Source organism: Paroedura picta, chromosome 15 (genome assembly GCF_049243985.1).
Source record: "Paroedura picta isolate Pp20150507F chromosome 15, Ppicta_v3.0, whole genome shotgun sequence".
Taxonomy (NCBI): domain Eukaryota; kingdom Metazoa; phylum Chordata; class Lepidosauria; order Squamata; family Gekkonidae; genus Paroedura; species Paroedura picta.
In genome coordinates, this window is record NC_135383.1 from 7,823,481 (window position 1) to 7,892,405 (window position 68,925).

At 48.6% G+C, this 68,925-nt stretch overlaps 4 protein-coding genes across 8 annotated transcripts; 1 reads left to right on the top strand and 3 right to left on the bottom strand.

The window, feature by feature from the left end:
* Positions 1-4,163: 4,163 nt before the first annotated feature.
* Positions 4,164-10,160, bottom strand: LRRC47 (leucine rich repeat containing 47). Its single transcript, XM_077311777.1, has 7 exons — positions 9,479-10,160; positions 8,381-8,842; positions 7,405-7,521; positions 7,195-7,310; positions 6,720-6,822; positions 5,892-5,981; positions 4,164-5,479 (listed from the first exon to the last, which is right to left on the bottom strand). The coding sequence occupies exons 1-7, from the start codon at positions 10,136-10,138 to the stop codon at positions 5,243-5,245; spliced, it is 1,785 nt and encodes a 594-aa protein (XP_077167892.1). The 5' UTR covers positions 10,139-10,160; the 3' UTR covers positions 4,164-5,242.
* Positions 10,161-11,038: 878 nt separating this feature from the next.
* CEP104 (centrosomal protein 104) lies at positions 11,039-29,475 on the bottom strand. Of its 4 annotated transcripts, none has more exons than XM_077312665.1 (22): positions 29,323-29,475; positions 28,101-28,227; positions 27,346-27,519; positions 26,766-26,904; positions 26,370-26,432; positions 25,763-25,839; positions 25,450-25,618; positions 24,766-24,924; positions 24,176-24,406; positions 22,736-22,939; positions 22,365-22,532; positions 21,502-21,675; positions 20,797-20,973; positions 20,336-20,542; positions 19,634-19,744; positions 18,754-18,790; positions 17,958-18,039; positions 17,612-17,720; positions 16,607-16,745; positions 15,979-16,046; positions 14,947-15,043; positions 11,039-14,821 (listed from the first exon to the last, which is right to left on the bottom strand). In XM_077312665.1, the coding sequence occupies exons 2-22, from the start codon at positions 28,211-28,213 to the stop codon at positions 14,685-14,687; spliced, it is 2,835 nt and encodes a 944-aa protein (XP_077168780.1). In that variant the 5' UTR covers positions 28,214-28,227; positions 29,323-29,475; the 3' UTR covers positions 11,039-14,684. The 4 variants fall into 4 exon arrangements, with proteins under 4 accessions (XP_077168780.1, XP_077168782.1, XP_077168781.1 ...); XM_077312667.1 differs by having other exon boundaries at positions 28,096-28,227; XM_077312666.1 differs by having other exon boundaries at positions 28,096-28,227; positions 29,155-29,423.
* A 73-nt stretch (positions 29,476-29,548) lies between these two features.
* Positions 29,549-35,768, top strand: DFFB (DNA fragmentation factor subunit beta). 2 transcript variants are annotated; one of them, XM_077312670.1, is made up of 7 exons: positions 29,549-29,714; positions 31,073-31,199; positions 31,439-31,627; positions 31,842-31,921; positions 32,214-32,384; positions 33,109-33,209; positions 34,344-35,768. In XM_077312670.1, exons 2-7 carry the CDS (start codon positions 31,100-31,102, stop codon positions 34,600-34,602), a joined length of 900 nt encoding a protein of 299 aa, XP_077168785.1. In that variant the 5' UTR covers positions 29,549-29,714; positions 31,073-31,099; the 3' UTR covers positions 34,603-35,768. The 2 variants fall into 2 exon arrangements, with proteins under 2 accessions (XP_077168785.1, XP_077168784.1); XM_077312669.1 differs by lacking the exon at positions 29,549-29,714 and adding an exon at positions 29,721-29,891.
* Positions 35,769-37,062: 1,294 nt separating this feature from the next.
* On the bottom strand, positions 37,063-39,843 carry C15H1orf174 (chromosome 15 C1orf174 homolog). The gene is made up of 3 exons (XM_077312671.1): positions 39,710-39,843; positions 38,193-38,726; positions 37,063-37,811 (listed from the first exon to the last, which is right to left on the bottom strand). Exons 1-3 carry the CDS (start codon positions 39,722-39,724, stop codon positions 37,698-37,700), a joined length of 663 nt encoding a protein of 220 aa, XP_077168786.1. The 5' UTR covers positions 39,725-39,843; the 3' UTR covers positions 37,063-37,697.
* Between the last annotated feature and the right edge of the window lie 29,082 nt (positions 39,844-68,925).

A 68,925-nucleotide genomic window follows, 5' to 3' on the forward strand; every position in this document is an offset into this window, starting at 1 on the left:
ATATCGTCCAATTGCTATTCACCATTCTTAGGTGTTTGCTCTTGCATTGGTAACATGGAGAAACCTCGGTGGAAGCAATGCCCATGTTTTGCTGCCTGGCCCTGGGAGATGGAGGTGCCAGAGCTTCACACTTTGAGGCTGGCATCTACACAGAAAGGCAGTAGCTCTCCAGGGAGCCCTTCTCCTTTGGATGCCTTCTGTTTGCTCCAAAGACCCAGGCCAAGGGAGCTTGAGCCTGGCCCTGCCCGGAGTCACCAGGGTCATAGCAAAACCCCTGAGGTGCTGAACGTAACACAAATCAGGGCAGGATGCTAGCCAGGCCTAGAACAAACGACTTTGACCTCCAATGCCTGCACAATATAGTTTGTGCATTATTTTGTCGGTCTCCATGAGCAGCATGTGCTGCTAGGGATACATCCCTGGGCAACTAGCAGAAGGATCATTATGCGCCAGACAAGTGGGTCTGAACTCTTGTCTTGGAAACATGGGCTCTTTAGCTCCCCTCTCTCCATGGTAAACAGACCCTGCCTTAGTGGTAGAGCGGGAAAATAACGTGATATTATTATCATCGACAGGCTTCAGTTAGCAAATTTCCAGGGTCTGAAGCACCTATTTATTCCTTCGTTTATCTGTTGGCGTGTTTATTTTGATGTTCTGCAAGTCTCCACCAAAATCAGGTTTCCAGGCTGCTTGGGTGAGACCAGATTCAGTAAACAGGGTCGTGATCAAAGGATCGTATAGCGATAAAAAGTCAATTCAAATATTTCCTAAACTGTGTCTAAAAAAAGGCTCCAAACAGCAAGAGATGGGCAAAATCAGGCATTGTAAAGAAAGACGACATCTTTAAATTATAAGATCCGGTAGAGACAACATATAAACCAACTCGTCCAACCCCCCAAGATTTATTATATATTGCTTATTTACCCTTTCTCCCCCTAACCCAGGGATTCCCAGAAACTATGAAGTTACATGAAAGCTCTTCAGGGATTAAGCAGCCTTTCCCAGAAGTTTGTATGGCCGCTGACTTTACTACATGTCACTGGAACTCACTGTCGCTCTGCAGACCTAATCTCTTTCTCCACAATGGAAACTGTAAATGATCGATCAATCGATTGGCTGGCTCTTACTTCTCTGAAGGGGCATGGCCACCACTTCCGAGGTTCTTCAATCTCTGGGAAATATTCCAGAGGCTCCTCCACAGTCCAAAGGTTTCGGAAGGCTGGCCCAACCCACAAACCTAAAAGTTCAGATTAGGAAACTCAACATTAATGATTGAACTCTGTCCTGCATTCCCAGAACCTCATTTTTTAATATAAATGTCTCGAGCTGCTTCTAGGAGATGCAAGCTGGGGTGAATCTCCAGAAATGGTTTGGAAGCTAAGGGCAGCCTCTGAGAATGCTTTTTGGAATGATACTTGGTAGGTCTTCAAGGTCAAGTTGGAACGGGGAGAGGGGAATAAAATAGTTTCTCTTAAGCTCATCAGGCCTAGGTTGTTGAGGGCTTTGGTAACGCCTTGAGTCGACTTCACCATTCATACGGATTGCTTCAGGAATTCTTACAACAGCCCTGTAAAGTAGGCCGGTGCGATTGTCTCTCGGTGGTGTTTGGAGGGCAAAGAGGATAGGGGGGCACGGTGAACACCTGCTGAGATAAGACTTGAAAGAAGGTCTTCTCACTTGGTGCCCCTAAAGAGGTTTACTGCCTCACCTGCTACCTGGCCTGCCCTGAAGACCAGGACAGGTGGAAGAAAAAGCCTCCCTCCCCTCTGTAGGGCTAGTTCTCTCCTCGGCCCTCGCAGCTGAAGTGGATGCATTCAATAAACAGGTGGCTTCTGCCGAACGGGCAGACCTGTAATTACATTTCATCACATTCTCATTTGCGCTGACGAATTACCATATGACTAATGTGGGATTAATTAATCCTGGGGCAGGGAGTGGGCCGGGGTAGTGTAGGGGGAGGAAGCAGGCTTTTGCGATTGTGACTGCGGGTGTGTTGACGGGCTGCACCTTTTGGATCCAGGACATCTGGCACACTAGCTTTGCTAATGGGATCAATGGCTCCCCTAAGATCCAGCATGGCGTCCTGGCCGGAGTTTCACTAGCATCTAGGAGACCCGGGTTTCGATCTGCACACAGCTGTGAAAGCTTCCTGCCTTCAAATCAATGTTTTGCAAGCTTTCTGTACAAACCCTTCGCACACTCAAATGCTTGCTGTGGCCGTGGGAGCCCGAAACATGACTGAGGATCTTTGCGTATGCTACGTCCACAAGGAGAACGGAGCCCTGGCACAGGGACTCTGACTCAGCTCACATCCTGCATTTACGGAACAAAGGCAAAGCTTCACGGTAGGCAAACTGTCTTATCTGCCTTCTCTGCTTGTTTTGCATACAGAAAGTCCCAGGTTCAAATCTCCTTTCCTCGCTCGAGCCCTTTCAGCTGCCTCCCCCCTTTAAAACAACATCCAGCATGGAAAAGCACGATCAAGCCCTTTGGTTTCCTCCTTTTTGCTTAGCCTCAGAAAAGGAATTATGTGGCTTTTACATTCAAGTATTGCTTCGGGACAATAAAGCTGTTTGCAGTCTCCATGAATTCGGGACTGTTGTCCCTTCACTGGAAGTGACGTTCCTGGCTATGGGGTGGAGAAAAGACATTCCCAGAGTCTCTCAATTGAGAGGAGGCGATCCCAAAGGGATTACCCTGCAGGCAAAACAAGCCGTTCTGCCATCAAACTACGGAACTCGACGGGCCAATGGTCAGACTGGACAGAAGGCCCTTCTGTATATTAAATTGTAACCCAGCTTTGGATTTTGTTGGCAAGAGAGGGGGGCTACGGGATACAAGCCTCCGGCTCACTTTCTTCCTTCCATCCTCCCTCTTTTCCTGTTGAGGGTGGAGGGGGAGAGAGGAGAAGGAAAACAAGGAGGAAAAACACCGAGGCAGAGTGGCAGACGGATCTGTACCGGGGCCCAGCCTTCAAAGACGGAGGGATTTCGATCTTTGATAGGACGGCTCTGGGGCTGCCAAAATAAACAGGAGGGGATGTTGGCTGCAGGCCAAAAGCGGCAAAAGGGGCCCCCGTGAGCCGCCCACCCTCGGATAGCAGGAATGCTGTTGCCATAGAGCTCCTGCAGCGCAGCTGTGCAGCGTGTTTGGATAGCATCCTTCACAATCCTGGAATGTTGGGGCAAGGAGTCTCCAGGGGTGAGTCCTTTCTTCACGCACCTTCCTCCCCTCCCCTCTCCCCCACCCCCCAAGCAGGAAAAAAGAAACAGACGGCACACCTTTTTGTAAGAAAATCATTTCTAACATGCAAACTTCTGAGTCACACAGGACTCTTTGGATAGAGAGGTTGAAAAGCTGAAGCTGGCAGTCTGAACCAGCCTACTCTAGACCAGGGGTAGGCAAACTATGGCCCTCCAGATGTCCATGGACTACAATTCCCATGAGCCCCTGCCAGCAAATGCATGCCTGTTTTACTCTTGCCCTTCTTGGCTTGAGACATTTAGATTAAAAAGCGACCAGGAGGATGTAAGAAGTTGTCAGGTCTTCATCGGAGGAAGGGGTAGTCCTTTGGACTTTACAAGGGACCGTTGTATGGAAGCTCATGGGGGGGAAAACTCCCTCTTTTGAGCCTTTTAATTTATGAATCTATCTAATTTTCAACATGGCTCCATCTGCAGATACTTAAAGCTGGAGACTGAACAGGCAAAAAGATTCATTTACAAACTTGAGAGGCCTCAAACGTTTGCAGAAAAATCTGAAATCTTAAAACAAAGACCTACACTGCAGGGGTTAACCCCACATAATTAAAAAGAATCCATGGCTTTGAGAAACAAATAACTTGTCAGTGACCATTCTGTGCATGGGTCGCTATGCAACAATATTGCCAGCTTTCAAGCCTTGGTTCCATCAGTAAATGGCAGGTGAAAGGGGGAGAGCTGTTTCAGGAGCAACCCTGCTTAGCTTCTGGAAGAAAATGACAGCTCGATAGGTGGTCTTGGAAGGGGCCATATTCCTGCTGGATTCCGTCCCCCCCACCAGACTCTGTCCTTTCCAGGCTCCATTCCAAATCTCCAGGAATCTATTAACCCAGGGTTGGTAACCCCTCCCTAAATAAATAAATAAATAAATAAAATGATGCAACAAATCAGAGCTCACAGAAGTCTGTTAATTCCACTTTTTATTTCTAATCTTTTGACAACGCTTGCTGACAGATCCCTCTATGTGATCCAATGAGAGCTACAAACTTAAGCCAGGATGTTAAAAAAAAAAAAAAGGTATTTCCGGCATGCGTAAGAGTTGTTCAGAGATAATTTTACGTTCAACAGATTCCGATCTCCTCTTGGCTGTTATCGCAGCCAGCTTTTGCAAGACTCCTCTCCTCAGCATCAAGAGCGATTTGCTGCGGGGGAGAAGGCTGCTGGTCGCAAGCTCTTGTTCTACAAAAACCACAGGCTCAATTCATTCTGCAGCCACTGCAGTCCTGTGTCTCCCTCCTAGCTGCCTGGCAACACACGAAGAAGAGAAACCATCGAGGCATCTCGGCATGTTCTGCTGGCAGCCTCCCACAAGACTTGACTTCGCAGGTCAAAAGAGTGCCACATGCAATGAACCAGAGTGTGTGTCATGACACACACCTAGCTTGACACTTAAGTCAGTAAATGTGATTCCGTACCTGCAGGAAACCTAGGAGCTCACCCGACAGCCACAAAGGCCTCTGTGTTGGTCCCTGCAGAGCCTCCTACCCTGGGATTCTCCTCCCCCTCAGCATTATCCAACAACTGAGCTCACCTTAAACTAGCCCTGAGAGTGATGCAAAAGTCTTTTTGCACTGGAGGCTGGAGAGCCTCTGGCCGGATCAGGATGCGTATTCACACACCCCCCGGTTTCAAAAAGTGAGTTGCCAACCGGGACAGCTATTGTGAGTGACAGCACTCCGCAAAGCCCGAGTCTGCTGGGGCAATACGGTTATTACGAAGAAGAAACGGTTTAGCACCTCAATCCCAATGAGATTGGTTGCTTCCGGGCTTGGAGAGGCGGTTAGTGACATCGGATTACCCAAAGCGGTCTTGGAATCTCCCACGAAACAACAGCTTATGTTCCGCTGCATTTCGATGAATCCTCTGCCAAAGCAGAGTAGGGGCTGTCTTGCTGCTGGTGTAAAATCAAAGTGTAGCAAACAAGGCGATGGTGAAAGATACGCTCTTGAAAACAAGCAGTGGGGAGGAGAACATGGGTTGGCTTAATGAATTACAGTGAGGAGAGATGAGACCGTGGTGAGGTCAGTTTTTGAAGGGTAAAGGACCTTTAAGTTGCCGTCCCTATCCTCGACCCGAACCTGTTCCAGCATCAGAGGGGAATTCTTGGGAACTTTGCTGGCACCTGAGTTTTCACAGTGGAGAATCTCATTTGATTCATGATCGGAATCCGCTTCTCCGTCCTTGTTCTCAGTGGTGAACTTGTGAAGCTCCGCCATTTTCTGCAATAAAGAAATCAAGACTGCACTACCTTAATAGCTGATGTGTTTCCCCTCCAAGCAAAGAACACAGGAATGGAGAGAGGCATAGAACAATGCATGCTGTAAGCTTGATCTTCATCATGTAAAGGTGGTGGGCTGCAACAATGCAATGACAGACCATGGGGGGCTTTGTGGCACCAAGGCCATAGACCTCTGGCACATGACTGCTAGAGTAATTAATTGCATAGAATAATTTAATTGGGATGCTGGGTGCACAGAGAAGTTTACTTTGCACACCTGGCCTTCCAACTTTGAATTGTGTATCTCAGCTGAATTTCGTACAGTACAGCAAACTTGGGAAGTTAAAGAGCTTGCCCTGCAGGGATTGAAGGGTTGGGAGTGGGAGAGGATCGGGAGCTGAGCATTTCCTCACCAGAAGGAGTGTGTCCATCACGTCTTTACAGATTTGCAGGCTGGTGGCACTTGTCACCTCCAGAAAGATACCTGAGGTCGTTTTTCCAAGCTTCACACAGAGGACAGAAACACAGAATAAAGGGAAAGGGAAAAAAATTTAAGAACTCGACTTGGCATAAAGGCCAGGCTGAACTACATCTTATGGAGTCTAATTTTGATCTCTTTCATTCACAAAAGCAACAGAAGTGTGATTGGCTTACTCCAAGGAGCTCCAAGAACTTAATTTTTGCTAGAATGCTGAGCAAAGGATTCTTAGCACTGCTGCAGAACTACATTTCCCAGGGTTCCTTGAGAGAAAGTCAATAAACAATGGAACCCATTTACGCCTAGATGAGACATGTGGAATAGAACATACCTTTGGCATAAAGTGGGAGATGGGTATGCCTCAAAGAATTTAGAATTTGGTGCATCAACAAGATTGCCTTGAATGTTTACTGGGCTTTTAGGATAATGATTTTGAAGCCTGCTCCCTTTTTCACAAGAGTTTCATGCTACAAAGTAAGAATTATGCTTAGTTGAATTCCAGCAAGTTCATTTAAAACAAATGTTTCTAGACTCCGTGGACATGGGCAACATCTGCTGAGCAGAAAAGGTAATGGAGTCAGATTCCAAATGGAGCGAGCGGCTTCAGTGCCTTATGAAACTCTTGAGCCCCAACTTCAACTGGCAAAGCCAGATTTATGCAAAGTCAAATAATTGCACAAAACTTCCCCAACAATTTGCCATATTAATGAACGCCACAGTTCTCGTTGCGCGATTCCAGCTGATATTACATTTTCCTCTATACCTTTGTCTTCTCGCTGTTTGTGATCGGTGGGAATGAAATCACCGCCCCCTCGGCGTCAATTAGGCAGGGGTAATTCTCCTTCCCATCTAATAACTGAAGGTACCTGGATAAAAATAAACAAGAATGTAGAAATTAGTGGAAGCGATAAAACAGAAACGGCAACAACGCAAGCAGTTTTCTTGCAAATACGAAAACAATCCAAACTCTACAGAGCTGATGCAAGCCAAACTAGTCCCTAACAGAGCAGAGGCTGGGTAAAAAGGGCAGATCTCTACTATAAGCTTTGGCTCAGATTTAATCCTCTGCAGAGGAGCTCTGTGAGAAATTAGGCTCTAGTTTGTAGAACCTCACACCTAGCTATGGCTCTGGAAAGCAGCCAAGGAAGTCAAAATGGTATTCATTGTAAGTCCGGTTGAGTCCAAAGTTAAGACCCAGCTCCGTAACAGACACGGAGTGTCCCAACATTAACAGTCACCTGTGCAGCCCAGAAATATTCTGCCTCTTCTTCTGTTTTCTCTGCTCATCGGCTTCTAACTGCAGCTGGCGGAGGAGGTCTTTCGCCTTGATCTCCTTCCGGCCCAAGGGAGCAATCTAGACAAAGGGGAAAAGTTATTTGCATTGGCACCAGTTTACAGATAATTCCGCTGTATGGATTACTCCGAATCCCTCTTCAGTACGGCCTCACCTTCAATTCATCAGGAGGTCGTGCATCATACAGGAGAGGACCTTTGACCAGTCGCAAATCGTGTGTGGCGATGGTGGCCGTTGTTCGTTTGTCGCAGATGTCTTCGTGGAGTTTGGTCTAAAAATTTCAACAGAGCCGTCAAACAAAAAGCTTTTGTTATGGCATCAAGAAACAACAGCCCCTGCTTTCTCCACATTGGCACTGTCACATTGACTGTACCATGAAGAGTCAGAAAAAGAAAAGCAGGCAAGGGTTAGTGGAACTTTCCCCTATTCTGACACCACTACCTATATCCATACAAAAAACAGGAAAAGACTCTCTGAAGCATTCTCTGCTTTGCTCAATGAATTAGCTCTGGTGGGTGGCCTCTGTATCCCACTACAGCTATATGAGAGAGAACAATTCTATTAAACTGAATGAATATAAATGATAGCCACCAAGGCACCTTCTCTGAAGTGTAGGGAAAACAAACTTCAGCAACCTCAATGTAAAAAAATTGTTATTTGGTTCTTGATTGGAGGTTGAAGAAGAGTTGATTTTTATATGCCGCTTTTCTCTACCTGAAGGAGTCTCAAAGTGGCTTACAATCGTCTTCCCTTTTCTCTCCTTGTGAGGGAGGTGAGGCTGAGAGAGCCCTGATATTACTGCTCGGTCAAAACAGCTTAATTATGGCTGTGAGGAGCCAGAGGTCACCTGGCTGGCTGCACGTGGGGGAGCAGGAGATCGAACCTGGCCCGCCAGATTAGAAGCTGCCACTCTTAACCACTGTTCCAGCTGTAGCTGCTTTTCACACAGGCTGGCTACAATCTACTTCATGAGCTACTGCATGCTTCCAACCCTGCTGTCATTTATTTTCAATGTATTACAGAGTTCTTTCCTTGAGCTGAACGGGACAAGCCAATGGCTGCCTCAATACCTCTGTGTTTACAGCTGAATCATACCCATTAATCAACCCTCATCCTTTTTTCAGGCATACCTGTACAGAAAGAAATCTCTTCAGAGCATTGCCTGTCTGGAAATCCATCCCTTTCACGATGCAGCACACGATATAAGGACGGACTTCTTTGACTGCCAGGCTGGCTTTCACAATCAGCGGAGCCGGATTCTCGGAGATGTGGAGCACTTTGACCATCAGCTTCTGTGCTTCTTCTATCTCGTCGCCGTCTGAATCGCTGTTGGCTTTTTTCTTTGGCTTTTCCCTCTTCTTCCGCCGAGCCTCCTCTCTCTCCGCCCCATCCTGTTTTCCTTTCCCTTTGCCACCCCCTCGGCCCCCGACTCGCAAATACTCCAGAATGGATTTTGTTTGGCAACTATTCACCATCTTCTCCAGGCGTTTGTCTTTCAGGGCGTTGCCTTTCAGGTTGACATCCTTCAGTTTGGGACAGTCCGCTAACTCCACAGGGATTTCAGACAGTTTGTTATTGGAGAGGTCCATAGTCTACAAAGCAAAAGGAATGGACGCAAAGGGAACATGAAACATCAGTGCCTTTAAACAAAAATGAGCTTTTTCATTTTCAACCCATCCTCTTCCTCAGTAATTCAGAAGAGCACACATGACATGCTTCAATTCTGAAGGTCCTACAAAAGGGAGATTTTCCACCAGGCAGCTGGTTGAGGTCGACCAAAATGAATAACATCTACTGGGTCCCCTAGCCCCCATGAATTCAAATGCCCTGAATGCATCAACCATGGGGCTGTTGAGGTTCTTAATGACTGTTCTCTCTGCTTATTGCTGTTATTATCCCCACTGTCATTCATCTGATGGTTATCGAGTTTTACTTTATTGCTCCTGTTCCCTATGTTTCCTGTGAACTGCCCTGAGCCTCCGGGGAGGCTGGTATATCAATTTAATAAACCAACCAACCAACCAATCAAATAATAGCTCCACAATTAGGCACAGCCAAGTGAAGATGGGGTGGGGGGGGGAGACATTAGTCTGATATTCTAACCGCGTCACACTAGGGTTGGCCAAGAGCCCTGCAGGTGCTCATGGGCACTGTAGTCCACAGGCCTCTGGAGAGCCCCGGTTTGGCCAGCCCTTACAGCGGGCGGAGACCACCCCCCCACCCCGTACCTTGAGTCCAGCCAGGCGGGCGATGTGCGGGCCGAGTTCCTCCAGCTCGTTGGCGGCGGCGTCGAGGGTGGCGAGCAGGGGCAAGGGTGGCGCGCGGCCGGGCGCGGGCAGGAGGCCGCCGGGGAGGCAGCGCAGGCGGTTGGCGCCCAGCAGCAGCTCCTGCAGGGCCGGGGCGTGTCGGGCCAGGCCGGGCCCCAGCTGGCGCAGGCGGTTGCGGCGCAGGTTGAGGAGGCGCAGCTCGGGCAGGAGGATGGCGGGGGCGGCGGCGGGGCTCCCTTCGGGCTCAGGCGCGGCGCCGCCCAGCTCGGCGGGCAGCTCCTCCAGCGCGTTGCCCGAGAGGTCGAGGACGCGCAGCGTGGCCGGCAGCAGCCCCACCGCCCCGGCCAGCCCCGCCGGGCCGAGCGCGCAGCCGGGCAGCGCCAGCGTGTGCAGCGCCGTCATGCGCGCCAAGGCCGGGCCCGGCTCGCGCAGCTCGCCGCAGCCCCCGCGCACCTCCAGCGACCGCAGCGACGCCCCCAGCGCGCCCAGCGCCGACGGCAGCCGCCCCCCCGCCGCCCGCACGCGACGCTCCAGCGACGGCCCCGCCGCCAGGCTCAGCTCCCGCCGCCCGGAGTCCGTCACCTCCGGCCAGTCCGCCTCCTCCGCCGCCGCCGCCGCCATCGCGCCGCTCCACACAACCCGCTTCCGGGATGAGGGACCCGGATGCGAACGCCGCCGGCTTCCCTCACGGCCCGTCTAGGCTTCGCCATCTCTGTGGTCGAGCGGAAGTGCATCGCGTGAGGCGTCCCCTTCCGGTGCCTTGGTCTCTTTGTCCCCCCCGCCGCTTTGGGTTTGGGTTTTGCAGTTCCGGTCTTAGGAAAAGGGGCGTCCCCAAATCCCCACCCTTTTCTCCCTTTGCGGGGTTTGTGAGGGTGTGGAATGGCAAGCCGTAGATTTAAAGCAGGGGTAGTCAAACTGCGGCCCTCCAGATGTCCATGGACTACAATTCCCAGAAGCCCCTGCCAGCGAATGGGAATTGTAGTCCATGGACATCTGGAGGGCCACAGTTTGACTACCCCTGATTTAAAGGGTAGGTGGCGAAGAAAAAGTGACTGTGTATCATGCAGGGGTGGCCAAACTGTGGCTATCCAGAAGTCTGTGGGTTACGATTACAGTTAGTGCATGTGGTGGCAGTCACTCATGGTAACTATAGTCCACCCTTGATAGGGCCGGATGTTTTGTCCTTGATTGTAGCTGGTAGGAGCTTTCCATGATCTCAGGTGGAGCAAAGGCTTTCCTTTCCCTTTTTTCCTGAACAATTAGGCTTTCCGGGGATTGAGCTTGGCACCTTCTACATACAAACCAGATTCCTTACCCCATACTTGAGCGATGACGTACCTTCAAGTTCTGCTTCGGAGGCTCAAGGGTCACATCGAGATTTCTGAAATTCTCTCTTTGTCCAGAATAGGTATGTTCTGAATCAAATGGACTTTGCTGGCCAAGTTCAGGTGGCTTCCGGATCAAACGCCGCAACCCCTCCCCCTCCTGAAACAATACACTTTTGTTTGTCCCAGCTGAAATACAGACTTTTATTATCAGAGAAAAGCAAGTACAAACATGGTCTAAGGTAACAAAAGAAGCATTAGCAGAATTCTGGAACCAGCCCTGCCTCTATCCAGCAAATCGTCCCTTTATCCATTTCATTCAAACCCTGCAAGGGCTGCATTGCAACTGCACCAGCTGCCTGGTTTATCTGCAGAAATCCCAGCTTGAAGATGACAGGGGAGTCATAGGTGGGTGGAAAGCGCTGAGCGAAATTGGGAAACCTCATGTGCTAGAGCCAGCACATGCCACGTGCATCACAGGATCCCCTCCAATACAGCACACAAAGTCCCGTGAACACGCACCTCTCTGCTGGACACAAGCTGATAATTTTAGCTGATGTTGTCAAGGATGGTGCTGGCGTAGCACACAGGTTCCCTACCCTATCCTGAACGGACATGAAGAGTGAGGCATTTTAATGGATAAAACAGTGAATTGGAAGGTTAACTCTTTATTTTCCGGGCACTAATTCCCATCATTCCCCATTATTTGGGAACAAACTGGGTCGGTGGAAGCGGGCAGAGTGTGCAGGAGATGGGTTAAGTATCTTGCTGACACTTCAGTCCTGACAATGCCCCCTCTCTCCCTCTGTTCCTAATATACATATGCTGAGGGAATATGTACTTAAACTCCAGAGGAAGCTGCAGTACACTTATCTGGGGAAGTGAATCTCGGGTGTTTCCTAGTGGCGTTCACTAAGTCATTTTTGTGTGTGTGCGCTAACTTTGCCCAAGGGCTAGCTTGCAAAGAATGCTAACAGTGATATACATATATAGAGTCTATGTACAGTGCACAATGTACCATCATCAACAACCTCAAACGCACTTTTAAACCAAGGGAGATACTGTGTCAGTTCACAAGTGAAAGGATTGTACTCTAAGCACAGAAGGAGCACAGAAGGAGCCAGAAATCACTAGACACCATACCTTAAAACAAAAAGCAAAACAGAACAAACCCCCAGGAAACTAGGGAATGGAACAGCTTGGGAGGAAACACTGGGACCTCCGATGAGAGGACCGTTACAAAGTTCAGCAATCAAGTGGGAATGGAATGGAAAAAGTGGGATCCCACAGAGCTGTGTTCCCCACAGAAGTCCTTCCCCACCAGCAAGATCCCCCCCATGTCTGCTGGGAGGTAAACCCCCATTTCATAAGCTTCTCTGAGCAATTTTCTTTACTTCTTTGTTTTACGGATAGTGTTACCTCCAGCTCTGTTTGTGCCTAGTCATGGCATCTATGAATCCATTGTCTGGGACTATGGTTAAGTACTGCTTAATCTTTTCCACCTGTATTTTATCATGATTTTGTAATAAAACCCACAAAAATACTACTTCTATGCACAGTGGAAAGCAGTGCTTAATTTTCCCACCTCCCGCCTGTTTTCCAATCCACAAATGCCATGTGCAGGAGTGGATAATATTGGAAACTGGAAAGCAAGGAAGAAAACTTAAAAGTGCGGGATGACAACAGGAAAAATGACGGGATGCACCCAGCCGCCATGGATACCACTGGATTCTCTGTTCAAACTAAAGTGGAAGCACCCTTGGTCTGGATTCTCTGAAACAAATGCAGGAGAAACAAATACTGGAGAAAAAGGCTGTTTTGTAGAAGCACCGGTACTTAGGACTGCACTGCAAGCACCTTTCCTGAGAAACACTTATGACCCTGTGTTGCATTAAAGAGGTGACTCCTAACGTGTCTCAGATGATTACCGCAATTAAATTGCCCCTGATGATGGATACATTGGAAGGTACCATCACTGACCTGCTAGAAGGGGCTCTCCAAGCTGAAATTGTTTTCTGCAGAAACTCCATGCAATGCAGCAGTTGGTAAGCTTCCCTCATTTCCCCTGCCTTAGTCCCTTTGGTGGCCATTCTGGACTCTCCTGCCCACACGGTAGCCATCCCAGTTTTGCTGCAGTCCTTCCCAGAACATCACAGCAAAGCTACCTTGGGAAAGTTTAGACAAAAGCAGGTGGAAACTTGGAAGGCGCGGAAATGCTCCACTATGCACTGACCCTGAGACATATGACTACAACAACAATGTGGGAGACACAGTGGAAAACTACCAACACAACAGAGGAGAAACTGCGTTTGGAGCAGGACAATTTCAGATGCAATAAACAAACTTGCTTGCTGTCTATTTCTTGATTTTATTTTGCTTGTAGTGACGCACAAAACGATCGTTTCTGCCTAACTGATGAAAGCTGTCCTGTTTCAGACACAATTTTTTCTCTATCCTGAGGCTCCAAAGGAAGATCATGGGATGCCTGAACCGGCATGGAAGATTTAGCAAGCCGACCCATTGCAAACTCTGTGCTGTCAGGGGGTGACAGCCTGTCTTTAAAATTAAGCTTCTCTTTTGGAAGGAGCACCTGAGACCCAATCTCGACTCACTCTCCGGCTTCTCTGATCATACATTGTGGACGACAGGTTTGTCTCTTGTGTGTCAAGTTTTAAACACTGGATTTAAAACTCGATTCAGCCTCAGATTCAGCCAAAGGGCTGAACAGAGTAATTGTCTCTTGTATTCTGTGGACCAGGGTGGCTTATCCATTCCTTTTAGAGAAGGAATCTATGATCACTGCAGGTTCTGGGGGCAGTTTTTGATGGACTGGGTGAGTTCCAATGGCAGAGTTGGGGAGATGATTCTTTGAACTCTCCCAAACATGAAAAAATATGATCTTGTACATACTACAACCATCACGCTGAGGAAAACCGTAGGGGTGCTACTTTGGTATGCAAGGATTTAATCCTCTCTCCCCTCCAAAAGAGTAAAATGGTACAGCCCAGCCGAAAGTTGCGCCCTGTGTTTGCGCAGTGTCAAGTTCAGAGGCTGATCTTAATTGAACTGCAAAAGTTTTTTAACTGATCCTGGGCAGGTTCGACTGCACAAAAAGCCAAGGAAGAAAGAGTTGTGGTCCCCAGGGGACGACCCTGATTGTCTAGTTTTGTGCTTTTTAGATTCCACGTCCAACCGGCACTATCTAATCGACAATAGGGAAGAAAGAGGGCCTTGCTGCTCGGCTAGGCTAGACTGCCTCCGGCGACATAAGACCAAAGTGGGAGGCAGACAAAATAGCAGCACCAGGCATATCAGCCTAGGGGGAGGCCCATCAGCCTTGGGAATGCATCACCATTACAGATCACAGTGTCAGGGACAAATATTTTGAATTAGGATGGGGGATCGTGGTGAACGCCGCTAAAACAAGGCAGCCCAGCTAAAACACTTTTTTGCCAATGGGCCTGCAGCTTAAGAGAAGAGGAATCCACGGCTCGAGAAAGACAAACGCCTGCCTCCGCGTCCTTGCTTTGGCACTGCAAGGAAGAGGGCAAGTTACTTGGTACCTTGAAAACCAGAGGCAATGGCAGCTGGCACGGGGCATTGGTGGCCCTGCCAGGCACGAAGCCCTTGGAACAGAGAGTTTCCGACGCACAGCTTCCCACGTGTGAGCAGCGGCACGGACTGATGCAAGCCTTGGGGCAGAGAGGACCAGCCAATCGCAGCCGTACTGTCATAAATAGAGAGAGCCAAGTGGCCGAGGAGAGGGCGGGGGAGCTGCCGCCACTCGCCAGTCGAATTTCAGAGCCAAGGAACAGGGAGCCGGAGGAAAGAAGAGAATCACGTCATCGCTTTGCATACGTTCTGCCAGTGCTTTTATTCAAGCCTCCTCGTGGGGTGGGGATCTTGCTGGCCACCAAGGGGGAGCGGAGCTTCATTCCGGCTGGCCCCGATCTGTTGAGCGCTGTTCCTGCAGGTTTGCCTGTGAATCGGAGGACCGAGAGTGAGAGGCACGAACCCCGAGAGGTGCTTACTCAGACGCCAGCATGGCGCAATAACAATGGGTGGGATACAGTGGGAGCAAATGACCCCAGAGGGACACCGTACCAGCAGCAGACTGTGATGGCAAGCTCTTATTCAAGGAGGGCATCCGCCTCGTGTTCATGCGACAGCCGTCTTTGCCCATCAGATGCAACTTCCAGGCCTGTGGGGGGGGAAAGGGGAAATGGAACCAGACTGGATCATGAGAGAGCCTGCCAATACCGTGATGAGTTTTTTTGATGGAAAGCTAGGCCTGGGTGGTGAGTCTCAGTTAAAGTGCAGCACGGAAGAGAAAAGTACACTCCTTCGATGTGGCACACACAACTCTCGTTTTCTGCCAAAGGAAGAAGCTGTCTAGGACTCTCCAACCCCCTCCTTCCTTATCTGTCAGGTCAGTACTTCCCTATTTGCTTCTTAAGTTGGGTGGCGAGCTTCTGGAGGAAGGGATCAGTGGAGGGTTTGCTTTGAACAGGCTTAGAAGGAGAAGAGTTGGTTTTTATACCCCGCTTTTCACTAAAAACCAATCATTCTTTGTCTTCCATCTGAAGGATTCTCAAAAAGCAGCTTACAATTAAGTGCTCTCCCCGCAACAGACTCCCTGTGAGAGAGGTGGGGCTGAGGCAGCTGTGACAGAACTGTTCTGCGAGAACAGCTCTAACAGGACTGTGACTGGCCCAAGGTCCCCCTGTTGGCTGCTTGTGGGGGGGAGTGGGGAATCAAACCTGGCCCTCCATATTAAAGGCTGCCAACTCTTCACCACCACAGTACGCTGACTCTCTTATGTATGAGAGGTTTGAGACATTCTTTGTTGAGGACCAGCTGCTTATGTAGCTTTAGTCTATTCTGTATTTGCCTTCCCAACAGCTCTCAAAGGCAGGTCGCCAGTCTCTACCTGACCACTTAGGGCTAGAGGATGATGCTGCCTGATCAGCCAAATACTTTGGCAATACTTTGGCCAGTTTCCTGCTTCCCCTAACAGTCGATGATGGCGCTGGGACCAGTCCCGCAAACCCAGGAGTCGTGGTTAGATACTGCAGCGAAGGATTATCTTAAGATAAGCAAAGTTCTTCTCAACCTCAAGCATGAATTCGTTCTCACCTCCTCCCCTGGAGCAAAATTTTCATGGCACAACGGACAGTGATTGGCCACTTTCTCAGGTTTGGCGGCTGGAAAGAGAAGGGGGAGAAATCAGAGAAGAAGGAGATTGAAAAGTTGGCTTTTATACCCCACTTTTCACTACCCGGAGAAGACCCAAAGCTGCTTACAAACAGCTTTCCCTTTCTCTCCCCACAACAGGCACCTGGTGAGGTAAGTGGGACCGAGAGATTTTTTATGACATGGAGAAGCATTACAAAATCTTGTCTGCCCCCTTCAGTCTGAAGCAATACAATAATTTAGGTTCCTCAAAATTTAAGGTTCCTCAAGAATAGCAACATAAACCCAGCCACCTTCTGTTCTTATGGGGATCATTTTTGGCAGGGTTGGTTTCTCTACAGATTACAGGAGTCCCCAGCTGAACGGCAGTCTGTCTGTTACCCTGTAAGCTGGCTGCCCTTCCCACATGCGCGTATGGAGTGATTCCAGGAGCGCATGGCACATGACAAGCAACCGTCTCACCATGATTGGGTTGTCCAGCTCATCAGTTAGGTCCCCGCTCCTCAAGCCCCAAGATCTGGGTTTCAGACTGCGCTGCTCTCTCAACACGTCCCAGGCAGGGGGCACTTACGGTTGCATGCTTTCGCCTTGGCGTGTCTGGGCAGCTCCTCCTTGGGCAGAGCTTCACAGCAACGGGAGCACTTAACAAAGTTGTCTTTCTTGTCGCATTCCGTGAGCAAGTGCTCGGTCAAGCTGGCGATCTCGACAACCTGAGTCGAGAAAAAAAGAAATGCCCCCCAAAGCATCAGGTCTAAATTGAGACCCCAAGTCAGTTTTCACTGGGCGGCGGGCAAAAGCGATCCCTGAGCATGCTATGGCAGTTATGGTGGGTTGTGGTTGTGAGGCCCTGGGATTTATGGGCTTGGGTAACTTGCCCTTTTCTGCCCAGCTTGGTTTCTTCTCTAGTTTTATCATTTCGGCCTTCTGTTGAACTACGCTGGAGCACAAGGTTGGGATAAAAACGGCCTCTAATAAAGGATGCGGATAATAGCTTAAGGGCCTTTGTTTGTCTGTAATTTTTGTCCTTCTTGGGTGAAGCTTCTAAAGCAAGTAAAGTGGAAGGTGAAAGAGCCATGGCTTTGCATGGTGCACACAGATATTTCTTCCCCATCTGTTTCCAATGGGAGCCCCGAATGGGAATCTATTTCAGGTTGGAAGAAGAAGCAGATGGAAGGCTCTTCTTTTGTTCTGTGGTCCTGATCTGAATCTGGACGTGACATGCCTAGGATTTGAGTTCCCAGCAAGGACTTGCAACCTGAGCCTCATTTGAGAATCTCTGTCTCCCCCTGGGTAGAACCTGAAGACTTTGCAACAGGTAGACAGGCCCTCCGGCACTGAGGCTCACTTGGATAACTTTGAGCTAGTTGATGTACCTCACAGGGTTGTCAATGAAGACAAAAAGGCACGGGACGATCCGTGCATGTTGGCCTGAGCTCATCAGAAGAGCTGCAGGATAAAAACCTGGCAGGCAGGGATGACCGAGGCAATAGCAGGACAAAACAGAAGTTTCTCCACTAGTCCAATAGAACCCCTGGGGCTAATCCGGTTTACCTTTCAGCCAACCGAAGGGCCTCACCTGCTTGCAGTGTTCGCATCGTGTTAACATGGGGCAGCGCTTCCAATAGTGCAGATCCAGACCTTCCTCCGTGAAGGTTTCGTCCCTTTCCCCACAAAAAATGCAGAGGCTGGAGCGGAAGGAAGACAAGGAAGACAGAAGTCAAGGCATACCATCTGCAAGGGCCAGAACACCTGTCTTCTTCCTCTTCTATGGCTGTTTCTCCAGTTCACCTGATCTACCTGCCTACGAAGGCTAAGTTTTCAACAAGGGCTAGCCATTCCTTTCTGGGCTTCTCCTTCCTACTAGTGCTGACTCACCGAGTGGCATGCTCTGGCGTTTTGCAAAAAGCGCTGTTTTTACTTACTTGTCAAGGTAATTTGCAACTGAGGACTGATCATCGGGAATCTCTGCTGTCGCAGGCAAGGGGGCTTTTTTGGTGGATTCTCCTTTTAAGAAAGGAAACAAACTATGAAATCACTTTCCTTTGGATCCTTCCTAATGCCTGCACTCGATAGATACCTAGTTGCCCTCTTTTTTTTCTTGTGGATCTCTCCCTTTTCTAGAATCAGAAATCAAATGCAAAAGCATAGGGCAGGAAATCTAGCTAGCTGACAGTGGCACAAGTTTGTGTGGGTCTTTGAGACAGTCTGGGCATCCATTCGTCAGGGATGCTGTAATCAGGAATGGCCTGTGGGAGGCTGGACTGTATGATCTTTGGGGTCCACTTACAATTCTATTACATGAGCCAGTACAGTTAGAGAACCGGATTTAATTAGATTCTTTGCCCTCAAGTCACAACTGGCTCATGGTGACCTTTCATGGGGTTTTCAAGGCAAGAGATAAGCAGAGCAGGTTTGACAGTGCCTTCCTCTGCATAGCAACCGTGGATGGCCTTAGTAGCTTCACATCCAAGTCCTAAATACTATGGACCCCGCATAGCTTTTGCAATCTGACAAGCTTCAGCCATTCAGGCTGCTGAATTGGACTTAAGTCAAGGATATCCAGATGCAAAATTACATCCAGCCAGAAAAACCTGTGTGACTTCAGGAGCACCCCCCCACACCCTTTGAAGAACACACAAACTTGAGCATGACACCCTGTTCACTACACATTGCTTCACAACTATTGTTAGGCTAGATAAGAGCATTAAAAAAACCTACCTTGATTCTTGGACTTCTGAATATCATCCTCCTTTTCCTGAAACAAACAAAGCCCCAAATATAATACACCTCCAAATTCACGACCTTGTTGAGCAATACAAGCTGTCACAGCTCAGTGGGAGAGCACATGCTCTGCACATCCAACCTCTGAGTCAGTCAGGATGCAGGACTTCATGGGCAGTGGAAAGCTGCTGGATCGGGGTGGCCACACTGTGGCTCTCCAGATGTCCAGGGACTACAATTACCAGGGCTGGCAGGGGTTCATGGGAAATGTAGTCCGTGGACAACTGGAGAGTCATAGTTTGGCTGCCCCTGGCATGGACTGTGTCACAGAATGCTGGTGCATTCAGCAACCAGAGCTGAGATCTATGCTGCAAAAGGGATCTCTGTGTGGACATGAATGGCACGCTGAATGCATCCAAATACTGTAGCTTAATTTTTCAAGGAGCAGACCGTCTTGTGGCATGCCGTTTACAAATTCACAAACTAGATTTTTCTGGGGAAGATCATCTGATTTGGGTTTATGAAACTGTCCTATTGCTCAAAGATGTACAGATATGCTTCTAAATACACCCCTCCCCCTCTGGCAATCTTTGTAAAAGCACTGATGGGGAACGAGGAGAGTTGCATCTTATTTTCAAGCAGCGGATTTCCGCTTTGATGGAGTGTATGGCTAAAGGGACCAAAAGGAGTGCCAGGGCGTCGCAGAGAAGGCCATGTTTCTCTAGGGCCCCACGACTGTGTCTGGTCAGACAGGTTTAACAAGTGTCCAAACTTCTCTAAAATCTGTGTGCAAAAATGTTCTGCCACCTCCTGCTGGCCTCTGCCTACAAGGACAAAGAAATCAGAGTGTGTTGGGGTACAGGCAACAGTCAGATACCTTTGGAGAGTCATTCTGCATCTCCTTCAGGGCTGCCAGCTGACCTTGCAAAGCTTTGATCTCATCTTTCTTTTGTTTCTCCGATTCTTCCGTAGCCACCTTTTTCTGTGCCTGTCGAGACAACACGGGGCTGAAGGCAGAGTGGCCTTCCGGACCACGGCCGCCTACAGAACTTACTTGTATTTACATCCTGCTTTTCCCTACCCAAAGGAGTCTCAGTGGCATACGAACCCTTTTCCCTTCCTCTCCCAACAGTCACCCTGTTAGGTAGATGGGGCTGAGAGAGCTCTGAGAGAACTGTGATTGGCTTGAGGTCACCCAGCTGGCTGCATGTGGAGGAGTGGGAGAATTACACTTGATTCTCCAGAATAGAACCTGCTGCTCTTAACTACTACACCACACTGCCTCTAAACCACACTGCACCACACCACATATGTGTACTGGGTTCTAGGTACTATGTAAAGTACAATGCTTGGAGGTGCTGAGCAAGTGTGATCCCACCTGGTTCACTTGTATAAGCCTGTATAAGCTTCCTGCATAAGGCCCAGCCTTTTGGTACATATGAGGGAAGGGTGAGGCTTATGCACAGCTTTCTAACAGACCATGGTAAGCTAGTTTGTTGTAGCTGGCCTTCATGCACCGGTGAGCGCAGTCCCTAAAAAGAACCACAGCACCTGATCGCCAAAGCCCCTCAGTGTCTACCTTGACGTCGCTCTCCGAGAGCCTGCCATCTATTTTTGCAAACCCATCGAAGAGCGTCTTGTAGAGAACGTTCTTGCGGGTGTTGGCATCGTCAGGAGGAAGGTAGTCCAGGACGATGGCTTGGTGCTGCCGATACAGGTCTAAGATGATCCGGATGGCTGTTTCCCGGACTTCGTACACTCGGTGCTCCAGAGTAGCTGTTGCAAACTGTGGGTGAAGAAAGAGGTACGTTTTCTAAGGGATCATATTCAGCGATATGCTGCAGCATGATTGGTTAATGCTCCCAGAAGCCAATCAAAGGAGAGTGTTTTTCAGGAGCGGTTTTAAGGCACTTTACCTTAGGATGAAGTAAACCCGACAGGAAGGTAGGGCATGTTTCATTCCATGTGCAGGAAAAGCGCCGCTCCCTGGCCCAAATCCCTGGGCTAGGTGAATAAGTCACGGCTGCTCAGATCCCTTACCCTCATGACGTTATCGACGGTAAAGCCGGTGTTCTCCGTCCCGAGATCTCTCAGCAGGCGTTCCACTAAGTCCACCTGGCTCATGGCCAGGTGCGTGGGGGAATTGGACTTCAGCGGCTGCACCAGGTGAGCGGGTATAATCTGAAGAGGCTTCACTTCGATACAGAGGGCCAGTTCCTGGAGAGGGGAACAAATAAGCAGGCGGTTAAAGTCCCTCCCCGAAAAAAGTCCAACAGCAATTAAGTCTTCAAGCATTTATTTCCACATGCTGTTTTAATTTGTACTAGATTTTAATTCCTCTGAGCTTCTTGGAGGGGGGGGAGGGACTTTTAAAAATGGAATAAAAACATTAGAAATGTATTTACTTAAAAGAGCTGGAGTGCTCAGCTGAGACCTTCCACCCCTCCTCTCTAATTCTGCATCATCTCATTAATCTTACCAGTCTATGGCAGGGGGATCCATGTGTTGCAAGTCTTGGCCTTTCCCACTGCGCATGCAAGCACATTAGCGGGCACAATTCTGGGAGGGGAGGGAAATCTGCCCACTGGGTTGCTTCCCCACAGCACTGTGGTGCATTCTCCCGAGGTTTTCCCATCATGTCACCTCCCAAGGTTTTCCCTCGCGAGGTTTTCCCATCATGTCACGTTTTCTTTCTCAGAAACACAGTGTCCAATCCGGTACTGGAGCCTACACGGACCTACTGACCTGGATGAAGTTGGCAGCAGCAACTCGAAGACGAGCCGAGGAGTCTCCAGTCCTGGAAAGGAGGTTGGGAAGGGCCTTCTCCACACAGTGAGCCGTCTCCTGCTTCCCGAGTTTATGCTTGGGGATGTACTGGCTGATGATCATTTTCAACAGCTTCAAGGAAGCCTGAAAAACCTACCACGAAAAGACACGTGCATACAAAAGACATTTATTACATGAGGCTGCAATTATCCCAAAAAATCCAGAATCAGGATTTCCAAGTAAGAAGGCAATGTCGGGCACAAAAGAAAGAGAGGGGGGCATTTTGGGGGCAGGGGACAGGGAAAGAAAAGATTTGGGAAAATCCAGAGAGGTCTAGGATTGGAACACAGAATGGTCCATGTTACAGGTTTGGAGTGGGGAAAGAGAAAGAAGGATTTGTAGGCAAGGAGAAAAGAGGCTGGGAATTGGGAATGGAGAAGCATTGAGTAGTGGTTGTGGTGGTGGGGAACATGATGTGCCACTGCTCAGAGCTTAATATATAAAAGACAGGATAGTGTAAAGGTTGAGAGAGGCAGCCTCTAATCTGGAGAACTGAGTTTGATTCCCCATTCCTTCCCAAGCAGCCAGTTAGATGACCTTGGGCAAGTCCCAGCTCTCTGAGAGCTTTTTCAGCCTTGCCTGCCTCACAGGGGAGGGGATTGTAAGCCGCTTTAAAACTTGTTCGGATGGTGAAAAGCAAGGCACAAAAATCCAGTTCTTCTCTTCTTCTAAAATCCAGGCTTCATGGGAGAGGGAGAGGGAGAGAGAGAGAGAGAGAGAGAGAGAGAGAGAGAGAGAGAGAGAGAGAGAGAGAGAGAGATCATACACACATTCTTACTCACTGAGGAGACTATGTCTTTTATGGCTCTCACTATGAGGAAGATGGCAGCCCTGAGCAAGTTCTTGAGCTCCTCCTTTGGTGTGCTGGTGGGTACCTCCATCATCTTCTTGTACATAGCAAGCAACGCATCTTCGCGGTAGGACCATGTTTTGGAATAGGCCCCAGCAACCTGCCAAAGGGAAACGTTGGGGGCTGAGCACAGCCGAAAGGGGGTGAGAGCCTGGACAGCTAGTCCCTAAGGTTTGGGCAGAAGCTTCCCTTTGGCCTGTCAATGCAGAGCTCCAAAATGGTTACGTGGGAGCTCACGCCTTGCGCCTTCTGAGTGGGAGAAGCGTGCCCTGCCCGCTCGGGCTAAGACTCGCGTGTCTTTACCAAGGCTTCCCCGAACACTTCGATGGCCGGCCCGGCCTCCCGCAGTGCTTTCTCCGTCAAGGGTTCTGGCTCGCCCGTGATGCCGCTTCTCGGGGTGTCGCCAGGGTCTTCCTCGTTCGCCTCGGGCTCGAAGATGGCGTACCCTTCCTCCTGCTGCTTACGAATAGCTGGAAGAGGCCGCTCGTCGTACGGCAGGAACTCGACCTAGCAAAAAAGAAAGCTGTCGTGAGAAGAGGGGCGGCGGCCTGTTTTGCCACCAAGGCAGGCACCCTGCGGCCTGCGTAGATCGGCTAGTCCGGTCTGCTGGTGTTCAGCAAGGCTGTGGCAGTAGCAGAGGAGGAGGAGGTGACCCTCTGCTGGGTAGGGAGGCACTGGGGAAATGACAAAATCCTTCCCCAACTGCCTCGGAATGGAAGCAGAGCTGCTCAGAGGCATGTCCTCAGTCTCATGTTCTACAAGGACTGCTGCTGATATGCCTGCTTCTGAGTCAGTAGCACTGCAGCTGTGATGTGAAGTCACTCTTTGTGTGAGAAGCCCAGGAAGGGAGCCGGATGGAGCTACTGTCCACCTGCCTGCTCCTGGCAACAGATGACTTTTCTCCTCTTAGTTGACCCCCTTTCTCCAAGGTCAGAAAAGTTCTTTGTTCACTGGATTTTTGGCAACTGTTGCTTTGAAAGCTGGATGTTACCCTCTGCGCTTCCTTTGGCGCAGGGCGATGGGTGCGACCACAAAAATGGTTATTGTAGGAGGCCGGGCCCATCGTAAAATATCAGGGAACGAGGCTGCGTTTAACTCAGATTATAGCCCTTCATCCTTTCAGACAGAAACTCTGTTTAACAGAATGCTTTTTAAAGTATTTTCTTGAATACACACAAGTTATACGCATTGGGTGAGCAAAGAAACCCTTGTTTTGCGGTATCTCTCAGATATCTGACGGCCAAATCAGTAGCACTGTTGGCCCCACCAGCTTTCTTAAAACACCAGGTGGGCACCAGGAAAGGTGTTGGCAGGTACCATGGTGCCTCCCTGAACGCGGGATACCTAAAAGCATCCAGTCTACCCAGACCTGCTGTGATCTGGAGTGTGACAATAACTAGGGAGCCTGTGTTCAAATCCCTCCTGAGTGAAGAAGCTAACCTCTCATAGCCTAGCCTACCTTCCAAGAGTTGTTGAGGAGAGAAAATGTCCATAACTAATGGTGCTCTGCTAAAAAGGGTGGGATGTTAAAAAAATCTTTTCAGCCTCCTACATGGTCCGGCATCCCTCCCTAATAAAAGCCTTGGTTACATCCAGGCTACTCTAAGCCTACCAATGCAGGCTGTGTAGCAGAGGAGCCAGAAGAAGCAGAAGGCCAGGGCAGGAGTGCATTGCAAGCTACGTGCAGAAGGGTTGAGACCCGCAATACAGATCCAGCCCACCCCCAACCCCAAGCTCACTCACGCTTATCTTTGGAAAAGCCTCAGGGGAGATGAGTCCCTGAGCTACAGGAGGAGAGAAAGAGTGCTGAGTGAGGGACTCCGGAGAAACAGCTTCTGGTGGCTTTTCAGGAAGAACAGGCTCTGGGTTATCTGTGTCCGTCTTATCCGGCTGAGGAGAAACCGTGGTCTTCTTTTGCGGGGGAGAGCTGGCAAGATAAGCCACAGGTTCCAGGGGGAGGTCAGGCCTTCGGATCTGAGAGAACAAGAGGGGAGAGAACATTGTCAAGCCAGATTTCTCGAAGCAGCTTTGCCATGACTCACCTCTCAATTGTCATTTCCCGAAGCTAAAGAGTCCTAATCTCTTTACATTTTGTTTCATGTGGAAGGCGTTCCAAGCCCTTTCATAAGAAAGTGTTAAGACGTTTATTTAATAAGAAGAAGTGTTAAGACGTTCCTATTTCTCCCGGCATCTGGTGAGCTTAAAATGGTAAAACTTCCCTTTTGACCGCAAGAGGGTAAAAGGTGAACACTGAAGAGAACGAATGGAAGCAACTATTGAATTCCAATAGCCACCAATCCACAACCGATGCTGTACTACACGTCACTGCCCACCGTCAGATCTGGATCAAGGAGATTATGCAGTTCCAGCTGCTGGTAAACTCGCAAGCGGTATTCCTCCATCTGCTGCTTTTTCTGCTTGGCAAGATCGTAGTCCTCCCTTTCGACAGCACAGCGCTTCTCCACCTCGTAGCGGCCCAGCCGCTCACCCACCTGAAATACAGGAAATACTGTCCTTTCTAGTGGAAGTCCCACCCAGATCTCATTTTGCTTTGAAGCTGGAAGCATCCATTTACTACCAGGATTCCTCAGGGAACAGGTATATGAACAGCTTTTTCTTTTTTTAAAACACACACAATACATACAGGTTTGGCACTGCATCAATTACATAAGAGCTGCTGTTAATTTGCTAAAAAGAAGCTGAATTCACAGGCTGTGAGGTCTTAGGCTACAGGTTCATGTGCTGGACCTGAGACAAGAAAATTCTGGATTCAAATCTCTGCTCAGCTATGAAGTTCAGCATAGGCTAGCCGCCAAATCCAGACAGAATGCCAATATCCCAGATAGCATAAGCTTCCTTCCTTCAAGCTGCAAAACTAAGCCCTTTATCCAAGACTGCTAAAAACAACAACCACCACCAGTCCTTATGGCAAATGACCAGGGGAGGCCATGGCTATCTGCTGTTCCACCCCAGCCACAAGCCCCTCCAGGAACGAGATCACGCTATCCTAGCATTACCTTCTGCAGGTCCGCAATGGCTTGCTTCAGTTTCTTGGCGTGATCGTAATGCTCGTGCCGCACTGCTTCGTATTTCCTCTCATCCAGTTTCCGAATGATCTGAGCCACCTCTGGGTCTTGGTACATGTCAAAGGCCAGATCGTCCAGTGGCGAAATGGAATCTGACTTCCTGGGAAGGTAGGGAGAAGAGTATTTGGGGGAGTGACATGCAAATACCACTCGGAGACAAGCATGACAGGTTTGACCCTGGGAGAGTTGGGAGGGATGAAACTGTGGCAGGTGGGGAGTTGCCACACAGCCAGGGTGTCCTTACCCCATGTATGTTCCTTCTAAGGCCGAGTCGTCTGGGTTGTTCCCGAGGTACTGGTCAATCAGCTTCTCCCTTGAAGTCTTTTGAAAGACAAAGAGGTCACCACAGACAGTTTTACCTTGTCCACAGCATGGAGCTTATTATTCTTCGATGGATATCGCTGCTCAGTGGAACACTTTCCACCATTAGAGAGCTCTAAGGGGTGATACACTCATCCCTGCTTAAGGACCCTTTAGGGTACAATTGGGCCTATTCATGAGCCCCGATGAACTTGCATGTGCAAAATGCTGTCATCATAGCCAATGTATGGCAGCCCCACAGGGTTTTTAAGAGGGGAGGTTTGCCACTGCCTGCCTCTCTGTAGCAACCCTGGATTTCCTTGGTGGTCTCCCATTCAAGTTGGGAGGGCCGACCCTGCTTAGCCTCTGAGATCTGGCTAGCCTGGGCCATCCAGCTCAGGGCTGTTGAAAAGAAGTCCAAGATTGGACTGCAAATGCCTTTAGATTTACACTTTCTAGAGTGAAGCACCGCTGCCTAAATAAAGCCAACAACAAAGCAGACTATCCCTGTAGGAAACACTTCTCCCCACCTTGCTGCTTAATCCACTTACATGGCCGAAGTTACTGGTGTGATCTACTGCTTCGCCAATGATGTTTATTGCTACTAGAGCCACCTAAAACACAGAGGATGGAACAAAGAGTTAGGGGTAGGGTTCCATATACTGTGAACTCAATGAAGACTGACATTCTACACCACAAGAAGTGTAGCTCTGCAAAACATATAGGCACAGCTGTGTTTTACGTTGCAGACCTCCCCCCCCCCCCCCACGCCAATCAGTGAAGGCAAGACACTTCCAGGAAATCAAAGACCAAAAATTGCTGCCTTGTAAACTTTGGATTAGATAAGTCTCAGCCTGACTCCTAAAAGACAGTCTCTTTTGGTCTGCTGAAGGATATTTGCAACAGTGACCTTTTGAAAATCCAGAGAATCTCCCCCAGCTTCTTACCTGACTGTACAAGTTGTACCTATTGACATAGTTTTTGTGGAATGTCAACTTAAGGTACTGGCCAATTGCGTCCACATAGACGGATTTCAGTTCTCGGGCCTTGTAGCTTGTCTTCTCATTGTCGGAGAGAGATACATAACTGCAGTGGAGAGAAACAGAGAAAACATAGAATCATAAGTTGGAAGGGCCCTCTAGTCCAACCCCCTGCTCAACGCAGGATCAGCCGTAAGCATCCTAAAGCATCCAAGAAAAGTGTGTATCCAACCTTTGCTTGAAGACTGCCAGTGAGGGGGAGCTCACCACCTCCTTAGGCAGCCTATTCTACTGCTGAACTACTCTGTGAAAAAATTTCCCCTGATATCTAGCCTATATCGTACATGACATACGAATGGTGCCAATTCTGTGACGAAAGGGCAGCTTCTGGCCATGGCAACCACCAGGCATCGCCGCACTTGTGGTCCCCCATGCCCCCACTCATCTGTGACTGTTCAGGGCAGCACTCAGGAAATCCTCCTGCTCAACCCTGTAACAACTACATTGTTTGGGTCACTGGCACATCTGCAGTACAGAGGAGACCTACCCAAGCCTTCGGAACCTCTCAGATTTGTACGGCGCAAAGTATTCAGGCAGGTTGTCGCTGATATAGAACTCAATTTTGCTGGAAATCATGTACTGGTGAGCCAGCAGCTGCAGTTTCCGAATTCTACATCGCTCCACCATCTGAAGGACGATCTCTTGGGGATACTGGCAGAGCCTGGAAGACGCATGCAAGTGCTTCATCAGCTAAAAATGTACACCTGTCACTTTGGTTACCCCAAACCTCAGACTGCAATGGGGGTGGATGGAGGGAGAGAGGTGAGGAAGCCGTTTTGAAGCTGTGGATTTTGTATCAGAATTCCAATGATGTTCCCAGGGTCATAAAGGTTGGGGATGCCTGGGTTAAAGACCCCCTACAAAAGTCCTTCTAGAGAGCCAGTTTGGTGTAGTGGTTAGGAGTGCGGACTTCTAATCTGGCGAGCCGGGTTTGATTCTGCACTCCCCCACATACAACTAGCTGGGTGACCTTGGGCTCACCACGGCACTGATAAAAACTGTTCTGACCGAGCAGTGATATCAGCGCTTTCTCAGCCTCACCCACCCCACAGGGTGTCTGTTGTGGGGAGAGGAATGGGAAGGCGACTGTAAGCCGCTTTGAGCCTCCTTCGGGTAGGGAAAAGCGGCATATAAGAACCAACTCTTCTTCTTCTTCTTCTAGAACTCACATGGATCCCACAAACTTGACACCATCTGGAATGGGGGCTAAAGCTTCCCTCAGACCTCTTTCACTTACAGTACCTTGGTGACCTCCATCCGTTGATAGTCGGTGCATGGACCATCAGTTCTTTTGCACTGAAGCCATCCTCATGTCCTGATGAACTTATAACGATAAAACCAATCTTGTGTGGCATCCTGCCCTCTTGAGCTAACCAGAAGGACACAAAACAAAAACACCCCGTCAATCTTTGGAAATCACATACTTTTCTTAAGGCAGGGACTGTAGCCTTTACGTGACATGTCTGAAGCCAGTTGGCGACATCCAGCCTAAGACATCCCATCACTCCTCACTAACAATATCGAAAAGTTTGAGCACACTTATTTTTGCTAACCTCTGAATAGGATATCATTCCAGCAGACACACGGAAGTGCTTTTTATCCAGTGGAGCTGGAAAAAACATTTCAAATTCCTAAATCTGTTTAGCAATCCCCAATCACACGTCCAGTCTAAGCCTGTTCATTGTAGTGGGCTGAGATTGGAGCCTCTGTGCACAGGAATGCACTGAGCCTCATTCTTCTAGACACAAAACTAAGTCTTATTTATATATTGGTACATGTACACACAAACCTGTCTAGCTCCTCCTATTCTTTTTCTGAAAAAGCAGTAATAACGCAAGACAACACTCCCCACCCTTGCCAACACGTTAAGGCCAGGGTTGCCAACTATGGGTTGGGAAATTCCTGGAGATTTGTGGGCCTGGAGAAAGGGACATAACGCCACACAGTCCACCCTCTGCAAAAGCCATATTGTGTGGTGTGTGGGAGGGCATCATCCGGGCATGGAATTGACGTCCCTGTGGGTGGGCAGCATTCTGCAGGAGGCAGGACTAGATAACCCTGGAGGGCCCTTCCACGATTCTAGGATTCTCCAGGGGAACTGATCCTTGCAGCGTGGAAACGCTGCTGCAATTCCGGGAGAACTCCAGGCCCCACCGGGAGGCTAGCAACCGGACCTTAAGCCACCGTGCGCGCGCAGGAGAAGCCCTTTAGCCGCCCTAGAAAGACGCACGGCGTCCCGTCCCCCCAATCCCCGCCCGCGGGGCTCTTGGCAGTCGCGTCTCCCGCCGTCACGTACCCTCCCATTGGCCTCCTTGCTTCGGGGGTGAAGGGCCGCCGCCTGTCTACGCGAGGGAGGAGGCAGAGGCCCACACCGCCGGGTCGGCCGGCCAGTCGCTCCCCGGAAGGCCTCAGAGGGGACCCCCGCTCCGTGTAACGCACCTCCTTCTTCTGCCCCCCCACCTACTTTATTCCGGCTCCATCACTAGGGCCACTGATCTCCTAGCAACCGCTTGGATGCTACTGCGCAAGCGTAAGGTGGCGCCCGGCGGCGCGAGAACGCGGAGCGATCGCCCGCTGGTCTCGCGCATGCGTCAAGGCGTCTTCCCGTCTCCTCCCGGGGATCGGCTCGCGGGGGCTGAGGGCGCGAGCATGCGCTCTGCCTGCTGCCCGGGTGGGGTTGGGCCGTTGCGCGTGCGCGGTGGGTCAAAAGCGTCTCTTTACAGCCCCGCCTCACTTTTAAGTAGCTTTTCATTTTAGCGGTAGTGAAAATGGGAGACTGTTTCTTTAAGAGCGAGAGGGCCGGACCGTCTCTGGACGGATGTCTCTCTCGGCCAATAGGGGCCTTTTCTATTGTCGGTGAGTTCCCAGGAAAAAGATCGCGAAGTCGTTGGTTCGAGACCTCCCTTGTGCCCCCCGGTCATGTTGACGAAGCCCAAGAGCGTCAAGATTCGCAGCTTGGGCAGTGATCGCAAATACGGGGTGGCGGGGAGAAGCCTGAAAGAAGTGCTGTCCAAGGCCTGCGTCTTCCTTCAGGTGCTGGGGAGCTGGAGGGAAGGGGGTGGTCGTGCAGAGAGCATTCCCAGCCTTGCTTTTCTCTTTTTGCAGATAAGGATTTTTACTTTTTGGAAAGCGACATTAAAATGCGAAAGGGATACAGAAATGAAGGGTTGCATGTCATATAATTAGGTATATAGACATAAGAATTATGCAGCACAGGGTGTGTGAAACCAAAAGCAGTTCTCCCCAACACTCCCCTCATCATAATTTTCAAAATGCAATCTATAAAATAGAACAATACAGTACATTTGTATTAAAATTAAAACAATTGCAGTGCATTTGTATTTAAACATTCCCAGTCTTATGAACTCAGGCAGATGGGGGCAGGAAGGGATGTGCCAGTGTTGCCTCTTGTGGGCCTTCCTTGCATATCCAGGGAATTACTGATCTACTACTACTATGGGGTGGTAGGTGGATTTCCTCCAGGCCAGGCTGGATTCTGGAGATTTTTGGTGGTGGAGGGGATCACTTGGACATGGAATTGAGGTCACTGTAGGTAGGCAGGTAGTTGTGAGTTCAGGGGGTTGGACTCGATGGCCCTGGTGGTCCCTTCCAACTCTATGATTCTATCATTCTACTGCGGGAAATAAATGAATTTCTTGAAGACTCCTCTGTGAGCCTTTCCGTAGTGTCTCTGTATAATTACCATCCCTGTCCCTGCTTTAGGCCACAAGGAGATGTCTATTCTGTCTGTGCCTCTTGTATGGCTGCACCTTCAGTTCCTCCTGAGGCAGAAACATAGCTCTCAAAGTTGTCTCCTTGCTGCATCTCTGCAGGAGTTGCTACATTGGTTTCTGCATATCTTCAAGATACTTGGGACTTGTACATCTCTGAGTGCACACCTTAACGTCAATGCAAGTGCAGGGTGCAAAAAAAAATTCCAAGGCTCTGCTTTCCTTCCACCCCTACAGAGAGTTAATGTTGCTGACTCAGCACTGCAAACCGTGCCAGGTTCAACCCCAGCTGCCCGCCACAAGAAACAATGCTGACCTCGATGCATCAGAGGTCTCCCTCTACCCAGGCAGCTTCCTGTGTTCATAGCAAAGCTGCTTTAATTGTACTTAAGTTAAGCTCTGGTGGGTTCTTGAGTTTCAGGAAGGGTGGTCAACCTTTGGCCTGGGCCAGCTCCCTGATTCGACGTCTGGTTCCCCCAACAGCTTCCCGCTTCCAACTGCCGACTTTGTATGTACGAGGATGGCACGGAGGTGACAGAAAGCTATTTCCGTCACGTTCCAGATAACACCGAGCTTATCCTGTTAGCTCGAGGCGAGATCTGGCACGGCTGTAAGTACCTAAGAATGCGATTGGGCTGTTAAAAGTGACGCAATTCTAATTCTATGGCAAATATTTGCTTGGTGGGACAGCTGTCTTTCATGGACGCGCCTTTGGTTTTCACCGAGCCTTCCCAACCCCCATCCTGGAACACGGCTTGTAGCGAATTGCTTAAGAGCAAAGAAGTGCCATATTGATCCATTGCTGTCGTACTTCTCTCCCCGCCGCCTGGAAAAAAAAAAAAACTGCAGACGTGAGCGAGATCCAGCGGTTCCTCAGGGCCTCTTCCAGCCAGACGGATGACGTCATTCATGCTGCGCGGGGGCTGCTCTCGGCGGAGGAAGCCCCCAAGTGGCGGAAGCTGCTCGTGGATCTCATTCAGAACCTCAGTGAAAACATTGCCGCCGAAAGTAGACAGGAGGATGAGAAGTGGTTTGAAGGTGAGTCCCGCCTTCCTCTGGGTTAGGGTGCAAGGAGAGGGTGTGGACACTCATATCGTTTAGGGGGCTGGCTGAGAAAATGCTCTTCTATAAACCTGAATGTAAAGCAAAACCTGCCACCGGTTTCAAAGAAAGGGGTCCTTTCCCAGAAAGCATTGTTTTCTGAGGCAGGGGGGGGGGGGGGGACTAACAGTTTTCTTTTTGCCTCTTCTAGGGGTTGAATCCCGCTTTAAGACCAAATCCAGTTACATGCGCTACAGCTGCGAGAGCAGAATCCGAGGCTACCTGAAAGAGGTAAAGCCGTGCGTATTCACTGTGCAGATGAGCATTATACGCTGAGTAAGGCTCTTCGGAAGATTTTCATGAACTGACAGCGCTTTCCTAAGCGGAATGAGTCTTTTCTTAGCCCATTAACTTCAGGAAGAGTGTAACTCTGTTGAGGGCCGTACCGTACGTGAAGCAAGGCTTTTGCCTTCAAGAGGGAATTCCAGTCTAGTGGCAAAAGGGATTGTGGGAATTTTAGGTGAGAAACGTAGACTGCTCCAGACATAAAGGGAGGTGGCAAAATGGCTTCGTTTCTCCTTAGGTTACTGGTTACGCCTCGGGTATCCATCCGGCCGCCCAAGCGAAGTATAAAACGCTCGTGGAAGCCATGTCGGAGAAACTGAAGTTGGAGAGATACAACGGCTGTTATTTCGACAGAAAGGAAGACGAGAGGGTGTGCCTTTGCACAACAGAGGGGTGGTTTTCCTGTCAAGTAAGGCTTGGTCTGTTTTCAAGCAAACACAACACTGTATTATTTTTTTTAGAGAGCTCTTTAAAATGAATGGAGGCCTGTCAACCAAGCAGGGGCCGACCAGCCTGGTCTTGGTTTTGCCCTTGAAGATGATCCAGGCTTAATTGAAATTAGATTGGCTGGGACCCATGGGGTGACTGCCCCTATGTGGCCGTCCCACCTCCAGAAGACATTGGGGCCACCCCATAGGCCTTCCGGACCAAACTGAAATATTTTCTTCCCCAGGTCTTTGAGCGGAATGGTTTTATGGTAATTCTGTGAAGCATTTAAGCTTCAGTTGATTTGTTAGCTGCCTTGGGGGCCTTAAGATGGAAACATAGCTAATAAATACTCCAAAATAAGTAACTGTTCCCCCATATTGGAAAATATTATTGCTGTTTGGAAAGCTAACACTTCAGGGTGAAAATAATAACTCGGATAATAGTTTATTGTGATCAGGGAGCCCCTCAGCTGGGGAAATCTTCAAATGTTGCCTGTTATTATGGGCTGAAGCAGGGGTGGACAAACTGTGGCTCTCCAGATGTCCATGGACTGCAATTGCCATGAGCCCATGTCAGCCAGCCGTGCTGGCAGAGGCTCATGGTAATTGTAGTCCATGGGCCTCTGGAGAGCCACAGTTTGGCTGTCACAATCTGCAGTTTGTGGATGGACTTTTCAAGAGTCAGTTGCTGTTGTGTCTTTACAGGGCCCTTTTGACAAGGAAAGCTGTCCTGGCAGACACTCGATCAATCCTTACGGAAACCGGGAAAGCAGGATCCTCTTCAGCACCTGGAATCTCGACCACATGTATTTATCTCTTTATTTATGATTAAATTTCTAGACCTGCCACTCTCCGCCCAGCCGCCTCGTGGTGGTTCACAGAATAAAATCCACATTTAAACCCCAATACAGGATACAATATTGTACAAGGATGTATAGGATGACATCCAGCCAGGTTTACTGACAATCCCTTAGAGCTGTTAAATGCACCGACAGCCAATTGGGTCACAAGGGATTGTGGGATTGGGGCACAATCCCATTTGTTCCGCAAAAAAATAATCTCCCACTCGGGTAGCTCTCAAAGGGCCTGAGCCAGCTTAAAAGTGGTGGCCTCTAATCTGGAGAGCCAGATTTAATTCCCCACTCCTCCACCTGCAGCTAGCTGGGTGAGCTGGGCTAGTCACAGGACTGTTCCCACAGCAGTTCTCTTAGAGCTTTCTCAGCCCCAGCTGCCTCACAGGGTATCTGTTGTGGGGGTGGGGAAGGGAAAGGCAATTTGGGACTTCACGTAGTGAAAAACGGTATTAAATTTACAAAGAAAATCACATTTTCCTGCATTGAGTCCCCTTGAGTAGACAGAGAGGTTTTACCTTTTAGATGAGTCATTGGACAACCAGTTTACTATTAGATAAATGACTATATCACCTCCCCCTTTTCCTCCATTGTGGAAATCAATGAGGCACTCGTAAAGTTCCCAGGCACTCACCATATGCATACTTGCTTGGCTTCTGGCAAGTTTCTATGCTTCAGTTATTTAGTATGGAGAAAAGTGACCAAAATGACATTTTCCCCCTCTCATAATTATGAAAGTTGACTGCAGGGTTTTATGGATCCTGGAAAGCAGTGTGTCCTTGCATCCTTCCTCTGAAATTCCCCTTTCCTCCCATTTGCAGTCTTCTTTTCCTCCCCCCCTTCCTTTCACCAGACTTCAGCCAAACCTTTTGTTGCCACCATGTGGACTAGGATCTTAACTTTTCTATCCCACACTTAAAAAAACAAAGCCTGATACTTGCAGGATAAATCCTGCAGGTTTTCTACATTTGCAAGGAATACACATGGCCGAACTGGGTTCTTTTGGTCAGTGATTTGTTTTAGATCCTAAAAAGTCCAGGGGAATGCATAGTGTTGAAATCTAGCATTTCTTTTTTTACCCCTCCCCAGAATCGAAAAGAAACGGGCGATCCTCCCGATGTTAGCCGAAGCCGTCTCGGCCCGTGACGGAAAGGAAGTAAACTGGGAATACTTCTACCAGTTGTTGTTCACCACTGATAACTTGAAACTTGTGCACATTGCCTGCCACAAGAAAAGCAGCCATAACCTCAGTTGTGACAAAACCAAGATCTACCGAAAACAAAGACGTCTTCGCAGGATCCCAGAGAAACGCATTCTGAAAGCTGTTTGCCAGGAGCCTCTTGCCTAAGACTGAGGAGGGATAAAACATTTTCAGAGCTGTAGGGCCAATGGGAACCACTCATTTCTGCTGTGTTCTCAGCTTGCCCATTTCCTATCTTCCTTGTGAGTGCCTATTGGCTAGTGCCTGGGACGTTTCTCAAACACGTGAACATTGAATATTACTAAGCAGCTTGCCAACTGATTTTGTTTTTATGATGAAGGAAAACTGCATATGATCTCCATAAATACTTTGGCCATTTGGTGAGGGGCCAATTCACCAAGTGGAAGATCGGAAGACAGACTCAAGCTCTTGCTTATCTTTTCCTAAGCCCAGGTGGAGAATTGATATCCAGCCTTTCTCCGGACTGCTTTGAATGAGCTAGCGGACCTGGGAGCAGAGAGCAGGGGAGAGGGTGCTGTTGGCAATCACATTTGTGATTTTTTGCATAGACCAAAAAAAGCGTATGAATGAGACAAATGTGCTTGGGAGCATGTTTTTCTTGAATGCATTCATCAGAGTTGTTCAAGTTCTCTGCTCACTTGGCAGCCAGCATGGTGTAGGGCAAGGGTGGCCAAACTGGCTCTTCTAGATGTCTATGGTCTACAATTCCCATAAGCCCTTGCTGCTTGCAGGGACTGATGTTAATTGTAGTCCATGGCAGTTTGGCCACCCGTGGTGTAGGGGCTTGAGTGCCAGACTGGGATCAGGGATATCTTGGCTCAACCCAGGACTCTTAAAAAACTGCCTAATTCCTGAGGATTCTCTAGTTTCATTTCACCTTCCTACCCAGGGTCAAGGCCCTCTGAGGTCAATATGACAGGCTTCTTACTGAGTGTTAGTATTAGGGCACAGTGTCTTGTATGCAGTCCTGTTTACAAAAGAATATCAGTGTGCCAGATGGAACGCACAGCTAGTTGAATTCTCTAGACCTCAAATATGTAATATACGTGCTTAGCTCAACACAGTAGCTGTTCAGCTCCGAGTGCTTAAATGATCAAGTGTGCCAGTGACAAAACGGGCTGATTTGACACATGGCATTGTAGCTTTTCACTCTCAGTATGAATGCCGTCTACGGTTGCATCCTACTGCTGGGCGCCATTTACTTGGCATTGAAGCTCAAAGAGTTCTAAGCACATCCAGCCTCCCCCCTGACCCGGTGCTTGTTTTTTATACAGAATAAAGAATGGCTTGGATTTTTGTTTTTGAAGCTCTCATCCAGCTAGCCACATAACAATGCAAAGGACCTGTTTTCCAAAAGATGACGCATGCAGCACAGAAAGGAGCAGATTCCTCCAGGATTAAAACGATTTCGCATTTCTTCAAAAGCTTCCTCTGCAGGCGCTGCGGGGTGTCTTTATCCATTGTCACAGAGCGACAGAAGGCAGCAATTGGGTAAATAGCACAAAGGTTAAAAATCGGTGCTTCAAACTGGTGGCAAAGAGTCCTTTCCTGCCCCAAGATGTGAAATGGGTGAGACATATTTTGCGTAGTTGTTCCCCAATATTTATAGCTTAGGCAAAGAGGTGGGGTTTGATTCCCCGCTCCCCCACATGCAGCCAGCTGGGTGACCTTGGGCCTGCCACAGCACCGATAAAGCTGTTCTGACCAAGCAGTAATAAGCAGAGCTCTCAGCCTCACTTACCTCACAGGGTGTCTTGTGGGGAGAGAAAAGGGAAAGTGGTTATAAGTCGCTTGGAGACGCCTTATGGTGGAGAAAAGCAGCATAGAAGAACCAACTCTTCAAAATAAGGAACAGGACATTCTCACATTTAAGGAATGCTTGTGGAGGGCAGCCATTCTCAGTGGGGGACATATGTCCTCCTGGGGAGCCCTGGCACTTTTGAAGGGGGCACAGACTGAAAAATACGAGAAGAACCCAAAAGTTTTATGGGCGACCCCTGGTAACTGAACTGATAAAATACCCTTTTGGTCACGTGTGATGTCATTCATTGCTGAAGTTTGACCTTCGTCAAGGGAAAGAAAAAGAAATCCGTGGAATCCGTTCCTTTGCGTGGGCTTGAATTGATGCATTCAAGAAAGAAAATGAATGCACGGCGTTTCTCGGTCAAAAGTTATAACGGTTATAACGAGAACGTAACAGTAGTGGTGCAAGATCCAACCCATGTTCCCTCTAGTCCAGCCCTTTTCAGCTTTGTTACTGTTAAGAAACCCCAGAAGTAGTGCAATCAGGCAGAATATGGTTGGGAAGCACAGCTGTGTATACGCCCAACTGGGGCCCCTCCCCTTCCCACCCCCTCTAGGCCCATCATTGGCCATTCTGGGAGGAGGGGCAGGTTGACATGACCAACACGGTCATATCATGCGATGAATGTTAAAAATATATTAAAAATTAACTCCCACCCATTTGAGAAACCCTTCCACAGCAATCAAGAAACCCTGGCTGAGAATCATGGGATTGCTTGCATTAAACCAAAAAGAGAGAATGCCACTCTTTGGGTTTGCAATCCTGCAGAATGAACAGGCTAGTTGAGGTTTCTCTCTTTAATTAACTCCATGCGAAGCTTCTCCAACCCACGGCGGTAGCTGCCCAAGCAAGCAAGGCAAGAAGAATCAAGCACAGGCAAAGTGGATGGTGGCTTTTCCTTTCCCACCGAGGGGCTGCAACAGTCAGGTTTGATGGGGTGAACTCACAGAGTTCGTATCCAGGGGAAGGTCCCCAGCTGCCTCAAAGTGTCTTTTGGCAAGTTTTAAGGCCCTTTGTTGGTCAGGCTATGGAGATCCAAAAGCCAGTGAGATGTGCGCATTGAGCGTTAACACTGCAAAAAGCCCAGCATCGATGCAAAGGGCAAATCATGACAAGTACAAAATCAAGACGGCACAAAAAGTGATGAAGGAGGAGCCCGTGCCTCCTAAAACATCTGCTGGTGTCCTCTTTCCCAGGAAGAGGCAGGAAAGTGTACAGACAGAAGTGCTTCAGAATTTGTTCCACGATAACTTGTCCCATCCAAGACCCACCTAAGGATCAGTGTCTTTTTGCTTTTTGCAGGAAATGTGCTTTCTTCAAAAGGGGAAACCTAGTCCCACAAAGTTTAGGTATTTGCGTGGCTGGCATGTAAAAGAGACCTTCTTGCAGAAGGGGAGGGTAGATCTTTGGCAGGCATTCAAATGCCTTCTTCATCCTCGTCGTCGTCATCATCATCTTTGGCTATGAAATGTAGCTTCCGAAATTCTCGCCGGTTGGCAGGAGCCCTCACAAGAGTAGGAGCCGGGAGGTCCTAGGAAAAATGAAAGAAACCATCAACAGCTGTTTTAACACAGATAACAGCAAAATTTGAAGAACATGCAAAATAGGGGAGGGGGGAACATTACGGTTGCCACTGCCTAGAGGGAAGGTTGTGTTGGGAGTGCAGTGTATCAAGAGAAGAACTGAAAAGAAAAACAATGTCTTGCCTTCTTACAGGAAGTTCTGACCATGGAGTTACTGGCAATTCCTAGAGCTACCTGGAAATGACAAAGGGTAGCTCTAGAAATCATCAGGAACTCCATGGTAAGAATTCCCTGTAAGTACACAAAGCCTTATTTTTCTTCACAGCATCACCCCAGGCAACAGGGTCTTGGCAGCCCAAATCCACACTAAACAAAGTCAAATTTCTTGCCTGCATGAATGCCACACTTCCAAAGAAGCGGTCCACCGGCAGTGGCTGGTTACTGTCCTCATTCAGAAACGCGCTATTGTCTAGCTCAAGGAAACAGTCCTGCGGTTCCTCCGGTTCCATTTCCGAGTCGTCTGAGTAGCCAGACCTACAATCCGCCTCTTCTTCTTCCTCCTCCTCTTCCTCCTCTTCATTGTGGATACTAGGCAGGAAGAGAGCCTCCTCCTCAACCTTTGACGAGCAGTCATTTGCACCAAGGACAGAAGAGTCTGCACAAAGGTCAGCTTCGTCCACCAGTGATTCAGCCTTGATCTTTGGAATCACTTTTCCTTCACTCTGCAGCATCATCTTGAGGGTGGGAGGATGCGGTGAGCACTCATTCGCTTCTGCTATTTTATTTGCCGGCTCCTTTGAGAAGAGGCTGCTGCTGGTGTTGGCACAGACATCCACCTCAGGTCTCTTCAACTGTGCTCGGTTCCGCTTTTCACATTTCAGCTTCTTTGGAGGGCGCCTGCCAGTAGCTTTGCGTGAAGGACCCTGGAGTTTAAAGAGGGAAGGGGGGGGGAAAGAATAGTCTCTCAACTGCATGGTTCAGGTATGGTCTGGCTGGCAGGCATCAACTAGGAATCTTCTTTTGTCTTTCCATGCAGCAGTTATTAATGGAAAGAGATATACAGAATACTTAGATATTTATACCACTTTAATTTATTTTTATACTTGTATACCGCACTACCCTGATGGCTCATCTGAACGGGGATGCAAAGTGGTAAATGAGAATGTATCCTCACAGCAACAATCTTGCAGGTTAGAAGGAGAGGGACTGACCGTGCCAGGATTACTCAGCAAACTTCTGGGGGGGGTTTACAACCAGGATTCCCAGATCAAAACCCCCCCAATGGTTGCTATTCCCACAGGATCAGCCTCCCTCTGCACTTGCCAGTCTGAAGTACCATTACACCCACGCCTTTGAATTACAAACAGGAAGACCCAGCGCCTGTCAGTCGGGCAGGAAGACAGAGACACCCACAAACAAGCTAAGGGTATCAGAATATTCAAACGGTATCCTCAGATATGTAAAAAAACAAACCCAAAATTATGAATTAAACAGAGAATCCCTCAAAAGGCCTGGGCATGCCCATTTTCTTCCTGGGACACACTGGTGAATAGCCTGGTTTTTCTCCTCACCATCACCTGCCAGCTACTTACTTACTAGTTAACTACTTTGCTAGTTAACTACTTGTTTACTACTACTTTCTTATATTTATATACCACTTTCCCTTGCAGCTCAGAGCTGTTATGTAAAGCACTCAGGCCAACATTGCAGGGGGAGGGGGAAATATTTCCAGCGGTTCAGAAGCTCCCCTCCTAATTTTCTATATATAGCTGCACACCGACACAGAGTATATATTGACACAATATGTGCAGGGAAACCCGCGGATTAAACCGCTTCTACTAACCCCCCCATGCAAAAAAATCTGCATATATTTGAATAAAATTAGCCTAATCAACCCCGTCCTCACCCTCCGGGCCCGCATGGAGCTCGAGGTGGCGACAGCGACCCAAACCCAGCCAGGCGGTGCCCACGCCGAAGCCTCCCCACTTCCTCTCCAAAGAGGAAAAAACCACTTCCTTTTCAACGCTCGTCTGGGCAAATGGCCCAATCAAAGCAAAGATAGGGGGAAAGTCCCGCCTATTCCTGAGGTCAGAGTCGCCATATTTATACAGGGCAGCTGCTTCTTCCTGGGTTATATGTGACGTGCTCCGCCCGCGGCAGAAGTTCTCTACGAGTCTCCGAGGCCTTTTAGCTATGGGCATGCGTAGAACGTCATGAAGCAGATGCAACCATCTTTTATAGGGCATTCGTCGAGCCTCTTCAAGATGCCAAGCCTTTTGCGGGGGTGGAAGCCCGACATGTTTGTCGAGGGCAGAAAGAGCGTCGGCGCCATCTTTGTTAAAGGAAATTATGGGCAGGTGGGGAATGTTTACTATTACTTTTCTTTCCCTTTAAGAGGAACAAAAATCTCCTTGTTAACAAGAGGAAATGCAACTTGTGCAGCAGGCATCTCACAGATTGCAGGATCCAGAAATAACGTTATTTCCCTTATTACAAAAAATGATATGAAACAAAGAGAGTCTCTGTGTGTGATGGACAGGCAGAATTGGGAATTTGGGGGCTCTGGTTGAACCACACCTGCCAGGAGTCTTGGCAGCAAGGCCCTGCACAAGGGTTGTTTTTTTTGGGGGGGGGGGGTGTCTTAATGCCTCAAGACTAAATAAAACAAATAATTTATTTTTTACTCACTTTGGGGTGGTTTAGGACTGATGCAGGAGAGATCTCTGCAGGAGAGCCAGTGGTTAAGTACAGTGGTGGCTTCTAATCTGGGTGCTGTAATATTGGGGTTCTCTCAACCCTACTTACCTCATAGGATGCCTGTTGGGGGGAGAAGCAGGGAAGGCAATTGTAAGCCACTTTGAGACTCCTGATATAGAATAATGGGGTATAAAAAACACAACCTCTTCTTCTTCCTTCTAGAGATTCTTCTGCCTGAACAATGATACAATGAAAAAGTTAGCTGTGAATTTTTTAAACCCATTCTGACTGCTAGGTGGCAACATTACACTGAGAATGAATGAATCTTCTACCAACAGTAACATCTGTGGCTCTGGTACTTAAAGCCAGGCTGTGATAACTACCCTTTCTCTTACAAGGCAAGGACAAGCTGCTGCAGAAAAAATATATATAGTATAATTGTATTGGTCACTCAGGTGCTGTTTGGTTTCCTATTCCTTTAGATGGTGTATTGTATGGTGTTACATCCCTCCTAAGGTCCCTCCTCTCTCTCGGCTCTTCCCTAGCCCCAAAAAGGAGACAGGGAAGGGAGCTCTTAAAAAAAAAAAAGGCAAGAATACAACCAAAAAGAAAATAGAGCAAAAAGAAAGGAAAGGAGGGTGTTGAACCTTTTCCAAGCAGAGAAAAGTTGTAAATCAAGTTTTGTCACATTCTAAAAATTCGGCCCAAATACTGTTATATTGTATGTTGATATCCCATCTGCTAAAAGCTATTCCCCCCCCGCCAGATCCAATAGTTCTTCTGTCCAGGATTCAATCTTGCACCTTTTTTTTTTGTAAGGAGAATTAAAAATAGACAAATCTTCCTATACAAAACCAGAGACAGCATGAAAACTTGCCTGACGCGCCGCAATTCACCACCCCAAGATGGGGGTAATGCCCACCAGATTAGGAACAGGAGCTTTGTGGTTTTCACTCTGTGCGGGTTTCTTTCAGCATTGTACCCTAGGGCAGCTGCCCCCAACCCCCGGACCGGGGACCGGTCCTGGTCCGTTGATCAGTCGGTACCGGGCCGCAGCTCCTCTTCGTCCTCCTCCCCGGCTGCTGCTTCTGGTCCTAGGCTGCAGGACTGAGGGCGTGGTGCTCTCTGTCTTTCTTTCTCTCTGCACCTAATGAAGTCTCCCCCCTGTCCAGTGGGTCTTCCTGAAGCATCTTAGGACTGGAGTTGACGTCCTCTATCACCTCCTCATCCAAGAAGATGTCGGCAGGCAGGCCCTCGACAAAGAGGAGGCTGAGAGCTACTTTCCGCTTTTTGGGTGCAAAGCCAATACCCATTTCCTTTTCAAAAATCATAATTTTGCTATGGTCCTATGCAAGGCTTTCTCTACCAGGATTTGGTGAAACCCTGGGGTTTCTTGATGGCCCTGGATGGGTTTCCAGAATGGTTGGGAGTTAATTAAGCTTTTATATATATTATTTTAATTTGTTAAAACATTTATCGGGTGATATGATCATATATCTCTACCCCCCAAGTAGCCAATGAAGGTCCTGGAGGGGGTGGGAAGGGGAAGGGCCCCGGGGGGGTGTGTCCACAGCTCTGCTTCTCAACCATGATCGTGCCACTTCTGGGGTTTCTCGAAGCCTGAAGAACGTTTCAGGGGTTTCTCAATGGTAAAAAAAGTGGAGAAAGGCTGTGTTATAGGATCAGAAGGAGAACCTCCCTGCTCCCTGCTACAGTCCCCCACTCCCAAACCAAACCTCATTCCCCGCGGCTGCATTTTGTAAAAAGTAAAAAAGCCATTCAAAAGCATCATGGATCAACACAGAATGTGCAGGTCTGCCCTCTTGACGCTACAGCTGCCAACCTTATTCATGGAGAAAACTGATGTCTCAACAGCTGAAGCTGAAATATTACAGAAGGGTAGCAAAATGGATCCTCAAATATTGCTAGTATAAATAACAAGTGGGTTCTCTGAAATGGCTTATGGCCTTTCAGAGAAAAAGCGGAGGATGGCTCTCCTAAGTAACAAAAAACCGAGTGTCCTTTGTCATTTAAACCTACAGAGAAGCTAAAATTCCAGCAAGCCCTCTGCTTTGATCTAGCAGTGAAGCATTTGCAAGAGAGTGGTTCATAACCACAATGGCCCTAGAAACAGAGGAAGTAACATTTTTTTTAGATGTTAGTTGCTGAGACAGTTCTGATTTCTTAGGAAGCTTGGAGAGGCGCAAAGACAGACCGACCGGCCTTTATTATGGGCTACATCTGTTAAAACCCAAATGGAAACAGAAGACCCCTTTGTAAACAACTTGTAAACAACTTACATTATTTAATGCTTTCACTTTGGGGATTGTTAGATATTTAAAAACCAGCTTTGAATAAACGTTTCCTTCTGCTGCCCGCACCTGAGACGGAACGGCAAACCTGTTTGACAGAAGTCTCATTAAAAATGAACAGGCAGCGTTGATTTTGGCAACTTAAAATTACTTAAAGTTCTGTACGGGGATAAATATTTGATGCTCACGTTTATTAAATTCCTCGTAACGTCAAGCTGACATGAAATACATTCCGGCCTTCTTGGGACTCGGCGGGGAATTTATCTGAAGCCCGACATGCAAGAGAACAGATTTCAGTCATTGTGTGTCACTGGGCGCTTTTGGGATGTGCGCTTTAAAAGGATGACGCACCTGCAGGTGGGACACATGGCACGGGTGGCAGAGAGCTTGTTTGTTCATTGGAGTCAAAAGCTCTGGAGGAGGAAAGGCAAGTGGCTTTATTGTCACTGATCCATAACACTAGCACGCACCGCAGGAAGCATGGCTCCAGTCCCGCGCATGGGATCGAAACTCAGGCGCGAGCGAATCTCTGATGCCTGAGCTAGGCACTAATTGCGGCATCAAAAGATACTCTCCGAGCTCTTGTCTTCGCCACTGTAATGGAAATATTATATTATGTTGTGTCAACTACCGACATCTCTCTCATCCAGGAACCCTCCAGCTGTGTGCAGGGGCGCACTAGGGTGCCGTGAGACAATTATTGTCGGCGGTGAGAAATAAATTCATTAAGCGGCAAATGGTTTCTGTAAAACCAAATGTTCCCCTGCGAAGAGGAGGCTGCCCGCTGTGCCTCTGAAAGATTTGCGTCTCCGGCCTCGCCGCTTTCTAATCAGCTTCCAGTCCTCGAGTTGAGTCATTCTGCTGTGTCTCTGCACCGGGGATCATTAGGTCGTTCGTCGCTTGCTTTCCGAGAGAGGCGTTCTCAGAACCATGACTCCCGCAGAGACACAACTGATGGGCTCTCCTGTGGGCAAGCCATCCTTAATTCCTCACATTCTTACAAGTGAATTTTTCTGGGTGTGAGACTAGGATTGCAGGATCTGGGTTGGGAAATCCGTTTTGTCAATGCTTGGTCCCGTACAAAATCGCACAGCGGAGGAATGGATGGGGGATACTTCATTCTCCACCTCGATCCACCTGCAACTCATTCTCCCTGCAATTCGGGGAAGAGGAGAGTAGGAAACATCAGCTGGAGCTGGGGTATTCTCACCACTTCCCCCCCCTGGCATCATGGCAAAACCCTGTTTGGCATTCCAAACCCCAGAAGATGTTCTAGGGCAATTTCCTGCTTCCTCTCGGAAGAAGAAGAGTTGGTTCTTATATAGAATCATAGAGTTGGAAGGGGCCATACAGGCCATCTAGTCCAACCCCCTGCTCAATGCAGGATCAGCCCAAAGCATCCTAAAGCACTTTTATGCCACTTTTCTCTACCCAAAGGAGGCTCAAAGTGGCTTACAGTCGCCTTCCCTTTCCTCTCCCCACAACAGAAACCATGTGAAGTGGGTTAGGCTGAGAGAGCCCTGATATTTCTGCTCAGTCAGAACAGCTTTAGCAGGCTGCATGTGGGGGAGCGGGGAATCAAACCCGGCTTGCCAGATTAGAAGTCTGCACTCCTAACCACGACACCAAACTGACTCTCTTCCTCTGCTTAGATAGCGATGTAGAGCAGACACTATCCCCTCTCTCTCTCTCTCTGCACTATCCCAGTAGGTCCTTCCATAAATAAATCATTTTACCTCCCTTATCCTAAAATGCAACGTGTGCATCTCTTTGACTTATTTACCCTGCTAACCCTTTTTGGATGTTTTCAAGGGCTTTCCAAACAGTCGGTGTGTTCGCCTTGGGCTTGCCGGGAGAGCCTTCCCCAAAGACGTCCAGCAGGGATGGCCACGTGCAAAATCCGTGACGTGCAGGACGGCTGGTTAAGTCTAGATCCCACTAATCAAGTTTACCCCCGCCCAGCGATGAGCGAGACCAGTTTTTCAGAGGCAATAAAACAAAGTCCCCGGGTGGGCATGGGGTATTTCCCTTCCGTCTTTGGCATTTTGTCTGAATTCTAGAATGAATAATTTATATAAAAGCTTTATCGGAGCCTTGAGCCACCCAATAAATGTTCCAGGCGAACATGCTCCAATATTTCAGTGTTAATATCTCTCCTGTGGATTCTTCTGACAAGCCCCGAACTCGAACGGGGGGCTGGGCCTTGCTTATTTATGTATGATCCCATCAGCTCCCTTCTATTTGCATTTTGCGGTTGGGGTAGTTAGGAAGATAGATTCCCAGATGAATTGGAGGGTGGCAGCTGCCTCGGCTGGTTGGAGGGGAGCTGTGGAATAATGCGGGGGTGGTTATAAGCGGCGGCTTCTAATCTGGTGAGCTGGGCTGGATTCCCCGCTCCTCCACATGCAGCCAGCTGGGTGACCTTGGGCTCATCCTAGCCCGGTTAGTGCTGTTCTCACAGAGCAGTCCTGTCAGAGCTCTCTCAGCCCCACCTCCCTCACAGGGTGTCTGTTGTGGGGAGAGGAAAGGGAAGGCATTTGTAAGCCCCTTTGAGACTTCTTTGGGCAGTGAATAAGCGAGGTATGAAAACCAACTCTTCTTCATCTTCTAAATGTCAGGGCTGTTTTGGGCAGGCTAGAAGACGGTGCTGGAAGAGAAGCAGGAGGCCTGGGCAGGACTGCACAGGGTGGTGGGAATAATAGGACCGGGCATCAGCGGGACCCGAATTCCTGGGACCTAAGAAACACCCGCCCCTTCACTGACCACAGCTCTCTTTCCTCTCACCAGCCAGTTGTTAGAAGGTGGGAAGGGCCAAATGGGGCTTTTGGCCAGCAAGGCTTCTGATTGGCCACTGTAGGTGTGATTGGCAGTGCAGTTCTTTCAACCATGTTGCTTTGACTGCAGCTACCACGGCGCCATAAGGCTCTTCACTGTGTGACCGAAGGATCACAGGGAAGATTGCAGAGGAAAACAAGGGCAAACCACCTCTCACCCATGGAGCCGCCTTATCCTGAAGCAGACCCTTGGTATCTCAAGGGCAGGACGGTCTTCTCAGGCAGCAATTCTCCAGGGGCTCAGAGAAAGAGATCTTTCACATCAGTTCCCACCTGTCCATTTTAACTGCAGATGCCGGGGATTGAACCTGGGATCCTCTGTATGCCAAACAGATGTTCAGCCATTGAGCCACGACCATTCCTGCTTCTCTCTTGCTTTGCAGGGATTGCCATAAAGTCAGTTGTGACTTGACGACACTCCCATACATACGTAAGAACCAGCGTCTTTCTCCTGTGCTACTTAGACCAGCGATGTACGTGGTGCGGTTCTCAACTAGCTGTAGGAAAGCATGATGGCAAGACACAGTAGGCAGCCTCCAGACCTCCTCTGAACCCTTCCGTCATGCCCAGCACAACCCTTGCCAAGGTGAATAGAAAAGAGGCCAGAGCAGAACACAGACTCCTACAGAGACACAACAGCCTCCTCCTCAGCGCATGATTTGAGATCTCATAGAAGTCTTTAATTTTCAATGATTATATTTGTTGTGGCATCTTAGGAAGCCATAAACACCAACTAGATATCAGTTCCCACCGTGTAATTGAAGGTCCCTATTCCCCTGGGCTTACCCTGTCAGTAGCTCTGCAGCAACATGCCGGACAGTTTGTATGAACACAACCAAATTCCCAGTTCGGGGGCGGCTTCTCCTCTTCTTAATTAGCAAAACGAATCCCTCCAATCTAATCTCGGAGGTGAATCTCTAGAGATTAATTATCTTCTCCGTGGTGTTTGCGTCCTGCTTTTGCTATCTGTGTCCCAACCAGCTTAAGAGAGAATGTTCTTTATAAAAAGGACACAAAAGAAAACAACTAATAGGTATCAGAAATAATTGCACGCAACTGGGTATAGAACAGTAAATATTTCTCCCCAGCATCCCCTTCATTACAATCCTCAAGACGTTCCGTACAAAATACAATAGTCCTTCTTTCAAACATTTAAAATTTCATATTTCGTCCCAGATGCATTTTACAACTATATTATTAATTTCATCTTGCCTGTATTTCATGTTGCATATTCTGCTAGGCACAGCTTCCAATACCAAAGAAAATCTTATATATCTCACAATGAAAAAGGTATTTTTTTTGTCCAAATCTCACTTCCTTATACCTTTATATTCAAAACTTGTTCTCATTCTGCTTCTGTATTTCCAAAGATTGGAATATGCGTTTTTTTTTTTGTTTTTTTTTTGTAATTTCTCATGTTTAGGATATCTGGATCTATCCTTCTGTGGATCTACAACTTTGTTCATGTCTCCAAAAACATCTACATCTTGAAAATCTAGCATGGTTTGAGTGACTTAAGTGTGTTGGTATGCCAACAGTGGCAAAAACCACAGAGAAATTCCTAGAGTGTCAACAACACTATGAAGTCACTTCCACGTTGGAAACAGGAACTGATGCTACAGAGTCATGTGAGCTGTAATATGCCATATCCTGCAGGGGAACTGATCCTGGTGGGCTTGGAGATCTATGGTCCTAGTGAGAGATCTCCAGGTGCCACCTGGCATTTGGCATCCCTACTTTACATCCTGTCCACTCAGAAAGGATAGGCCCTGTCCTTTTCAGCTGGGAATGGGTAGATCCTGGCTCTGTTTGAACTCTCCTTTGGACAATGCCCTCTCTTGGCTGGTCAACACCCTTTGCTACTGAGTAGGGTTGCTAGCCTCTTGTGGCGCAGAGTGGTAAGCGGCAGAAATGCTGTCTGAAGCTTGTCTGTACATGAGGCTGGAAGTTCAATCCCAGCAGCCGGCTCAAGGTTGACTCAGCCTTCCATCCTTCCGAGGTCGGTAAAATGAGTACCCAGCTTGCTGGGGAGTAAACGGTAATGACTGGGGAAGGCACTGGCAAGGCCACCCTGTATTGAGTCTGCCATGAAAACACTGGAGGGCATCACCCCAAGGGTCAGACATGACTCGGTGCTTGCACATCTTTACCTTTAGGGTTGCTAGACAGTTCTAAAGAGAGACATTGCCCGTAAGGGGGGAAAATGGCATATTACATGCATCAGAACCTTAATGGGGCTTTATTAGACTCTACCATCCTTGTAATGTATAAATAAAAATTGCTTTTTGTCGTTACGGCGCAACACATAAAAAGGAAGCTGCATTTTAATGCTCACTCAGGAGCTGTTCGCTGAAAAAAAGTGGGGCAAGCCAAGAAGTGGGCGGGGCCACGGGGAAGCAAAACCAGTGACTTTGCAAGCCGCAGTGGCTTGAAGCCAGAAGCCTGGCCTTGAGCCGAGGGCAGCAAACACATTCTGTGTCTCTGTCAGTTATCCTATGACAATATTCATTGGCGTGAGACTCAGGGCCACGAAATGTGGCGAGGACCCTACTTTGGATGGCTTTAAAAGACAGCAGTGGGGAGGTTCACAAAGTCTGATAGTTAACAAGAATGTTAGAGCCTTCATGGCATTTTGAAAGAAGAGCCCACCCTCCCAAGCAGCCATTTTCTCCAGGGTCGGTTGGAAATCAGTTGTAACAGTGAGTTCTCCTGGTGTCACCTGTAGGATGGGAACCCTATGCAACAGAGGTCAATTTTCCCTGGAGGAAACTGGAGGAACCACCAGACTCTATGGCAGGGGTGGCCAAACTGTGGCTCTCCAGAGGTCCATGGACTACAATTCTGGCAGGGGCTCAAGGGGGTTGTAGTCCACGGTGCTGGCAAGGACTTGTGGGAATTGTGGTCCATGGAAACTGGGGAGCCACAGTTTGCCTACCCTTCTCCATGGAATCACATCCCTCTGGAGTTCTGTCCGCTCCCAAAATTCTGCCTTCCCCAGTGTGTGGGTCCCAAACCTCCAGGAATTTCCCCAGCCCGAGTTGGCAACCCTATAAATTGGCATCGTCCATGCTATTTTGGGTCGTTACTTTTTACTCCAAGGACACATGAAGAGCCAGCGTGGAAAAGACAGGCCGATGAGCCTAATTTCTATTCAGCGATCAGACTAGGCTCGGCAACCTCCAGGTGGGGCCTGGAGATCTCCCAGAATTACAACTGGTTTGCTAGATACTTGATGCTTCCTCTGCTGGAAAGATGCAGCGCTGTGCCGACGTTCTTGAACAGGACCTCCGATTCCTTGCGAGATGCACGCATTCTATTAAGCGGTCTCGTTTTTTTTAAATAAGAGAACTCGAACGGTCAGTTCGCTAATACATGCAGCTTCAGACAAAAAACCCACAGGACAGACGACTGCAGAACAAATCGATAAAGCGCTCAGCGTGGCAAGGAGAAGAAAGACAGAGAAATGTGGTCAGCGTGGGTCGCGCGACGTTGGAAGCTATTCAAGACCAGGGCAGGGCTCCCGACTGAAATGCCAGCCGCTGGGGGGTGGCGGTGGAGAAACCAAGCACCCCTTGTCCTTTCTGAACTGCTTCTGAGTGCCTCCACAGTTCAGCCACAATGAAGAGAGATTTAAGATTTCGAAGGCGCTGCTGCATGACGGCAGAGATAACATTTGAAGATGCCTCTGCCAAACCACAGGCATAAGATTTAAAGATGCGGAAGGTGCTTTAATATTTAAAGCGAAGTCGCAGAGAGTCCTTTGAGCTCAGGGTTGCTTCTTCCCAGCTTTTACGTTTACATAAGAGACGTACATTCTGCGAAGTCAAACATGGCGTTAACATCGACTCTGGCCCCTTCTTTGCGTGCTCCGGTTGTGCAGCTTTATTTTAAAATTTAATATATATAGAGAGAGAGAGAGCATTGATTGTAGGTTTTTCTGTTTATACAGCCCTTCGCCTATGTCCTTTAAGTAAAACAGTTTAAAAACAACAGCCGTGGAATGACTTTGAGGGTGAGGGATGGGAGGTGTCAGTGAGCTATGGTGCTCGCTCCAGTTGCCAACTCTGCGTTGGAATACACCTGGAGAATTTGTGGGTGGAGCCTAGAGAGGGTGGGGTTTAGGGAGGGGAGGGGCTCAGGAGGGTAGGATGCTGTACAGTCCGCCTTCCAAAATGGCCGCTGTCTCCAGGAGAAGTGGAATACCCCTTTTAAATAAATAAGTAATAAATAAGTTATTGATGTAGCCTGGAGATCATGTGTGATTCCAAGAGACATGGAGGTTAACAACCCTAGTGCGAACCAATTAGGGTTGCCAGCTCTGGGCTGAAGAAGAATAAGAGGAGTTGTTTTTTATGCTCCGCTTTTCACTGCCCAAAGGAGTCTCAAAACAGCTTATCATTGCCTTCTCTTCCCCTCCGCAGAACAGACACTCCGTGAGATAGGTGAGGTTGAGAGAGCTCTGAGAGAAACTGTTCCGTGAGAGCTGCACTATCAGGACTGTGACTAGCCCAAGGCCACCCAGATGGCTGCATGAGGAGGAGAGGAGAATCAAACCCAGCTCACCAGATTAGAAGCCACTGCTCCTAACCACGACACCAAATTGACTCACTGGAGATTTTGGGGGTGGAGTCTGAAGATTTGGGGGTGGCGCTTGGGGAGGGGCACGGTTAGGGTAGGGAGGGACTTCAGCAGGGCTAAAACGCCACAGAGTCCAGCCGTTTTCTCTACAGGGGGACTACTCAGGGGAGATCCACTGAAATAGCAGATCTCCAGCCACCACCTGGAGGTTGGCAAGCCTGGTGCTAGCCTCCCAGAATACCCCCCCCCCCCCGTAAACGAGCAGGACTGGGCATCCTTTTTTATTATTCTTTTTTGAAAGAGAAAAAGTCCAGCCTTGGAGAGGGAAGAAAAGTACATTTGTATTTTACCCAGCAGGCTAGAAACTGACCTCCCTGCTTCGCCGGTGTTATATCCGTCTTTGCTCTGCGGCGGGCAGCGGCCTAGCCCTGTGTGGGCTTTAACTGTGAGCACAAGATGAAGGTCACTCTGACCAGCTGCAGCAAGCGAAAAATAAAAAAAAAGCATTGCCCTCATCTCAAGCCGAGCAGCTTCCTGACAATTTCAAGGTGAAATTGTTCAACAATCATACAACCGTTTCTCCTGCTACGCAATCCCTCTGTGCGTCTCTCCCCCCCCCACTCCTCCCGTGTCCTCGTTCCCTACTACAGAGTCTCTGTCTTTGTCCTTTGAGTTGGGTCTCAAGTGGGAGGCTTAAAACCTGACAGTCGCAGAGGAGTCTATTCGCTGTTCCTTGGCCGGCTGGAAAAGCACAAGAAGGGGATCCACAAGCACCCTGTGATCATCTTGGAGTGATCATCTTGGAAGTAGGCAAGTAGGGTTGTGTCGAACGGCCGGCGGATGCCTCAGAAGGTCTGAACCAGCATCCCCTGTGGGACACGAGAAACATGCTAGACAGATGTGGGTTTTCCCAGGAAGACTCCAAAACCATGTGTGGGCCATGCATATCCACAGTATAGGCAAACTGTGGCCCTCCAGATGTTCATGGACTACAATTCCCATGAGCCCCTGCCAGCATTTGCTAGCAGAGGCTCATGGGAATTGCAGTCCACGGACATCTGGAGGGCCACAGTTTGCCTATACCTCCTCTAGAGGAACTGGTCTCTGTAGTCTGGAGATGAGCTGTAATTCCAGAAGATCCCCAGGTCCCACTTGGGGGCTGGCATCCCTACCACCAAGGACATCCAGGGTTGCTATGCAGCCAGATAATAGCAAAGCCACCTCTGAACATCTTTTACCTTGAAACATCTCTGGGGGTGCCATGTGTCGGCTGCGACTTGACGACCCCTTCCAGGACCACCCCCCAAATTCCGTAACCAGAGCTCTCCTCTGTTACTTTTAAAATGTTACATCTGTCTTCCCCCAGGGAGATCTTTGTTTTTTAAAAAAAGGAGGAAGATGCAGGCCGTTTTCAAATGTACAGATCTTAGCAATTCTCTGCTTCAGTGCCTCCAGAAACCAAGCAAGCAAGGAACCAGCTGGGGACGGGTATCCAGGGGCAACCTTGTCACGCGGACCATTGATATGTTTGGCTCCAGGCAGGTGGCCATCTGCCCGGTGTGAGTCAGCCGAGATCTGGGGTTTGCAAGCTCAGCGTTAGGACTTTAGGCCAGTTTCCCCAATGTGCCAAGAAACTGGCAAAGGACTGGGGTTTTTTGGGGGGTGGGTTTTTTTTTGCATTTAATATCTTAGCGTTTTACTTAGCTTATTTATATACCTTTTCTCCGGAACAACAGAATTCAATGCTCACTAAAACACACTCGAGTACATTAAACCTCCTCAAACAATAATCAATAATATGCTAAGACAGAGGAGTAAAAGCAGCGTAAAAATGGAAATTGAACGAGGCGGTTAAAAACGCTTAGGAGGAAAGGTTCAGCGATAAAACAACATTGGCACGGGCTTTTGAATCTTGCCAGTTTTGCCCGCATTCAGACGCTATGATAAACCTCTGTTCCTAAACTACCGTTTGGTGCATCTGTGATTTGGACAGGTAAGCTGCCCGATCCATGGGGTGTCCTTTCTGAGTGGGAGAAAGGAAGCCCGCTGTGTGAGAGGAAAACAATTTAAAAATAAGTCCAGAGCAGGAACTCATTCATAGGCACGACAGGCAGGCTCTTCTCCACCTGCTTTTGTATTGGGAATGATGGAATGATCAGGGGTAGTCAATCTGTGGTCCTCCAGATGTCCATGGACTACAATTCCCTTGAGCCCCTGACAGCGTTTGCTGGCAGGGGCTCATAGGAATTGTAGTCCATGGACATCTGGAGGACCACAGGTTGACTACCTCCATGCAGAGATGTACTCAGGCAGAGATGTACTCAGCAATAAGTACCACGGAGTCTGTTTGGGAAAGAGACAGCAGACCGATACAGCATGCGGCCTTTGGCTTCGTAAGAGCCTTTAGCTACTTTGTGTAAAGGCCAGGTGGGGTGAAGATTTTGAAAAATACTCAGGTGAATGAGGGACAGAGGAAATCTATTCTGAAAGTGTTCCTGGCCGGCCTCTTTCTCGCTGTCTCTGTGCTCTGCCTGTTACTCAGGCAGACTCATCCTGGCCTTGGAGAAAGGTTCCCAGACGGTGTTCAATAAATGTGGTGAATAGGTAATGAGATGAACAATGAAACGGTGCTTTGGAAGGGGAGAGGAAGGGCCCTGGAGTCAGACACGGCCAAAATTCCAAATGTGAAGAGAATTTCAACTTGACATCTTGATTCTGGTCTCTCTGTGTTAAATTTAAGCTGGCGTGTTCTGTCTTCCCTTCTCTCTGGTGGGCCTGGCGCAGCCATATGTAGCATGCTCCAAAAGAACCTGCAGTTTGGTGTAGTGGTTAGGAGTGTGGACTTCTAATCTGGCATGCCAGGTTCGATTCTGCACTCCCCCACAGGCAACCAGCTGGGTGACCTTGGGCTCGCCCCGGCACTGAGAAAACTGTTCTGACTGAGCAGTGATATCAGGGCTCTCTCAGCCTCACCCACCTCACAGGGTGTCTGTTGTGGGGAGAGGAATGGGAAGGTGACTGTTAGCCGCTTTGAGCCTCCTTCGGGTAGAGAAAAGCGGCATATAAGAACCAACTCTTCTTCTTCTTCTTCATATAGGGAAAGCAGTATACTGCGCATACTCTCAGGTTTCTGATGAACACGGACAACATTTCTCCTTGCATTTCTAGCTTTGCTTCTCCTTCCTTCCTTCTGCCGTTTCCTTCCTTAGGGACCGCAGCAGGGTCCGCCCTCCCCAGAAGCCATCTTCTCCAGGGAATATGCTCTCGATCACCTGGAGCTCCAATTGTGATAGCAGGAGATCTCCAACCTTAACTGAAGGCTCTCTTTTGATCTCAGTGTCTAAAAACATCCTGCTTCCAAAAGAGCCTTGAGCCTTGCCGTGCCATTTTGTTGTGCTTTCTGAGCTTGGCCACAAGTGTGGCGTGCACCCAAAATGAAGCTTTTGATGAGGACATAAACATTTAAAATATTTATGTTATCAATACATTCAGCATTGCTGGAAAACCTACAGGCCTACAGGAAAGCATGTTTCGGTGTGTTTTCTTGACAAACAGAGACAGAAAGGAGAACTTGCCATGCTGAGGAAGCAGCTAAGGATTCTAAGGTATATTTCAGGACTCCATGCAGCAGCGCACTAAACCATGGTGGTTTAGAGCAGTGGCCCCCAACCCCTGGTCTGAAGACCGGGACCGGTCCGTGGCTCCTCCTTGGATGCAGATCCTGCATTGAGCAGGACTAGATAGCCTGTATGGCCTTTTCTAACCCTATGACTCTAAAGGGCCAATCTTGGGTTTCCGTCACCTCAGTGGAGTAGGAGGGGCTTCATAATGGCCCGTAAGGCATCAGCTATGTGTCTGCAGGAAGTCCTACCCAGAAGCTGCTGCCTCCAGTGTAAGAGGATGCACCAATCTGGAATTTCCCAACAGAGGGCGGAAACGGCTAACAAATTAGCAAATGGCCCCCATTCTCTGTGGCAGCCATTTTGTGATGGTCCCGGCCTCCATGACAGCCATTTTGTGGTGGCGGCCACTATTCATTCTCAACTGCCTACAGGCTCAAGAAGTGTAGGGACCCATGGAGCAGTCCATCGAGGATTAGGTGAACCAAAGTCCCAACTCACTGTATGGCCATTTCACCCATTCCTTCCTCACTTTGATCCTCCCCAAATTCAGCCTTATTTTTGTAAATATTGGTTCCTTTCGTTTGATCTTCTCTCCCTGCTGCAACGTGTTCGCATGCCTCCTTAATACAAATTGACAACAATTAGCTTTGCTTCTTTGCTTGCTGACCCACCAGCTGTCCGGGGCCACGCTCCGCTGTGTTCTTTCTCCTCCACCCCTCATTTCCCATTCTTGTTCAAGGGGGAAACCCGGTGCTCTTCTTTCTGACACGTTTGCTCTTCCTATTCTTCCAGTTCTCCGTTTAGGCCGCACAGAGAGGATAGCCTCGGGTATCACCTCAGGCAGAACTTCTCCCCCCAGCCTTTCAAGATGGCACTTCCAGCAGGGGCTGCTGGGAATAATTACATCGCTTGGCCGGCTTCCTGCTCACAGTTCACTATATATGACGTGGCATCAACACGACATGCACATTTCTTCCTGTTTCCAGGTAGCTCTGTTTTTTTTTTAATGTTCTGCTGAGTTTTTGTTTTGGAAGGTGTTTTGACCCAGGCAAAAGTGTATTGCACTCACTTGAGGGTATCTTTTTCCTGATTTCCTCATTTACAGTGTATTTGATTGAAAGCCCTTTGGGGACAGAGATCTGTAATGAAACCCTACACCTCTATAAAGTCTGTCTGTTGAATCAACTATGACTCCTGATCCCCTTTGCCCTTCCTTCCTTCCTTCCTTCCTTCCTTGCTTCCTTGCTTCCTTGCTTCCTTGCTTCCTTGCTTCCTTGCTTCCTTGCTTCCTTGCTTCCTTCCTTCCTTCCTTCCCTCCCTCCCATCTTGACACGTCTTCTGCATCTCCATCCACCCTAGCTAGACTAGAACCCTGTCTCCCCTCAACCCTGCCTAGAATGGAGCTCCTTATAATAAAGGGCTCTTCTTAGTTTTGAAAGATAAAGAGGCTCTGGGTAGAGCTGTGTTTCTTAGCAGTGAGCGCAAGCCAGATGCCCTCTGTGGCATCATGTGCCTCGAACACTCTGCTAACCTCACATTCCTTCACGGTGTGCGAATCTTCCCCTCGCCCACCAGCTGTGCTTTCCCAGGTTGGCCGCTAGTTTTCTACTGTCTGTGGGGGAAAGACCTCATTCATGTTTTGTGCTTCATGGTGTCCGATGCTTCCTTCAAACTTCAGGGTTGGACGCGGGGAAAGTTGAAAAGTACACTCAAAGAAAATTGGTTATTAGCGAGGAGAGGCGAGAGCCTCACCTGTGAAGGACGATTACCGTCTCTTCGGCCGAGAGGGGTGGGGATGTTCTCCACAAAGCCTCCTCATGCCTGCGGAAGGCTTGAATTATGTCCCTCTCTTCGCCATAAAAGAGCTGCATAATCTTCAGCCGTCACGACTCAAGGGCCCAGGACCGGCTTGCCAAGGTGGGAGGTCAACGCACAGATGCTCTGCGGCATCCTTAGCCCTGCGGTCCGTCCGCCGAGCTGACTCCGCAGCCATTGGAAGAGAAAGGACCACGTCTGTCTGGCGCAATGCTGTGGAAATGATACACAGGAAGGAGAGACGCCTCGGAGACACCGAGTTTCCAGGGAGCAGACGCCAGCTGGCAGATGCCAGCAAGGCAAATGGAAGCTCTAGTTTCAATTGTTGTTTTTTTTTTTACAGGTAATAATCAAGGACACATTTCTAAGGATCTGTCTTAACCCTGCCCCCAGCAGTTCACTAGGTCAGTGGTCCCCAACCTTTTTGTCACCGGGGACCGGTCAACACTTGACAATTTTACTGAGGCCCGTTGGGGGGAGGGTAGTCTTTTGCTGAGGGATATCACCGCTGCCTGAGTCCCTGCTCCTCTTGCTTTCCCACCAGTGCCCCTCTCTTCCTGCTCCCCCGTGGGGGGTGCTACCAGCAGCAGTTGTGCAGTGTTATGCTGAGGGGGAAACCCGAGCCATGGCGGCCACTGGAGAGCACCAAAGGTGAGCCAGCGGCAGAGTGGCGGGGCAACCCCCAAGGCAGCAGCCAGGGAGGAGGAAGAGGAGGAGCTGCAGCCCGGTACTGACTGATCTACGGACCAATACCGGTCTTCAGACCGGGGGTTGGGGACCACTGCACTAGGTGACTTAGGGCCAATTTTCATCCTTCGGTCTAAATTAATTTTTTGTTGTTATTATGAGGGAAAAACTGAAGAAGAGGGGAAATAGGTGAGTTCCTCAGAGGAATGTTAATTACCTGGGTGTGTGCTTTTGTTGCCCCATGACCACAAAACACAGGGCCACAGCTGTGAGCCATGCGTTAAGAGCTGTGGCCTAGAAAGACACCTTAGCTTAACCTGCTCTTTCTTCATATCTATCTACCTTGGCCTTCTTCCTTCAGTTGTGGGGATGGAGCTCTGATGGGTGCCTCCCCAGAAGGTTATCTTCTAATCATTGGTGCCCATTAAGGAAATGTCTGCAGTCATTAAGGAATATCTCCATGCCTTTTTGCGATTGACAACGGATTAGGGTGGACAACTTGAACTGGGAAATTCCTCCAGATGTGAGGGAAGATGCCAGGGGATGGTGGAAACTGGGCAGGTGAAGGAGCTCTGCAGGGATGTGATGTCACTCTAGAACTCTTTGGTCTACCATAGAGTTTAGGAGAAAGGGAAGTCCTAGAGTATATATCAGAGAGCCTGTCCTTTGAAGAGGTCGTTTCTTCCAAGGGAATTTTCCCGTGTAGACTAGAGATCAGTGGTATTCCTGGAAAGTAACCCTACTCCAGATCCCCCTAGGCACTTTAATCCAACCCCATATGTTAAATTGGTTGACAGTTCTCACATGCCAAACTTACAGTCATTATGCATCTGTTATCACAGAACATCTGAAGCAACCACTCTTGTAACTTCTGATCTTCCCAGTGTCAAGTAGGAAGTGAAAATGGGGGAACTGTCATAGTTGGGGGCTTATTGCTGGTTTTTACTGCCCCCTCCCCAAAGCCAGAGATCTCTAGCCAGCTGCAGTGACACATTCCTTGAAGACAATTGGATTGAACTACCACAATGCATTCTGCATGGGGCTGCCTTGAAAAGTGTCCAGAAGCTACAGCTGGCTCTAAATACAGCTGCCAGGCTTGGAGCTGGGTGAGCCATCTGGAACACATTACTCCAAATTTTACAGCAAGGATGCTGATTGTCACGTTGGCGTAGGGATCGAACTCGGATGGCTGGTTTTGGTGTTTGAAGCTCCAGGCAGTCCGGAATTAGGTACCTTAAAGAACATCTCGTACGTATAATCCTCCATAAACACTTTAGTCGTCGTCTGAGGTTTTATCCTATGTGCCTTCCATGCTATGCAGCGTAGTGGATGTCAACATGTGACAGGGACTTTTCAGTAGTGGCCCAAGGATGCAGGAGGCTCTCCGCAGAGACGTCCCCTCATTGCTAAGGTTCAGGAAGCGGGGTATGACCTGCTTGTGGGTGAGCGTTTGAATTTGGCTAAAGCTCAATAGTTGTGGATTATGGCATATACAATAAGAGTTGGTTTTTATACCCTGCTTCTCACTACCAGATGGAGCCTCAAAGTGGCTGACAATCCCCTTCCCTTCTTCTCCCCACAACAGACCACCAAGAGAGCCCTGACAGGGCAGCTCGGTGAGAATAGAACTATCAGGACTGTGATGAGCCCAAGGTCACTCAGCTCAGAGGAATGGGAGCTCAGAGCCCAAGGTCACTCAGGAGAGGAATGGGAAGGCGACTGTAAGCCGCTTTGAGCCTCCTTCGGGTAAGGAAAAGCGGCATATAAGAACTTCTTCTTCTTCTTCTTCTTCTTCTTCTTCTTCTTCTTCTTCTTCTCCTCCTCCTCCTCCTCCTCCTCCTCCTCCTCCTCCTCCTCCTCCTCCTCCTCCTGGATATCAGTCTAATTTTACGTCCCACCTGGAGGTTTCCAACCTTAGCCACATCCTTACCCTTCAACCGGAGAGGCCACTGTGTTCATCTGTTGGGACAAACCCAGGAACCGGTCTACCGGCCCAGGAGAAACATACTGGTTTCTCACGGCCACAAGCTTCAGTGGTCTCAAGCCTCCTTACCCTTCGGGGTCCGTTCTGCAACCAACCCCCTCCTGTTCCTGAGCCATCTATAAATAAAAGCTTCGAGATCAACGGCTCTAAGAAAAGGTTCTTTCCCTCCTTCCCGGCCCCCTCCCTCCTCCTTTCCCCCTGCAGCGTTTACATTTTGCATTTTGTAGTTTAAATGCTATCCGGGTTATTACTGTGAGGATAAGGAAGCCGAGCCCCGCGCCGCGTCTGTAACCCCTGCTTGTCACGCTGGACTTTCAAAGAGAGCTGCAGGCAACGCTGCCCACGGAGGATCCGATCGACCTGCTCCAAATAACATTTATTCTTTAACCAGGCGTGCTGCTGCTTGGCTTTATTCTATTCCACCTCGGGCGATTTCATTACTTTCTTCATAGATTCAGCCTAAGACTTCATCTACCCCCCTCCCTAACTCTTTCCTTTCCTGCCCGAGATGTTAAAAAATAAATAAATAAGGGAACGGTGGCCTTAAACATCTGTGCGCCTGAGGAAGGAAGCCAGAAATGCATGGGGTGTGAAAGGGCGTCAGTCTTCCCACGGCCTGCTCTGAAGGGCCGGTTTTCATAGAGATACATCGTTTGAGGGCAGGCAGGGCTTACCTTGGGTTGCCAACCTGGCAGGGGCTCATGGGAATTGTAGTCCATGAACATCTGGAGGACCACAGGTTGACTACCCCTGCTCTAGGGGAGGATTATTGGATTTCAGGGAGAAATTGGGTAAAAAGGAACAGAAATAATTTCTCTTGACAACCCTACAGTAAATTCAATGGTGCTGAAACATGTCAGCATGATCTTTTGCTCCACCCCAAACCCCCAGATCCACCCCAAACCCCAGGAAGGGACTGCAGATTCCCCCATGTTCCCCTCACATGGCTTTCTATTCATTTATTTAATGGACGAGGGTTTTATAGGCTACTAGTAAAAGGAGAGTCTTCGAAGCAGATCCAGACTAATATAAACTGAGTGAGGAAAGCAAATGGAATAGATGGCAAAAGCATTCCATAAAATGGTGGAATTACAAATAAAGCCTTAAAGAGGTTTGTGGAAATGAAATGAATGCAGAAATGGTGCCAAAATTGGGTTACCTAGCAACTTGGGGGGCGGGGCTGGGATACGGGAGCTGCCATGTTGCACACGATGGGATGTCACTTCTCTGAAAATTTGGAAGTGATATCAGGTCATCCTCTTTGAGAGTCCTTCGGGCAGTGAAAAGTGGGGTATAAATCCAACTCTTCCTCTTCCTCAAAACTTCATTTCTAAGCAGTAACGTTCAGTACAAAGAGTTCCACAACAATTGCTATGTGAGTGGAATTGCAGGAGCTTTTATTTGGTTCAAATGGTCAAAGCTGCTGATGGTTCATGGTGGAAGCCATGGTCCAACTCCTTAGCATCTTCTGGGATCTCCTTTATTTAGAACGATGGCTCCCAGTCAACTGGGCAATCAAGCCAGGCTTCAGGAGAGGCCTCAATGCAGACAGATTCATGTCGCAAACAGTTGTATTTATAGATCACCTCCCCACTCATGGGCAATTTTGAAGCCCCACCAATGTCCAAAATAGAGAGGCCAGCTTGTGACCTTGAAAATACCTGGTCTGTGGGGAAGGTTGGAGAAAGGCTTTGAACTGTTGAAGGCAAAATCCTGTCTGAAACATTAATGGGAAAACCACACAGGAGTCAAACATGTGTGAGAAGAGGTGGTAAATTTAGGCTTGTTTCTAATAATGTACCCCCCTGCTAGAGATGCCAGTTCTAAGATCCCCCAGAGGATTCCCCAATTTTACAACTTATCTCCAAGCAACAAAGATCAGTTCCCCTGGAGAACATGGCTATTTTGAAGAGTGGACTCCATAACATTATGCTCCATTCAGGTCCCTCCCCCTGCCCCAAATGCTGCCTACTCCAGGCTCCACCCCCAAAGTCTCCAGGTATTTCCCAACCCAAATCTGGCAACCCTACCCACTACATGTCTGTGGCAAGAATTTGCTGATTGCAGTTCTTCGTGTCCTTAATTACCCTCAGCATTTATCAGCTCCAATATCAAACTATCATATAAAATACCCGGAAGGCCTTCTGTTAGTTCCTTTCTCATTCCGGCGTTTGCCGCCTCAGTTTTATGTCTGTGAGATTCTCTGATCTCTCTTTGAAGCTAAAGAACACGCCGGAGTTGTAAATATTGACATCGGAGGCGGGGAATAAGAGCAGAGACAGTTTAACAAGCTTGCCGCAATCTTGACTTCGTATAAAACAAAACAGTGTTTTTTGTCTAAATCACAGGGTTGGATCCAGGCTACATTTTCCCTCTATCGGAAGGCACTTCTATCAGCGGAATGGAAGTTTTCCGCCCCCTCTCCCCTGAAGCCTATTCATCTCCCCCAAATTCTGCACCTGGGGAACGGTGGAACCTCAGGAATGGGTGTTATATTGTGTATTTGGATCTGTGGAGGACCAGAGTTCGAGGTCCGAGGCAAGATTGTAATCCTGTGCCACTGATTGGCTCACACATGGCTGGTCTCCCCGTGGGAGCCAGTAGATTCAAAGGCAACTGCCGGTCCCCTGATTGGACAGTGCATGGCCAGATCCACTAGGGATCAAATGACTATAAACAAAAGGGGTATTCAATTGTCTGCAACTGTGGGAAGGTTTTTTGTTCTGGATTGTATATTTGGGGGGGGGTGTATTTGTTCGGGGATGTTCAGTCCAGTGTACTATGAGCGGAGATCACTAACAAAGAATTGAAAGATTCCAGTGCCTCCGTGTTCCTTGATCCACAGAGGGTGTGTGTGTCTTTCGTTAGAAGGGGGGAATTGGTAGAAATGACATCTCCCTTTCCAACAGCAGAAAATTCCATCTGGGTTTAACCCAGTGATTCTGCACGGTTCAGGAGTAGGTCAGTTTACGAAGCAATCAAACCATCTCACCGGAGTAGGTGCACAAGACCCAATCATGTCCTCGGTTTTCAGATTACGCAGCCAACGGATACTTCCATGTATTGATTTGTACAGACAGACCAACAGCGGCCACGTCCTTGTAGACCAGTCGGCCCTATCGTATCCATCTGTTGTTGTTAATTTTATCCCCATCCATGCAGCTTTTCAAACTCTTCCTCAAACCGTTCCAGCTTATGTAAGAGGTACCCCATGGTTCAAACACCTCAAATTCAGCTGTCTACCTCCCATGGATTTTAAAACCTCCAAATATAGATCCTTCCTTCCCACATTACAGGATACAGCCTACGGAGAACTTTCCCCACGCAATTCCTGTCCTTTTCAATGCAGCTCGCAGAAAAATTTGTGTAAAAAGCCTATCATTGTGGATTGTGTCCATGGGTGCCTATTATTGTGCTCAGCGGCCAGTGATAAAATATAATTGCTAAGCGGCAAAATAGATTTTTGTCTCATAAATCCTACCTGGGTATGCCTTTATTACATTATTTAGCGCCACTAAAAGAGTTTACTACAACAGAAAAGCAATTTTCGCGGTGGAGATAATAGCAGAGCGAGACGTTTGCCTCTGACAGGCGAGCCGCAGCTTCCTGTCAGAGCCCAGCAATGGCTCCGTGGAGTGGCAAAAAGCCCACGGGCTTGAGAGAGGGGGAGCCAGAGAAACAGGGTGGAAGATTTATTCACGTCAGGGGTCCCCAACCTTGTTGATCCAGGGAGCACCTGTGGAAAGCGTGTTAAGCACAGCTACAAAATGGCTGCCACAAAATGGCCGCACAAAATGGCTGCCACAAAATGGATACTGTGAGAGGCAGAGCCAGCTACAAAATGGCTGCAGCTGCTTATCTTCGGCCACAGAGTGATGTTCCTTGGGCTGTGCAGAAAACTGCTGGCGATACATTTGTTTAACAAATCTGCGTGTCCAATCAGACCTCTTGGAATAACAACGAGTCTCCAGACTGCAGAAATCAGGTCTCCTGAAGAAAATGATTACTTTGAAGTTGGACTCCAAAGGCCCCTGCAGAGGTCCCTCCAAATCTCACCCTCTAAAGACTTCACCTCCAAATCTCCAGGAATCTCCCAATTCAGAATTGGCAACCCCATGACAGTGCTCTGGAAGAATTTTAAGGAGAAAAACCTCATTTCCAAATGCCAACCTTGTCAGAAGCTGCATCCCTTGAAGATGGATCAGTGTTAGAACACCTGCTTGGTTGAGCAGCTACCTGTCAGAGTAGAGTAGACAGTGTGGACTTGGACAGTCCAATAATTTGACTTATGACACAGCTTCACGTGGTTGTTTGCTTAGGCTTGGAGCTGTGGCTCGGTAGCAGATTGTCCGCTTTGAATGCAGAAGGTCTCAGGTTTGGTCCCCAGCATCTCCAGGGGAAAAGATCAGGCAGTGGAGGACGTGAACAACTCTGATCTGATACCCTGGAGGGCAGCTTCTCAACGGAACAGACCTTCGATGGACCAACGATCTGATCCAATAGAAGGCCGTTTGGGGAGCAAGGAGCTTCCAAGCTGGCCCCTGAGGCCTGAGGTGTGTTTTGAACATGAATTGACAGGCGAGTTTTCTCACAGGCTGGAGAGAAACGCTGCGCTTTAATTCCTGCACATCATGCTGAAATCTAAGAAGGGCCTGGTAAATAAGTCGTAGTTCTTTGCGATGCATGAACGGCTCCCTGACTGACAGCAGGTTTCCAGAGATGAGTGAACGGTTGCATTTCCATTCCTTGCTGTGTTCATTTCTGGTTTTGTCAACAGTTCTGATCCCGTGCGGCATTTCCCCCTGTTGATTTTGTAGAATTGGCTGCACCGTGTACACAATTCAGATGGATTTTATATGCAATTTAGATGGCATTTTATCATAGAAGGCGCTGCATGTCTGATTTATGGCTGCCGCAGTCAGATTGAAAAATGTGTAGGCTTTACGAGACCAAAATTCGGTGTCAGGAAGCAGAAAGCAGGGCCGACATGGAGAATTGTGAGTTCAAATCACGCCAGGGAGCTGTGACGGCCCAAACTGGGATTTGGGGTGCTGAAGCAGCAAAGGGAGGGAGGGGATTCGAAACCAACCTTCCTGCCTTCTCTGCTCCACATCCTACAGCTCCTGTTCCCCTCCCCTGCCAATATTTGCTGTCCCGTCTTGATTTCTTTTTAAAAGGCTTCCATGGCGTCTGATGAGATTTAGGATTGACTTGAAAGCAGTCTAACTGACTTATGAGGTTTTAAATAAATATCAGGGTCTGCATACCTTTTCAATCTACGTACTTTTAACACCCCTGATTGGTTTTTAAGATCTAAGGCTGGAGATTTATGGAGCTGCCTTCCCCCACCGCATAGGCTCTTTGCGAACTTGTACGGGGGAACGTTAATGGGCCCAGATTTTATTTTTTATGGCACGCTTTCAGAAAGCAGAATATCAGGATGTGCCTGCACTGGCTGTATGTGGACATGAAACAGCCCTGCTGGCTCACAATTCCTCTCGTCCAGCACCTGTTTGGATGTTGCTGGTTAGATATAGGATCTCACACTCGGGGCATGGAGGGTAGGGGCTTCCCTGGTTGACCTGCAGAGTAGGGTTGCCAGCTATGGGTTGTGAAATACCTGGAGATTTTGGGGGTGGAGCCTGAGGACAGCAGGACTTTGGTAGGGGAGGGGCCATGCCGTAGAGTCCAACATCCAAGATGGCCATTTTCTCCAGGTAAAGAAGTTGGTTCTTATATGTCGCTTTTCTCTACCCGAAGGAGGCTCAAAGCGGCTTCCAATCGCCTTCCCTTCTTCTCCCCTTCTGTAAAGGGAGGTGGTGCTGAGAGAGCCCTGAGATTACTGCTCGGTCAGAACAGCTTTATCAGTGCTGTGGTCAGCCCAAGGTCACCCAGCTGGCTGCATGTGGGGAAGCGGGGAATCAAACCCGGCTCACCAAATTAGAATTCTGCACTCTAACCACTACACCAAGCTGGCTCTCTGATCTTTTTTGCCTGGTGATTTATTGCAATCTTAGGAGATCTCCAGGGTTGGCAACCCTAATTCAAAGATGTACCGTCCCTATCCATGGAGGTTCAATCATTGCTCCTAGCCAACGACAGGCCTACATCTCCATTAATTCTTCTCATCCTTTACCAATGCCAGAGGCCATCACATCTCATGGCAGCAAGTTCTGGTCCATTGATTATGTATTCTATGCAGTAGTTCTTCCATTCTTCCCTGAAGCACACAGTGACTTTCATTCCCTGTGTCTCAGCCCTGGACCTTCTCCCGCTCTGCTAGTGAACCTGCCTTTCAATGATGCGAAATGTAAGCAACAGTGGAGCTTGTATACCGACAAAGGGGAGAGATCCACTAATGTTCTACTAAGATGTCTACCTGAGAGTAAATACAGCTCCAAGAATCTCTAGTTCCTATTTCAAAAAACCCACACCACTGAAAACTGACCAGTAACGAGAAGCCAACTACAGCACACACCTCCGAAAAGGAAATTTCGGCAACACCCTCCGGTTTTTCTCATTGGTATGCAGAATATATACACTCTGATGCCCAAGAGAAAAATCAGAGAGGGAAAAACATCCGAAGGAAAGCCCTACCGATTCCACACCAGTGAAAATCGAAAGCAAGCCGTGTGTGCATAACAGGCCAGAAAACCCGGGGAAACAGTGACCGGACAGTGAGCTGAGCGTCAAAGGGAGGAAAAGCAATGCAGCTGGAAAAGAAAGAACAAATAACATGTAATTGTGAAAGCCAAGGAAAAACAGAATGAAAAAGAAAACGTGGCACGTGGCAAGAGTGAGGGAAAACACCCATGTGTAATAGGTCTTTGTTTTGGGAATGCATTACAATTATGCCCCTCCCTCCCTCCCTCCCTCCCTCCCTCCCTCTCCCTCTCTCTCTCCTGTCCTTCTTCCCTTTTTCTTCCTCAGGACACAAGTGGGTTTGATTTCCACGGCCGCTGACTTGCCCATCTCATGCTAAGTAGCTCCACCCACGTTCCGTGCATTTTTATTCGCCAGGCTTTATAATTCGCTGCCGAAGATGGATTGAGAGACGTCGGGCTCGGGCGAAAGCCCATCCGTATCCGTAGACAGCCCTTGTGAGTCGACGCGGGGGAAAGAATCCCTTTTGTGTCTTTCATGGTTGCTAGGCCAAGAAATGAAAAGGCACTAAAAATCTGCCTTGCTCCATAAAGAAAGCCATCAGGAGTTGATAATAAAAGCCCCGAGCATTCAATATTGCATTTAACCTTCAATTAGCAGGGAATAAATAATGCAAGGGAGAAGGGGTTGCCGAGGGCAAGATGGAGGAAAGACCTCAAGACCAAACACAGACCTCAAGAAGAAGAAGGGGGCAACATTTGCATGAGCTCGCAGGTAGCTGCCTGCTACCGCGTCTGACCGTGGATCAGGCAAGGTTGGTATTGCCTGCTCTAACCAGCAGTGGCTTCCTGGGGTCTTGAGTTCAGGTTTTACACATCTTCCAGAGATTGGATTGAATTCTGGATCAAGCTTAAGGTCACCTTTAAGACCATTCATGATCTGAGCCCTTTGCACCTGGGGGACCGCCTCTCTGCCGATGCCCCTCAAAGAGCATGACGCTCAGCCAATTCCAACCGGCCGGTGGTCCCTGGTCCCAAGGAAGCACACCCGGCCTCTATTAGGGTCAGGTTGTTCTCTGTTCTGTCCCCCACTTGGTGGAACGAGCTCCCAGAGGAGATCCGGGTCCTCAAGGAGAGGGCAAAGTTCCGCAGGGCCTGCAAAAGGGAGCTCTTCCGCCAAGCATTTGATTGAGGCCGATGAAACTGGCAACCGTTATGGGATCCTCCAGAATCCACCCCCCTCCCTGATTTGACCAATCAGCAGGGTTATGGTTGAACTGATAAGCTCAACCTTAATGTGTTCTACATTATGGATGTTACTGTTGTGGATTGATGCAATACATTGATGCCAGTATTATTATTATTATTATTATTATTATTATTATTATTATTATTATTATTATTATTATTATTATTATTATTATTATTATTATTATTATATTTTTAGACTGCCCTCCACCAATTAGGTCTCAGGGCGGTTTATAACATAAAACAGTTAAGAACACAATAAAATCCCCATAAAATCCCCAAATTTCCATCATACAACATATAGCATATATAAGTGGCAGAGGTCACAATTCTAATCGCAATTACCCAGTTTCCCCCCATGTTCAGCCTGGTGGGAAATAATAATCAGGGTGGAAGGTACCATGTTGCACGTCTATCATTGGTTCCATGTTCTCTGGGAACTGCTCTGAGCTGCAAGGGAGGGCGGTATAGGAATGTAATAAATAAATGGATGGATGGATGGATGGATGGATGAATGGATGAATGAATGAATGAAGCCTCAGATTTTCTGCCAGCTGAAGCCTCCAGCTGGACAGCCTGCTAGACTACGCCGACCCCAGTGGCCTTTGGTTGGCCATTAAATTAAAGTCCATCTGTACTGATGACATTGCAAACCAGGCTGGCAGTAAATACCATAGTGCAGAGATGTACTCAGGGATACGACCGGTTGTAAATCAGAGCTTTCAGTCATTACGAAGCCCATACCTTTAATTATCTAAGAGGACCTTTGGAGACAGAGAGAAGAAGAAAAAAACATCCAAGAATCTTAAGATGCAATTATACATTCGTCCTGCAATCCAAGGGCAAACCCTGTCGAGATTTTTTAAATATATATAAAAAAATGAATATTTCCCTTTTGAAAACACTGATTAACAAAACACATTGCAGCCTTCCAAATTAATAGCCTGCTTTCTCTTCTGCCAGAAGAGCAGGGGTTGTTAGGGATTGCATGGGACTACACAATGGACTTAACAACTTTAAAGCCGTGGAGATGGGAGAGGATGTAAAAGGCAAAACAAAACTTAAGCATGTAGACGAAAAGGGCCAAGGGACAGGTGAAAGCCAGCTTGGTGTAGTGGTTAGGAGTGCGGACTTCTAATCTGGCGAGCTGGGTTTGATTCCCCGCTCCCCCACATGCAGCGAGCTGGGTGACCTTGGGCTAGTCACAGCACTGATAAAGCTGTTCTGATCGAGCAGTGATATCAGAGCTCTCTCAGCCTCACCTACTTCACAGGGTGTCTGCTGTGGGGAGAAGAAAGTGATTGTATGCCGCTTTGAAACTCCTTCAGGTGGAGAAAAGCAGCATATAAGAGCCAACTCTTCTTCTTCTTCTTCTTCATTAAGGTTTCCCATGTTTTTACTAGCAGCATTGTAGACTGGGGAGCTTTCTTTGTTAAACTCCTCTCTCTCAGACTGTTAGTAAAAAAGCATAGGAGCAACGGTGATTCATAAAGATTGGCCATCTGACCAATTCATCTGACTATCAGCCAAACCTGGATTGGGTTGACCCGCTTCTGTGCCTAGAAATGACTCCATAAAGGAGGGCAGAGCTTTGAGTTTGGAAGAGGATGGCTTGGAGGTCATTCACTCAGAGGGCCGCTATGAATTGGAAGTGACTTGATAAATTACAGTGCAGTGAATGAGCCTGCCTCAGACCTCAAGCTCAGTCCTCAGCAGAGCTACGGATGCAACATGTTCCTCTGGAGAAAACGGCTGCTTCGGAGGGTGGAGTCCACGCCATTATCTCCTACTGAGGTCCCTTCCCCCTCCAGTCCCAAAATCTCCAAGTATTTCTCAACCCAGAGCTGGCAACTCTAGGCAGAGCAGTGCTCTGAACCTGGGTCAAATGAACACAGAGCCCAAGGAAATGGAAGGACTCAAGTGGGTAGTTGTGTTGGTCTGAAGCAGCACGACAAGACAAAACCAGAGTCCAGTGGCCCCTTTAAGACCAACAAAGAAAGGGAATGGAAGGCGGCATCCTGACCAAGCCTGATCTCAGATCTCTGCAGCTAAGCAGGGCCAGCCTCGTCCATCCCTTGGATGGAGACCCCATGTAAGTCCAGTGTTGCTGCATTCAGGCAGGCACTGGACTCCCCTCCCCCTCTGTTCCTCTCTTGCCTTGAAAAGCCTGCGGGATCGTGGTAAGCCAGCTGTGACTTGACTGCGCTCCGCACTGCCGCCTTGGCAGTCCCCGGTCCTTCGGAAGAAGGCATTTTGGCTGGCGCAGCTTTATTGAAGCCCATGGGACAAATTGCCAGCTGGTCTTTTGCTGCACCGGGTCAAGGAGCCCAAGGGCCCCACCATGGACAAGGGCCAGGCCTCTTTGCCACGTGACAGGCCTTGGGAGGAGCAGAAGACGGCCCTCTCCCCTCTGCTGCCGCCTAAGCCAAAATGGCAGCTGTCGTGGCAAGCTGACAAGTCAACTGGAAGGAGAGGGGTTTTTTTTGCGCTGACCCGACTCCCAGCTTGTAAATTTAGACTCGGCAGTGTCTCCCCGCAGTGCTGAGTCGCTGCTGTTGCTTTGCAAAATAAATGAAGTGTTCTTTCCTCGCCGAGGAGTGAGGGATTTCATGGTTGCAGCTGGAATAAACACAGGATCCTTTCCCTAAGTAGGCTCTTCTGGATTTGTCTCCGAGCTGCCGAGCGTGGCCTGGCTCTCGACAGGGGATGCGCCTCGAACCTGGAACATTTCTTCAGTTTTAT

Bases quoted from the DNA above. Each gene is read 5' to 3' on its own strand.
- C15H1orf174 (XM_077312671.1), bottom strand. The intron at 37,812-38,192 runs GCAAGAAATTTG...CATTTTTCCTAG, and splicing joins GAAGTGTGGCATTCATGCAG to GACCTCCCGGCTCCTACTCT.
- LRRC47 (XM_077311777.1), bottom strand. From the start codon at position 10,138: ATGGCGGCGGCGGCGGCGGAGGAGGCGGACTGGCCGGAGGTGACGGAC. The intron at 6,823-7,194 runs GTGACTGTTAAT...ATTTTTATCCAG, and splicing joins AATATTTCTGGGCTGCACAG to GTACCTTCAGTTATTAGATG. The intron at 5,982-6,719 runs GTATAGAGGAAA...CTCTGTGTGAAG, and splicing joins CAAACAGCGAGAAGACAAAG to CTTGGAAAAACGACCTCAGG.
- DFFB (XM_077312669.1), top strand. From the start codon at position 29,778: ATGTTGACGAAGCCCAAGAGCGTCAAGATTCGCAGCTTGGGCAGTGAT. The intron at 31,200-31,438 runs GTAAGTACCTAA...AAAAAACTGCAG, and splicing joins AGGCGAGATCTGGCACGGCT to ACGTGAGCGAGATCCAGCGG. The intron at 32,385-33,108 runs GTAAGGCTTGGT...GTGTCTTTACAG, and splicing joins AGGGGTGGTTTTCCTGTCAA to GGCCCTTTTGACAAGGAAAG.
- CEP104 (XM_077312665.1), bottom strand. From the start codon at position 28,213: ATGCCACACAAGATTGGTTTTATCGTTATAAGTTCATCAGGACATGAG. The intron at 24,925-25,449 runs GTAATGCTAGGA...CCTGTATTTCAG, and splicing joins CCATTGCGGACCTGCAGAAG to GTGGGTGAGCGGCTGGGCCG. The intron at 22,940-24,175 runs GTGAGTGAGCTT...CTTTTTTGCTAG, and splicing joins AGGCTTTTCCAAAGATAAGC to GTCGAGTTCCTGCCGTACGA.